Source organism: Diabrotica undecimpunctata, chromosome 9 (genome assembly GCF_040954645.1).
Source record: "Diabrotica undecimpunctata isolate CICGRU chromosome 9, icDiaUnde3, whole genome shotgun sequence".
Classification (NCBI taxonomy): Eukaryota; Metazoa; Arthropoda; class Insecta; order Coleoptera; family Chrysomelidae; genus Diabrotica; species Diabrotica undecimpunctata.
Window position 1 is genome coordinate 87479489 of NC_092811.1, and position 72089 is coordinate 87551577.

Genomic DNA, 72089 nt, shown 5'->3' on the forward strand with positions numbered 1-72089 from the left:
CAGGACCAGGGAACATAAAAATGGAACTGCTGAAATATGGAGGCGCAAGGATAGTATCCTTTATACAAATGTTGTTTAATAAAATCGAAGCAGGAGAGAAGATTCCCGATGAGTGGAATTTATCATACATGTCCTCCATTTTCAAAAAAGGTGACAAAAGGTCACCAAATAACTACAGAGGGATCAGTGTAATGCCTTCAATAGCAAGATAGCAAGAATCTTTTAATCAGTTATGGAAGAAAAACTAGAACAACACATGGACCATTATAGCGAAGAACAAGCCAGATTCCGAAAAGCCAGATCATCTTTAGATAATATATTCATTATGAGACAGGAGATTGAAAAGAACAAAGAAAAAAACATTGAAACACATATGACCTTTATTGACTTAAAGAAAGCATACGATAGCGTGCCCAGGAAACAACTATGGAAAGCAATAAGAAGAATGCGCGTTAGAGAGAAATGGGTGAATATAACACAAAGACTCTATAAAGAAACACAAGTATAGATCAGGCTTTGAAAAGATGGTATAGAAAATGCGGAACAATGGGCATACCAGTACAAGAGAATATATTACATTCACTACTTTTCGCAGATGATCAAGTCATTTTAGCACAAAACAGGGAGGATATGGAATATATGATAAGGAAATTAATGAAATTTGGAGACTCAAGATAAATATGTGCAAGACCGAATACTTATGTATTGGACCCGAGGTTGCAGATTTGAACTTAAGTTTAGAAGAAGAGACTATTAAGAGTTGTAAGACTTTTAAGTATTTGGGGTCAATGATTAGCCGAAATGGTACTTGTTTGAAATATATAAATATGAAAATAGCACGGGGAAAACAAGCCACAAGAGCACTTCATGGAGTGATATGGAACAACACTCTAACCAAAGAAAACAAAAAGAGGATCTTTCAAAGCATAGTGATGAATATTACCCTATATGGAGCGGAAGTATGGCCAATGACAACAACAATACGAAATAAAATAAGAACAGTTGAACTGGACTTTATGAGAAGATGTCTACAAATCACAAGAGCGGATAGAATAAGAACGGAGGAAATATGGAACAGAATGGAATTAAAATGCTCAATTACAAAAAAGTTGGAAAACAGAACCCTGCAGTGGTACGGGCATGTACAAAGAATGCTAGAGCATAATTGGCCGAAAAGAATATTAAACTGGGACCCGCCGGGAAGAAGACGGAGACCTACTATAAGATGGAAAACATACGTCGGAAATGCTATGATAGATAGAGACCTCAGAGAAGGTGACTGAGAGAATAGAGTGCTGTGGAGGACGAAAACGGCGAACTCATAATGGGAAAAGGCGAAGAAGAAGATGTACATTTTATGAGAGCTACGGTTAAAGTAAATAAATATCCACAAACTGCTACATTTTCTTCTTGTTGTCCTTATTTATTTATATCACTAATGTTTCTATAGTATGGTCACCACGATATTTGAAAGAAGTTTGGTACACATTTTAAGGCATATTCATACTAATGTGATAACAATATTTTTGTTTAATTATTAAATAATACAAAATCGCTTGTGGATTCTACTACAACAATATTCAATAACTAAGTACAACAATATACAATAACAATATTCAATAACTTAAAAATATAAAAGGAAAATATCTAATAACTATAATTCATAAACATTCTCTATCATAAACTTGATATTGTGGCCTTTAAATTCTCTGCTATATCTTTGTGAGATGCTATTAAAGCTAGAACTATAACTAACACAATAATCACTATAATTAAAATAGTCACTGTAACTAAAAGTTTCTTTTCACAATTTGTTCTTCTAGCAAAGCAGCAGTATTGTTCACGAACAACCCTAAAAAATAAGATATTGGTTTAGATCATTTTTTAATACCTAAAGAGTGAATTAAAATAAAACTGATGTCAGAATTATTCTTGACACAACATTTAAACTACGGACCTGACCTTCCTTTCTAACAATAACGAAATGGTTTCCGAAACAATTGAGGGCTGGTCTGCCTGTAGGTATTACATAAATAAATATATTAATTTCACTGAATAATAATCAAATGTAAAATGCCCCAGTAATACGTCAAATTCATTTACATAGTTTAATTTGTATCTCTAAAAAAATAGTAATTATTACTCTGAAACCTAAACATTTATTTCTTATACGAAAGTGTAAAAATCTTGAATTTTGATCATTATCTGAGACATTTAGTGTTTGAAGTGTAATAAAGGATAAAAACAATCATTTGTTGTGGACCCATACCTCTGTCTTGGAATACAGGCGAAGACCACAACGGCTGGCACGGCGAAGAAGAACACCTTCAGACGGCGGGAATGGTGAAAGTGGCATTCCAGACTTTAGGGCTAATATAAAATCAAGCAGGGAGATTACACGTCCTATAAATTAGAGATTTTGGCGTCAGGCATTAGTATTCTGGAAAAAATGGAAAAATTCACCGAGTGTGATAACCAATTTGACTTAAACCAAGTTTTTTTATGTAATGGATGCAGAACAATTCTTTGTATTGAATGTGGTAATTTAAAAGCATCTGAAGTTAAATGCATGCAGTTAAAAACAAAACGTATACTGAAGTTTTTCTGCGAACAGTGTGAAGTGGGATTTCAGAAGATACCAGCTCTGTTGAAAGAAGTGAGGTTAAAGAAAGTATAAATCATCGAGTTAGAATCTATGGAGAGGGCATCACGTGACTAAAAACGACCTATCTTTGGCCATATCGTTAAGATTGTTTTGACACTTTTGACAGATCGTATATGTTTGTTTACGTTTGTTGTTTTTCGAATATTTTTAGTTTTATAATACTTTTATAGAAACTGTAATAATATATTGTGATAGTGCATAATAATGGTTTCTTGTTCTCAACATAGTTGCAGTAGCAGAAGCAATGTTAATAAAAAATCTTCAGGAATAACGTTCTACAGGTTACTATACAAATATGTAAACAAAGTAATGGCCCATACTTCAGAGAATAAATTAATAGTATTTGACTGTATTAATTCTTTATGTATAATATATCGTGTTTTTACTGTTTACCGCGGGATAAATAAATCATAGTTTATTAAAAATATATTGCACTTTTTTAGATTATTATTAAATCTTCTGAATAACTAATTATATTTTTATAGTAGTTTTAATATTATTGAGTCCGGCCATGATCCCACCGCCATATTGGTATCATAGTTAGCCACGCCTACCTACGCCGTTTTTAATACACACGTTAATATGCTCATAGCTTCTCCATAGATTCTAACTCGATGGTATAAATAAAATTCTACATAAGGAAAATCTCGCATCTGTTACACCAGATATGGAGGATTTCCGAAATGCTGAAAAGGCAAAATAGGGCTTCCAATATATTATATTTAATGTTAATAAATCAGTTAAAGATAAACAATTGGAATGTATTGCAGAGGACAAACAGGCAGTACTTAATATTTTGACTGACTTTAATATTAACAATATAAAAATATTTTATGTTAATAATATAAAACTGTTTAGATTGGGAAAATTTGCTAACAGAACAACACATTGCAAGAAAATCACATTACAGCTAGACGATATAGTTAAGAAAGGTGATAATTCTAATATAATTAAATTCATTACCTAATAATAAGCCTACAATACTCTGAAAGGACAAATTTATCTAAAAACAACTAGTAAGTAGCCCTAGTATATTACATATTTAATATTGATGTTCTGTATTTACATAAATGCACAAAGCTTATTAAACAAAATGGACCAAATCAAGTTGATCAAGTTGAGTCTGATGTGCTTGTCCTAAAATAACAGTGGTTAGCGAAGCTCGAGTTACAAGTGAAATTGAAGATTCTGAAACTCTTTTGTGTGAATATAAGGTGATACGCTGCAATTGATCTACACGATCTACAGAAGGTGCTGTACTATATGTTTAGCCCCCTTTCAGACGAGGATACTGTATCCGAGATACTGTATGCGAGATACAGAATTTTCGATGGCGACTGTATCGGATTCACGGGCATGCTCGTCAGTATGAAAATAGTAGCAGTGCAGTGCGGTTATATTTTTGGAGTATGGATGTAGAAGAGTGTGTTATGCTGTGGTACAAATTAAATAAAAAGAAACTGAGAAGACGACGTAATTTGTGGGTTCATCCTATTGTAGAATTAAGAGAAACCAAGGGAACGTATAACTATATTCAGAAAACACCGTCTTTCTTTCGTTGCTTATTCACAATTATTCGACAGAAAATCGCGCGTCTATGGAATGTGGTGCAAAAGTATTCGTGTCTGAAAGCGTTCATTTAACATAATGTTTCTTCTGTATCTGGGATACGCATGCAGTCGTCGGCGACAGGAGGGTCCGAGATACTGAATTCGGTATCTCGCATACTGTATCCCTCGCGCGTCCCGTCTGAAAAGCTCCATTTGAGTCTATGTAATATCTGCGTCTCGGATACGCGTATCTCGGATACAGTATCCTCGTCTGAAAGGGGGCTTATGAAAACCTTAAGCTGGTAAATGGCGGGACACTCTGTTGTCCTGAGACTGAGAAATCGGTCTCGAAGGCGGAGGAACCAAGCCAGTGGTCAACGGCATCAGGATGCAGAAGGCAACGGGAAACCACTGCATTAAATATCCAAATGGATTCTCTTGTAAAAAACCATCAATGGCAATGTTCAAAACGAAATATTCCGGAGTAAAAAGTTCCCCAATCGGTTCTCGGGAAGGGGGGGGGGGGAGGGGGGACAGTGGCGAACGAAGTCGTGAAACTAAAAAAAAATAAAGTTATGAGAATAGCTACTTGGAATGCAAGAAACTTGTATGCAGCCGAGAAATTAATTAACATAACTACAGAAATGAAAAGACTACGTGTGAAAATACTTGCTATCAGCGACGTACAGCAGAAAGGTTCCGGCAAATGTTCAACTAGAAACGGCACGTTCTACTATTCGGGAACTGATAATACAAAACACCGTTATGGAGTCGGAATAATAGTAGAAAGTGAAGTCAACAAATCGGTACTAAGTTTTACCCCATATTCAGAACGAATCATAGCAATCCAACTAAAGTCGAACAAAGGAAAATTTAACATTATTCAAGTCTATGCACTGACAGCAGAGAAAGAGGATGAGGAAATAGAAGAATTCTACAAACAACTTGAATACATTCTGGAATCGACCAAAAAAGAAGAGGTCACCGTAATCATGGGCGACTTCAACGCTAAAGTTGGTACGGTGAAAACTGATGGATGCACTGGTGAATTTGGACTTGGACAACGAAATGACTGAGGTGAATGTCTCATACAATTTTGCCAAGAAAAAGAATTTGTAGTAATGAACACAATGTTCAGATTACCAAACCGTAGATTGTACACGTGGACATTACCAAGGGATAATGTAGACAACATCGTCAGGAATCAAATCGATTATATACTAATCAGAAGCCGGTTTAAAAACTCCATCACGTCTACAAAAACCTATCCAGGCACTGATATAGAATCGTATCACAATCCGGTGGTGGCTGTAGTAAATATAAGATTCAAGAAACTACAGAAAAGTGCAGTTAAACAAAAGATAGACGTTAAGCAACTGAAAAACCAAACTATACTTGAAAGGACAAGAGAACAGGTAAACAACAATCTTAGAAACATCGCTGCAAAAAATAGGAACACAGGCAATGTAGAAAATAAATGGATGGAGATAGAAAAGGCCCTTATGACAGCTGGCGAAGGCTCCTTAGCTCCAAGCAAAATTAAGAAAAAGAAATGGATGACAAACGAAATTTTGCATCTCATGGAGGAAAGGCGAAGAAATAAAACCAACAAGACAAAATACAAAGAGGTGAACCGTGAAATTAAGAGAAAAATTAGAGAAGCCAAAGAGAACTGGGTTCTGGACAACTGCAAGGAAATAGAAGAATATGATAGAAAGTACGATAGCTTTACCATGCATAAAAAGATCAAGGAAATAACAGGTAAAAAAGTAAAACAAGCATCCATAGTAAAGGACAAAAAAGGTAAAATAATTACAGATTTAAATGAAAAACTGGCAAGATGGACAGAATACATTGAAAATCTTTTTGCAGACGAAAGACCAGAAATAGCAGTGGCAGAACCTACAGACGACACAACAGGGCCTGAAATCCTAAAAAGCGAGGTAGAATATGCTACAAGGAACACAAAAGGGAGTAAAGCTACAGGACCAGATAAAATTCCTGTAGAACTGTTGAAACTAATAGACGACGACGCACTTGAAATAATGGTGAACCTCTTTAACACAATTTATAGAACAGACATCATACCAAAGAAATGGCTCTCCTCTACTTTTGTCACAATCCCGAAGACGAATAACGCCAGAGAGTGTTCAGACTACAGAACTATAGCATTGATGAGCCACACACTAAAAGTATTTCTTAAAATAATTCACAAAAGAATATTTAATAAATTAGAAGAGGACATAAGCGCCACACAGTTTGGATTCAGAGGTGGACTGGGAACACGGGAAGCTTTGTTTGGCCTGAGTGTGTTAATGCAAAGATGTTTGGATGTAAACCAAGACCTCTACGTAGGTTTCATACATTTTGAGAAGGACTTCGATAAAGTCAGACACCAAAAGCTGTATGAAATCTTAAGAAGCAAAAACATCGACAGTCGTGACATTAACATCATATCCAGGTTGTACTGGGGACAAACAGCAAAAATCAAAGTTGATAATAAGTTAACCGAAGAAATTGTGATTCGTCGAGGTGTGCGTCAGGGTTGTGTGCTTTCTCCACTATTATTCAATATACATAGCGAAACAATATGTAAGGAAGCGCTCCTAGAGCAAAACATTGGTATTAACATTAACGAAGAGTTAATTAACAATATACGATACGCTGATGACACGCTAATAGTAACAGATAACATAGCAAATTTACAGTTTTTGATGGAAAACATAAACACCCATACCAAAAAGTATGGTCTAAAACTGAACATCAAAAAGACTAAATTCATGATTGTAACAAAGAAGCTATACACCAATGTAAATTTAACCATAAATAATCAGACAGTTGAAAGAGTTACGTCCTACAACTATTTAGGGGTTTGCTTCACTGACACTAATGACCAGACAAGAGAAATCAAGAGGCGAATAGAGACAGCGAGACAATCGTTTGTCAAAATGAAAAAGTTCCTATGCAGCCGAGACATAAATATAAACTTAAGAACGAGAATGTTAAGGTGCTATGTTTTCTCCGTTCTGCTGTACGGCATGGAAGCCTAGACACTGAAAAAGATAAACATCAAAAACATTGAGGCATTCGAGATGTGGTGTTACAGGAGAATGTGGAAAATACCATGGACAGAAAGAGTAACAAATCAAAATGTTCTGCTGAAGATGGGGAAGGAATGCGAAGTCATAAAAACCATACAAACGAAAAAACTGGAATATCTGGGCCACATAATGAGAGGAGAAAAGTACTATCTGCTTAGACTCATAATCCAAGGAAAAATCTCGGGAAAGAGAAATGTGGGACGTAGGAGGATTTCCTGGTTGCGAAATTTAAGGGAGTGGTATGGGTGCAGTTCAATACAGTTGTTCAGAGCTGCAGCCTACAAAGTAAAGATTGCTGTGATGGTAGCCAACCTCCCATAGGAGACGGTACTTCAAGAAGAAGAAGATATTGGTTCTTACAAGATTGTCTTGGGTGGCATGTATCATTTATCTTCTAGTTCTGATGCAGTATTTTTAGAGAATATAGAGCATATTCTTGACGAACTATTTAAAAGTAATGTCAATTGTATTTTACTTGGCGACTTTAATTTGGATTTTTTAAGTACTAGCTTCAGAAAATTAAGGTATTATTTACGATGTGGCATTAAGCAATTAGTAACTGAACCTACTAGAATTACGAATGTTAGTGAAACCTTAATTGATTATTTTCTCGTTAATAATGATCTAGTTAGTTGTTTTGTTCACTCAACTCCCAAGTTAAGTCAAGTTAAGTGATGATTCAATAATATCGGTCAGTTTTTAAGGAAGAAAAAATATATCAAATCCAAACGAATTTACTTTTTCGTGATTGGAATTTAGATTCTACTGATCTCAATACTATTTACAATAAAATTTTATCAAACAGTCAGTCTGTCAAAAATAAAATAGCACCTATTCAAACATGTCAGATCAAAAGTAACGTACCATGGTTTGATAATAGAGTTTAAAACTGGTAACATAAGCGATAGAAATGCCAAATGGAAGGTTTTTAAAAAGGCAAGAAATGTGATAGTTATAATATGTTTAAAGCAAAAACAATAATATTATTTTAATAAAATCGATAGCTACAAAAATAAGTCTAGACTTATGTGAAAACGCTTAAAATACTAATTATTAGAAATTCCCTCATCTCATTGAATTTAAGGTATAGAATCAGTTATGTACTCTGAATGACAGACCTGAAATGGTGTGTCAGTTTGGTGAGTACCTATTTCGTCTCTAGTATTCGACAAATTGTTAAAACTATCAACTCCGAAGGATTATGGAGCTATGATAATCGGATTTTGTATCTCAGTATTTATGAATTTAAGTTACTATCACTAGGTGACTTGGTAGTCATGGTAAAGTCGTTAGTAAGAGTAATATTAATGAAATACTAAACTACAAAATTATAAATCAGAAATTATTAGAGTTAGTAGGATATGATCAAGTCATGGATCACGTTGATAAAAATTAATTCTTAATGAGGAATCAACCAGGTTTTCGTAAAAAGTATTTCTGTGAGACTACACTGCAACTTTCACTTTGTAAACTCAGATCTGAATTGGACAATGATACTGATGTAGTGGTGGTATTCCTTGATTTAAAAAGACATTTTTAAACTATTGATCGTAATAAACTTCTCACTAAATAAGACGGCTATAGTGTTAGAGGGAATGTTCTTGAATGGTTTAAAGATTACTTATTGGGTAAAAAGTGAGGATTGATGATATTACTTCTTCTGAAATAGGTTTTAATATTGGGGTACCTCAAGCTAGTGTGCTAGGACACCTTTTGTTCATATTGTATTTAAACGAGATAAACTTGTTTGTTAAATGTGATGTCTATGATAATTTGTATGCAGATGACACCTTACTTGCATCTTTTGATTCAAACTTAGAAAACGCTGTATCTAGAATGAATTCGGCATTACAGTCTGTTAATATGTAAGAGCAAAAATACAAGCTAAAATGTTTTAAAGACGAAGGCTATGATAATAACAACTAAATATAAATAATCAAATATTAATATAAATACTATTAATCTTTAAATTGACAATAACAAAATAAAAATGATTACAACAATCAAGTAGCTTGGCTTTCAATTGGATAATTTATTGTCCTCAAAGACCATTTTAATTATACAGTACGTTAAATTTTAATTTGATATACGTACTTTAAATAGTAACACTGTGCGCCGTCGACTTTCCACGCACCTCCGTTGCCCCGTCGCCAATAATTTGTTATTATACAGTAGTTGTTAAAGAAATACCAGAGTAGATTTTAATTTATTTTTGTAAACAACAATTTTTGTTTTATGGTGGTAATTCTGGACAAAAGTGTGTATATTTATTTTCTGTGTTTTTTGAAGGGAGACCAATTCCGTGCGTACAGTCAGTTTATAATTATTATTATTATTGGCTTTTGTTACATAAAAAATTGCCGAAAATATCACGCTCAAGAAGTGTCACCAGAAAAAGTTGAGGAAAGAGAATATCGGGATACCGATATACCTATACAAATTTGTGCAACAATCAAGGTAGAATGAAAAAGAACGGTTACAAAAATTTTTAATATTCGAAAACGCAGCAGCTTTATCCAGACGACTACTTTCGAAGAATGGAGTTTTGTGAAACTCTAATAACGAAGGCTAATGATGAACCCAATTTTATTAAAAACATTTTATTTACTGATGAATCTTATCTTTCGTTAGTAGGGAGACACTGTTTACCGAACTCTACGTCCTCAAAAAGTTAACATCTTCTTCTTCTTCTTTAGGTACCGTCTCCTCTAAGGAGGTTGGTAATCATCATAGCTATTTTCACTTTTGAGATTGCAGCTCTGAACAAGTCGACGGAACTGCAATTATACCACTTTCTCAGATCGTTGAGCCAGGAGATGCGTCTTCTTCCAATACTTCATTTTCCCTGCATTATGGTTTGTAGCAACACATATTTATCCCCTCTCATAACGTGGCCGAGATACTGTAACTTTCTTATCTTAATCGTATTCATGACTTCCATTTCCTTTATCATCTTTCTGAGGACCTCAACATTTGTTATTCGGTTTTTCCCAACTTATTTTAAATATTCTTCGGTAGGTCCACATCTCGAATGCTTCAAGTAGATCGTTCACCGCTTTCTCTTAGGTCCAGGCCTCCACCCCATATAGCAGCACCGAAAACACATATGAACGTAATATTCTTATTTTGTCATCTCTTTTCTCTTCTTATTAAATGTTGCTCTAGCTTGTCCAATTCTCATTTTTATTTCTTTTGTATACTCGTTATTTTCATTAATAATTGTACCAAGATATCTGTATTTTTTTACCTTTCCTATTGGAACCCCTATTATGTTTAAAATGTCTTGTTGTTGTGTTTTGTAAATTGTCATACATTTTGTTTTATTAGCATTAAACGTTAGTTAGTCCGCTTTCTAGCGTTTAGCACTAGCATTTACTACATTATCTAAAAGTGTCTGTAGATCTTGCATATTCTCTGCAATTAGTATAGTATCATCGGCATATCTGATGTTGTTGATGGGTCTGCTGTTGACTTTTATTGCAATTGTTTCATTTTCGAGTGATTTTTTAATTATTTCTTCTGAATATAGATTAAACAATAAGGAGGAGAGTATGCAAATATGCCTTACGCCTCTTTTTATCTCTACTTCCTCCAAAAGTTCTTTGCCTACTCTGACTTTTGCTGTTTGGTTAAAGTAGAGATGAGTTATTATTCTTCAGTCTTTTTTGTCAATGTGTTTATCTTTAAGTAACTGTATAAGACGGTTGTGTCGGACCTTATCGAACGCCTTATTGTAATCAATAAAACAAACATAGAGTGGATGGTTTATATCCATACATCTTTGCATGAGGACGTTAAATTTAAATAATGCCTCTCGTGTACCCATGGTATTTCTAAATTCAAATTGGGTTTCAGTGATGTCTTGTTTCACTTTTCTGAAAATTCTTAAATGGATAATTTTTAAGAATATTTTTAGTGTGTGACTCATTAGACTAATTATACGGTAGTCATTACATTCCCTTGCATTAGGTTTTTTTGGTAATGTAATAAATGTTGGTTTGAGCCAATCTCTCGGAATAATCTGAATAATACCCGTATTATATATTATAGTATTATATAAGTCTACTAATACATTGATCTGATCTTCTAATATTAATTTAATTATTTCAGTTGGAATTGTATCAGTCCCTGCAATTTTATTAGATTTTATCAGATTTATTGCATGTATTATTTCATCCTTAGTTATATTTGGACCTATATCATGTTCCTCGCAATCGTTCATGCTATCTTGTTGTGTCCTATCGTCCTCAAACAATACTTGGACGTATTCTCTCCATCTGTTTAGTTTGCTTTTGATATCAGATATTATTTTACCATTCGTATTAACCAGGGTCAGAACCGCCTATGTGTCTTAAAAGAAAAGTCTTTAATCAGTGCGTGTTGCCAGTACTTACATATGGTGCAGAGACATTAACACTAACCAAGAAAGTAAGAAATACAATTTGTGTTACCCAAAGAGCCATGGAACGATCGATGTTAGGCATTTCTCGTAGGGATCGGATCACGAACAAGGAAATAAGACGGAGAACAGGAGTGACAGATGCCATAGAAAGAATTATGACCCTTAAGTGGAACTGGGCGGAGCACATAGCTAGAATGTCGGATAACAGATGGACACAGCGAATAATACAGTGGAGACCGAGACAAGAAGCACATCGAAGTAGAGGTCGTCCACCAACAAGATGGTCTGATGACATAAAACGAATCGACAAAAATTGGATGCAAACAGCACAAAACAGAAATACATGGAAAAGACTGAGGGAGACCTATATCCAGCAGTGGATAGATCCGGATTAAATGATGATGATTAACCAGGGTGTTACTATTGTTGGACCGTCTTATACCTGTAAATTTTTTAATTTTTTTGTTCAATTCAAAACTGTCATGATTACTCTGGAGTTCTTCTATCTCTAAACATTTGTCGTTGTACCACTTCTCTTTAGATGCCCGTATTTTTATCCTGATCTCCTTGTATGTGGCTTTGTATTCGTTTACATTTTTGTTTTTGTATGATCTTCTTTTCTCCATTAGTTGCCAGATCTCATCTGTCATCCATGGAGTCTTAGCTTTATCGATTTTCTGACTACTCAGCATATCTTTAATTGGCATCATTAATGTATTCTTAAATGTTTCCCATTTTTCGTTGGAATCTTCATTATCATTGGTTATTGTTTTGCTTAACTCCTCGTTAATTATCAACGTTATTTCTCATTTTATATTCGGGTGTTTTAGCAGAGTACTTATTTCTTGTGTCTTTTGTTGATTTTTTATTTTCTTTAAGTGGATTTCGAATTTTACGATTACTGGATTGTGGTCTGATGACACATCTGTTCCTGGATATCTCTTTGCCGACTTGATGGAGTTACGGTATCTCTTAATGATAAGGATATAATCTATCTGGTTTCTGATAATTTTTTCTTTGCTATCCATAGGTGATTTCCAAGTATATAATCTACGTGGTGGTAACTAAAAGAATGTATTTGTCGCTACCTTTCAAACTTCTGACAGAATTCCGTCAGTCTTTCCCGTCTTTCGTTCCTTATTCCTAGTCCGAATTCACCAATAATGTCTTGAAATTTACCTTTTCCTAATTTGGCATTAAAATCCCCAATTGTTATTGTTATATCTCTATTATTGGTGCTGTCTAGTGCTTTTTTGATGTCATTGTAGAACGAAATGCTATATAAATTTATATAGCAAATTTAGCAAAAAATTTGTATAGCAAATTATTTTTTCATTCAAAATTACCTCGGAAGTTGGTCGCATTTATTTGCCATAGGCCTACCAAACATCTAAGTCCTTAATATTTTTTATTATCGATAAGTGCCTACCACAAGGTAGCGGGGGATCCCCTCTGGACAGGATCATACTTTCATTTTTTGATTCGCATTACTTATTCGATTGTTAGATGTGTTTAAAAGCCGGTCTTTATCATTGTCTACTAAAGTTTTAAAGTTGCAATAATATTTACATTCACTACATTCACATATTTACAAAACTTTATCATTTCTAAATAGAATACAAAAAGAACAGAGGCAAAAATATTTTAGAAAATTATTTTCAAAATTGAGGTGTGTCTAAAAACTGGTTTTATACCGTTATCAACTGAAATTAAAAATATTTACATAAATTACGTATTCATAGAAAGTTTACCATTTATAAATACAAAAAGTACTTACATTTAGAAAAAATTACATGGAGAAGTCAGTTTCACTATCTCTGTCGTTATCTAGATCTATAATATTTGTTTCTTTAAGCAACCTATCTGTATTTTTTCAGCTGTCATTAGTTATTTTCTTCATTTCCAGTTCAATTAAACCAACCACAGATGAATTTAGGTTAACCGAAACATTACTTCTCCTTACCGATGCTTTTAACTCATGCCATATGTGTTCAATCGGATTGAACATGCAATAGTAAGGAGAAAGTCTTAATACGGTATGACCCATTTGTTCTGCCAAACTGTCGCAATAAAATTGTTTTCTGATGGAAAATAATTTTAAAGTTTTAAGTAATTCTTTTTTAGAATAATTATCTTCATAATATATATCATTTTCCAGCATGTATTCCTGGATTCTAAGTTTGGTGTCATTAGCACATGGAAATTTATTCAGCCTACGACTGTGGTAGCTGGCATTGTTCATCACAATTACATTGTTTGGTGGTATATTTGGCAATAACTTCGTTTAAAACCAGTTTTCAAATAATTCTGGCGTGGTGTCATCATGATAGTCGACACGGGAGTCCTTAATGTTTTTGCATGACAAGGCTAAAGCATTAGGTAGAAAACCATTTTTTGTTCCTGCATGGATTATTGTAATACGTTTTTCTTTATTTGATAGAGCTTTTATTGTACAGCGACCAGAAGAATCTGCCCAACCATATTTTGGAACGTCATGGGTGTCAAACCACGTTTCATCCAGATAAACAATTTCTCTTCCACTTTCTCTGGATATATGAATTTGAATTAAAAATTCCATCCTCTGTATTTGTAGACGAGCATATTCCATAATCACTTGGCGTTTATCGATGGTTTTTATGTTAAAGCCGTTTTTTAGAAGGCATTGCCTTACTGTCTGACTGCAGCACTTGAGTCCTGTGTCATCTTTCTGCAACTTTTTGTATGATGGTTTTTAACGTGGAGACCATCTGTTCTTCATACATGTTATACAATTTTCTTCTAATGATCTCCACATAACTCCGGTCTAGTTTCCTAAACATACCAGCGTCTTTTTCTTTTCCTTCTACTTACTATCGGTTGTTTTGTTATGAACCACACTGTGTTCATTGGTCTTCGTGTTAAGGCTGCCGCTTCCTTCACTGCATTAAATTTGGAAAGTTCTCGTCCAAGGACAAAACAATGCGCCTTACGGGTTTGTTAACACTGACGTCTATTCTTTCGGCATTATTATTATCAATAACTTCACGAGAAGCCCAGGCTCTTCCCACGGACGAAACATGTTTAAATAATATTATTTTATACACAAATTGTCTTTCTTTATAAAAAAAGTTAAACAAATATCTAACGAAATTGTCATAATATTATCTTAGTCTACATGTTCCCCAAGTCAGAAAATATAATTACGATTTTAAATATATCGTGATTGGTGCTTTAGGTAATATCCAAATTATGGTAAGATGAGGATTGACACCCATGACATTCCAAAATGTGGTTGGGCAAATTCTTCTTGCCGCTGTACAACAAAAACTTCATCAAATAAATAAAAACGTATTACAATATTCCTTGCAGGAAAAAATGGTTTTATACCTAATGCTTTAGCCTTGTCATGCAAAAACATTAAGTACTCCCGTGTCGACTATCATGATGACACCACGTCAGAATTATTTGAGAACTGGTTTTCAACGAAGTTATTGCCAAATATAGCACCAAACAGTGTAACTGTGATTGACAATGCCAGCTACCACAGTCGTAGGCCGAATAAAGTTCCTTGTTCTAATGACACCAAACTTAGAATCCAGGAATATACGCTGGAAAATGATACATATTATGAACATAATTATTCTAAAAGCAATTACTTAAAACTTTAAAATCATTATTCATCAGAAAACAATATTATTGGAACAGTTTGGAAGAAGAAATGGGTCACACAGTAGTAAGAGTAGTATTGCGCGGTCAATCCTATTGAACACATATGGCATAAGCTAAAAGCATCGGTAAGGAGAAGTAATGTTTCGCTTACCCTAAATTCATGTGTTTTTCGTCTAATTGAATTGGAAATGGAGAAAATAACCAATGATAGCTGAAAAAATACAGGTAAGTTGCTCAAAGAAACTGACTTGTCCATGTTATTTTTTTTAAATGTAAGTACTTTGTGAATTGTATTTATAAACGGTAAACTTTCTATGTATATGTAATTTATGTAAATATTTTTAAATTCAGTTGATAACGGTATAAAACCAGCTTTTTGACACACCTCAATTTTGAAAATAATTTTCTAAAATATTTTTGCCTCTATTCTTTCTGTACTCTATTAAGAAATGAGAAAGTTTTGTAAACATGTGAATGTAGTGTATACAAATATTTTTGTAACTATTATAACTTTAGTAGACAATGATAAAAACTGTCTTTTAAACACATCTAACTGTCTAATAAGTAATGCAAATCGAAAATAAAAGGTACGATCCTGTCCAGAGGTGATCCCCCGCTGCCTTGTGGTAAACATTTATCGATAATAAATATTAATGACCCGCTTAGATCTCTGATAGGACTATAACACTTAAAAATTAGAGAATTTTAGATTGTAATTCATCCTACAGTACAGTGTTAATTGCGGATTCCGACGTAGTTCTACAACGACTCATTGACAAGACCAACTCGACCTGTGAGCAATTTGGTATGAAAATAAACATTAAAAAAACCAAAGTGATCCGAAGAGTGAAGTCAATCCGAAAAAACCAAAACGTACCTCAACCTTGCACAATAAATGGGCACATTTTAGAACAGGTCAATAGATTTAAGTACCTGGGATGTTGGATCGATAGCAGCCTAAATCCTGATCTAGAAATAAGATCGAGAATAGAACAGGCCAGAAAATCTTTCGAAAAAATAAGAAAAACTGCTTTGTGATTCTCGAATAAAACTCGAAATTCGACTACGTTTATCAAAATGCTACGTCTGGTCGACTCTTCTATATGCAGTTGAAACGTGGACCCTAAAAACATCAACCGTAAATAAATTGGAGGCCTTTGAAATGTGGATCTACCGGAGAATGCTCAAAATTTCATGGACATCGCATACCTCAAACGAAGAAGTGCTGCATAGAAAAGGCAAGGAAAGAGAACTTTTTAACACAATAAAAGTTAGAAAAACATCATACCTAGGCCACATACTGAGAAATAATAAGTACCAATATGCCCAACTTATAGTGAAAGGAAAAATCGAGGGAAAGAGAGGCCTAGGAAGGAAAAGACTATCGTGGCTCAGAAACATCCGACAATGGACAGGGCTAAATTTTGAACAGCTAATAAGAACAGCTGAAGATAGAGAAGATTTTAAAATTGTAGTAGCCAACCTCCATTGAGGAGAGGGCACTTTAAGAAGAAGAAGAATTCATCCTAATGTAAAAAATTACTTACTCTAAGCTCTGTACACTGGGTTGTCTTGAAGACCCTGCTCTGCTGGATATACTCCTTTTATCCAAATTTCCATCGTAAGCTACGTTATCGAAAGCATAAATCGACTTTTCACTTTTCTTAGAACTTTTGCTGCTCCGTTTTTCATTTTCTACTTTAAATTGTTCAATACTTTTCTCGTCGGTTTCAGTCTCTGATACTTCAGCTATTGTTGAAGACATCGGGGGAATCACTATTGCTTTCTTAATTTTTCTTTTCCCTTCTGAATCGTATCTGTATGATTGTGTTTGCCTAAAATTCGATGGTGACAATTCTGATCGATTGTGCTGAAGACTGTGACGATGTGCTTTTTCCAGATGGTTAACATTAATTTGTTGTAAGGATGGATTGGTAGCTTCCCTCGACATTTTTAGTCGTCATTTAATCTGTAACAAAAGGTCACAAATTGAACCTAATATATATACATATTAAACCTAAAGCTAAAATTATTACTATTACAAGAATTGTGTATTGATTAGTGATCAGTGTAGTAGTGTCTGGGGGCTCGGGAGGCTCGGAGACCTCGGAAGCCCTGACAAAGACATCAGAGAGGATGTCGAAAGGTCGGCGTAGTGAAAAACGACGCGGTTCAATCCGGAAGCCTGTTGTATTTAATATTAATTCTTGTAATAATATTATTTTTAGCTTTAGGTTTAAATTATCAATAAAAGTTTATCGTTTTTAGCGTTTTGCTATTATGGATGGATTCAACAATATTCCTTTATGTAGTTTTTGCGAAAAATTAAAGGATAAAATACCACCTTCCCCTCAAGTTTCTGATAGCTCCGATGCGGAGGATGAAGAAAATATATTTGAAAAATTGTTAAGTTAGAAGATTTATTGGTAATAATTTACAAACTTTATATTATTTTTATTTGAAATAATACTATTTGAATAATTTTAGATGATGATTCAGATACAATACCAAGTGACGCTGAGCACTCAGGTTCTTCTAAGATATTATTGCCAGCGAAGCATGTTCATCAAATAAGGACACAAACTACAGGTAAAATATACATAAAACTTTAGGAGCTACTAACCCTTATTCCAATTTTTATTTTGGAAAATATAATAAACGACCCTGACCCTGCTGATCAACCTCCTAGAAAAAGGAAAAAGTCAGGAATAACGTTCAACTGAATGAAAAGCGACTTACCCCAAAATGAAAGAGACACTTAGTTTGCTCCTAAAATAAATGAGGAACTACTTCCTTCATTGGAGTATTTTACCAAACTGTTCTCACTAGATATTTTAGACTACATAATTGAGCAGAAAAATTTGTATAGTAATCAAATAAAAGGCACAAGCATTGGTACTGCTTCTGATAACATGACAGATTTCTTGTCAATTTTGTTGATGGTGGGTATAAAAGATCTTCCTTCCTATAAACGGCACTCCTAATTAACTAGGGAAGGAGGAGATAAAACTAGGTGTCGTTGCAGCTATTGTTATAGCTTTATCAAAATCAATACACATTCCTAGGAAGTCAACAGTTTTTTTCGACAATTATTTTGCAGGCTTACCACTTTTTATATATTAAAAAAAAAGTGTCTATAGCTTGGGAACATTACAAAGTAACATATTTGGTTGATGTCAATTAGAAACAGATAAAGTCTTGAAAAAAGCAGGAAGAGGAAAGTACCATTACAAGGCGGATAAAGACAAACGCACTATCGTAGTAAAATGGGTTTGATAATAAAGTTGTATTGTTAGGAAGACATTGCACGGAATAGAACCAGTAGATGCAGTAAAATTTCAAAACCAAAAATAGATGTTGCATGCCCTGCCATTGTAAAACAGTACAATAAATATATGGGAGGCGTAGATATGGCTAATGCAATAATGGGTTTTTACAAATCTCTACACAAAGCTAAAAAAATTGTAAACTGCTTTGTTTTCTTGTCACCATATAGTTGTGATTATAAAAAGTTTAGTAATTTTTGAAGTTTATTTTGCAAACCTTGTTACCATATGGTTATATTCCGTAATTTGTTCCAGGATAATGTTTTAGATATATAAATATCAATATTTGATTATACTTAACATTTAGAGACTTCTTGTATAAATAACTTATTTTTAAAGCCATTTTAAACTGGTGCACGATAAAGGTTATAATATACAATGTTACCGTATGGTTACATGTACCGATAAAGGGTTAAATACTTTCTTCTTCTTCTTCTTCCTACTTTATAAGTAAAAGGCAAATGCCTGTGTTACTTCGGTTTTGAGCCTCAATTGACGTTGTCTTACCATCTTTTTCTCGGTAGTCCCAATGATCTTCTTCCATTTGGCGATTTGTCTCTTGCTATTCGTACTATTCTATTTTCTGTCATTCTTTCGATGTGTTGATTCCATTCCACTTTTCTTCTTTTGGTCCACGCGTTTATTTCCTCTATACCACATCTCGCCCGTATTTCCTCACTTCTTACTCTGTCTCTTAGAGTTTGGTTTGATATTTTTCGTAAGACTTTCATTTCTGTTGTTTCCAGTAGTCTTTGTGTTTTCGCCGTATCTGCTCTTGTTTCCGCTGTGTACGTCATTATCGGTCTTATTGTTGATCTATATATCCTGGTTTTCGTTTCCGTTGTGAGGTATTTATTTCTCCAGATTGTGTTGTTGAGACATCCTGCTGCTCTGTTTGCCATATTCACTTGTTTTTGTACTTCTTCTTCCACTTTTCCGTAGCTTGACAGTTTTATTCCCAAGTATTCAGTTTCCATCACTTATTCTATTATTTTGTTATTTACGACTAGTTTTCATCGTCTCATTATCAGATTAAATATTAATGGGCTCAGCGAATCTCCTTGTCTAATGCCAGTTTCATATTTGATAGGTTGCGATAGTTTTTCTTTACATCTTACCATAGCTATGTTATCTTTATATATATTCTCAATGGTTTTTACTAAATCCAGTGATATTCCCTTTTCATATAATAAATGTATCGCGTCCCGAATTCTCACTCTATCAAACGCTTTTTTCAAATCTATCAGACACATATATGCTGGTTTGTTTTATTCCAGCGACTTTTCTTTAATTTGTTTTATTACAAAAACTGCATCCGTGCATGATCTTCCTGTCCGAAATCCTTGCTATTGCTCTTGCAGAGATATTCGTTCGTTTATTGTTGTCGCTATTATTCTTATTGTCAATTTGAGTGTTGTATTTAATAGATTTATTGCTCGATAATTATTGGGGTCTTTCTTATCTCCTTTTTTGAAGAACATCACCACGATCGCTCTCCTCCATTCATCTGGTATTCTGTTCGTGGTGATTGTTTTATTAATAAGAAGTTGCAGTTGTTGTACAAGGTAATCACCTCCGTATCTTATTTGGAAGTTCATTTGGTATTTGATCTTCTCCTGGTGCCTTTCTGTTTTTTAATTTGTTTATTCCTTCTTTCACATTATTTTGGGAGATTTCGGTCTTTTCCGCAGTTATTATATTTGGCGTTTCTGGTAAAGGTTCTTCGTTTTGTTTTTTAAACATTTCAACCTATTTCAGCTAGTTTTTTCATTTCGCTTCTTTGTTGTCTTATGAAGCGCCATACTTGTTTCTGTGGTCCATAGAAATCCATCTCTAGTCCTTTTGTGAATCTTTCCCAGTAATCTGATTTTGTTTTTCTTACCATTTGATGAGTTTCAGTTCTTATTCTTTTATATTCTTCATATGATTCATTCATTTTTTCGGACTTATATTTTAGGAAAGCTTTCTTTTTTTGGTGACATTTTTGTTTAACTTCTAGTGTAAACCATGGTGTTTTCGTTGACCACTTTTGGTTTATAGGTTATGGTTAAATACTTTAATTTGATAAAGTAAGCCTTTCTCTTTAATTTGGTACTTTCAGAATTTATGTAGACCTAATGTACACGTAATAACGTTGTAGACGAACCTTTCTGGGATAAACAGTTTCAACTTTGCAATAACTGTTAAATAAAACTTCTTGAAATTTTTATAGCTGAATACAAATGGTATTGTCCCTAGTATCACGCGGAATTAAAATTTTTTGTTTATTTTTATAAAAGTTATTAATAATTTAAAAAAGAACGACTTTTGAAGCTAATTTTGCAATAATTAAGAAACAAACAAAAATAATTTTAAAAACTCTCATTTTAAAGGATTTTCCATGCTTTTTAAGTTAAATTTTGTCACTTGTCCATATAATTTTCGGGTTTTCATATTTAGTATTTAAAATGAAATAGCGATCTTACATTGTTGATATAGCAGTTGTTAGATACCTGTATCAAAGAGTGTTACGAAAAAGACTTTTTATTTGCCAATTTCTCTGGTCTATAAGGAATTTTTGAGTAAGGCTACCTCTCCACTTGCGATTTGTAGTCTCGTGATTGTTTAGTCGCAAAGATTGAACACATTGTTTCAAATACAGGTCAATCCATTTGCGACTAAATAATCACAGCGATTATTAAAACGCAACCAGTCCTATTTTTATCACGACGCGATTGTCGCTCTATATAGAAAATGAATCAGGCGGCGGTTACATTGGATACGAATTCGTATGAAAACTTGTTCGTACGCATTCGTACGAAATCGTAAGAAATCATCAGAAGTAAACAAATCAGTATATTGAAATGTTTGTGGTTATATTGCTTACGAACATTTGTTAAGAATTCCTACAAGTTCGTAAGTGTTTTCAATACCACCAAAATATTTTGTTTGTTAAGGCAGCGGTTACATTGGATAAGAATTCGTACGAAAATGTATTCGTACGACTTCGTAGTAATCAGTTGTTACGAATTAAAGAGGCGTGTGTGTTTATACTAGACGAGTTCGTTTTATTAACTAGTACAGTGTGAGTATGGAGTATATCTCAGAGTTGTATGTTTTTGAAACATCATCATTAGTGAAATATTAAAAAAAAACATACTGTGAGTCACATTTAGAAGTAATTGAATTTTCTAGAGTGCATATCCCCAAAGTACAAACTTATATTAACATTAAGGTAAGTAAAAACTAAATAACTTCAAAATAGAGAATTCTAAAAACAAAAATTAAAGTTGCTGCTGACAAAGTCGATTTAATTGTAAAATGTATTTGCCTGTTACATAATTTAATTATTGATTTAGAGGGCAGCCCAGAGATCATTAAAGATATTATGAATCTCCAAAGAACATGCGATTCTTTCAAACAAGTTTCGAAGAACTACGAACCATGATGACGCAACTATTTCAAGCTTCGGAAAAAGTAGGTCTGAAGATGAACTTGGAAAAAACAAAAATAGTGACAAATACACCGAACATTAGAGAAATAACGTTGAACGACATACATTTAAAAATAGTAAGCGAATATATCTACTTGGGACAGATAATGAAAGTTAACAAAGACAATCAAACTGCCAAAATTACCAGAAGAATAAGGTTAGCGTGGGCAGGATTTGGAAAACTGAGTTGGATCTTGAAAAGCACTAAAATAGAACAATATTTGAAAACCAGAATTTACGATCAGTGTATCCTCTCCATACTCACATATTGTTCACAGACGTAGACACTCACCAAGTCTAATATGGATAAAATAGTAAAGGCATAAAGAGCGATGGAAAGATCAATGCTCGGGGTGAGACTTATAGAAAAAAAAAACAAACAAATGGATTGGAAGCAAAACCAAAGTAAAAGACGCAGGAGAACATGCTGCCAAATTAAAATGGAGCTTCGCAGGACACAATGCCCGACTGAAGGATAAAATATGGAACCACGAAATACAACAATGAAGACCATGGTTATAAAGGAGAAGCAGAGAAAGACGACAAATGAGATGGGCTGATGATATTAAGAAGATCGAAGGACACAACTGGAATCAAGTGGCGCAAAATAGAAAACACTGTATTGATTTGGGGGAGGCCTATATCCAAAGTTGGATTACTTATGGCTGAAGAAGAATACCAAAGGCGCATTTGACAAGGCGCCTTGCTCTAGAAAGGCAGTAGTTAAAGTTTTCTAGTTCCTGCTACAAATTTTGTTCAGAGAAAGGCCTCATTAGATAGTGCTTTAATGAACATGCTGAATGTCCTACGAACACGTGTGGAACAATATTATTTGTATCCGGCAATGTCTTTGCTTCAGGTACACTGAATGTCTTTTGTTCAAGATGATAGACAGTAATGACGTAGTAAAAAGACCACTCTCACTCTGCTTTCCACAATTTCTAACTTCAACTCATATAAACTTATATTGAGCATCTACCAAACCTTGAAGCACAATCGAAAAAAAATTTTTATAATTGAAATAGAATAAACCAGATTTCGCAGGATATTTAATTCTAATATGCTTTTCGTCAATGGCTCGTACATAATTAAGAAATTTCTATTTTCCTAATAATCCTCCACAAAAAAGCAAAAATTTTGTTAATGAAAGCCCTATTTAAGAACTTATGCATATTATAAAAAAAATTGCAACATTTTAAGCAGCCTTAAGGATATAATCAGGATGATGACACTTACTTTCTACTAAGTCTTAGATTATATATTCAATCCTTGCCAGTGTATAAAAAGCTGACCCTTAGATCCAAAGTCTTAAACTTGGTTATGTAGGAACATGAAGCCGTTTCTTTACCTACAAGTCATCCAACAAGTTTACCAACAATAAATTTCTGGTCAATTTATTTCGATTCCAACTCTATCATCTATAGTGCCACCTCAACAGGAAGTTCCAAGAAAAGGAAATGAGTCCAACTTCAATACGATGTAATATTCATGCACGGATTGTACTGCAGCAGGATATTTAACCAACTTTGAGCCAAAGAAATTTGCATAACTTGTGAATAAGAACAATTTTAAAACAATTAGTTTTTGTTTACCTTAATGTTAATATTAGTATATGCTTTGAGGATATGCACTCTCGAAAATTCAAGTTCTTCAAAATGTGGCTCTCAATATATTTTTTTAAATATTTTACTAATGGTGATGTTTCGAAAACATACAACTCTTAGATATACTCCATACACTGTAGCCGTTAATAAAATGAACTCGTCTAGTGTAACCACACACGCCTCCTAAATTCGTAACAACTGATTACTGCGAATACATTTTCGTACTAATTCTTATCCAATGTAACCGCTGCCTTATATGGACAAGCATAGACATGCATTCACTTGCGATTGTTTAGTCGCGATTCTAAAACCAACTAAGCCTGGCGGCCTGGTGTGTCATAAACAATATTTCATTTTCAATTTTTTTAAAATGTCAGACGAGGAAGAAGCAAATGCGAGATATGCCATTTAAAAGGCTCTCATATCATTCATCTTCAACTCGTACTCCATCTTTTCTTCTAACAAAATTGTGTAATACGTAACAAGATTTTACAATGTCATCTGCTAATTTTGTTTCCACAGACATCTAGTGCCCGGTGAAAAATGCGCCATTTATTTGAAAGAACTTTAAAAGCACATTCAACCATTCTTCGATCACGACATATTCTGTAGTTGAAAATACGTTGTTTCATACAATCGTTGTTCCTTCTAGAGTATGGTCTCATTATCTGCTTGGATTGGGCAAATGCTTCATCACCTACGATGACAAAAGGCATGGGCTTTCCATCGTCATCAAAGGGAAGAGTTTGTGCATCCGGGATGTTTAATTTACCTTTACTTAACATCTTACCAAATGGTAAATTTTTCAATATATTGTGTTACCACCATATGACCCTACATCAATCGATGTAAAGCAGTAATCAGCATCTACTATACCAAGTAAAACAAGTGAAAAATAGTTTTTATAGTTGAATACAAGGAATCCAGACATATGTAGTGGTTGTAAACATTTCTATAACTGTGCACATGCATGTTTTACGTCCAATTTTACTGGCACCTAAAAGATATTCAAAGTGCAATGCGTTGAAACTGTTTCCAGTTGCAAGGTATCCTGTTGTAAATAAAGTTGAAAATTAATTTAGGAAGTTTATCTATTTAAAACAAACATTAACTTCTGTATAGCACAGATTTAGAAGCTAATATTATTTTTATTTATATTTCAGGAGCAGAAGTACAGAGGAAATAGAAGAATTTGAAAGACTGTTTTCAGAGGGAGATGGCAGCTCAACGGAAAACAACATCGGGGCAAGGGCCTAAAAAAAAAGAAAATGTATCCATTTTGACCACTTATTATTTTTGGTTCCCTTTGTAAAGGGTAGAAAGACTAGTAGCAACATTTTCCAAAATCAAAATGATAAAGAGCAACATCCGGCTCCCGGTATATTCAATAACACAGCGAATACGACCACTAGCAATGTTGAAGAAAAGGCCAAGCCTATAGGACATCCTCGTAATAAGAAGTGTGTTACGTCATATGAAACATCACTTTTGGAGATCTTAAAAGCAAAACAAAATGAAGAAATTAATGAAGATAAACATTTTGCCTTGATGTTGGTTCCTATGAGGGACGATTAAATGAAGAACAAACGCATTAGGCTAAAATTGAAATTTTAACTGTTATGCAGAATGCTGCAAATTATAAAACTCAACCACTGCCACCAGCTTTTTCTCAATCATCCCAACATCATCATGCTGGAGCTTCTCAAGTGCATTATACCGGAAATCAATATCGGCAATCCCAGGATACTGGATCATTACAACACTATTACTATAGTTTTGCAGGAAATGTTCTGTCACCGTCTTTTGCAAGTGGGAGTGATCTTATGTGATATAGTACCAACCAGTAATTAAAAATATTACTTTGTCTTTTAATAGTTTTTTACCTACCTCAAAATTACTGACAAACGTTCTTCTTGTGGTATGCATTTTCTCCACTTTGTGTCACTATATGTTATTGATGGACCAATTATTCCCAATAATTCATCAAAGCTTTTTTTTTGACATGCGGTAGTATTAAAAATTTTTTTCAAGATGCTCACATAAATCTTCAAATAACACGTAAGACTGTCCTTTAATAAATCTTTTATTTAGTAGTGGATGAATCCAATAACGATGCTTTCGCCGTTTACTTCTCTCCCGAAGCAAAAGAGCGATCACACAAGTGGTTTCGATGTCATCCATTGCAAAACTGATGTAAATTCACCGACTTATAAATCGCAGTGGAGGCACCCTCTAGATTTTCTGCGACAGCGATTTTTTTGTCGCCCCGACTACAAATCGTAAGTGGAGTGCTAGCCCAAAGAAATATTTTATAAAATATGATATTTCACGCAGTAAAAGCTTTTTTAAAATGTCTTTTACCAAAGATCTTTTATACTTTAATAGCGTCTTTAATCTATGTATATTAAAAATCGATAGATTGGTGATTAAATTTAAAGAGATGCACTTAGTTTAGACACACTTTCATTACAATACAGTAAAAATGATCTATTATTTCCCTTTTCTTTTTATTGTTTATTCAAGAAAATCGAACAATTCGTAAGAAAACTTTTAATTGAAAATCAATTTTCCGGGGGCAAGGAATCTTTGAATTTCATCAACATGTACTTAGCCTACTTTTCGACAAATATATTATGATTTATTCATTTCAAATCAATAAAAAGAGTTATTAAGTTTATTGTTTATAAATGCGATAACGAACATTAACGATGTTTTAAATTAAAGGGTTGGGAAAAAAGACAAACGAGCAGTAATTTCTTACTTAACATTACGAGATATATGAACTTATAAGAAATATGGAAATACAAACAATATTAATCAATAAGAGGAGGTGTGCTATTTAAATTCTGAAACAACTAACTCAAAATACAAGGGCAACAATTTTAACTTTTATAAAAGCTTATAGAATAATATAACTAACACTGGAAACACCACAGCGGTCATTTTGACCGCTTTCTATTTTTGACCCTCTGTATTACTGATTTATATTTATTTTACAAAATTGATAACACGAAATTTTCCTAGATCTATTTAAGGATTACAATTTCTCATTTACAGGTACTTCGTGTAATTACTTTTTGGATATGTTGATGTCTATCTAGAAAAATGCGGTCCTTGTGACCGCTTATTCTATTTTTCTGGGAAGTGTTTACTTATTTTCTGTATGAAATACACGAATATTGTTAGTTAGTTTAAGGCTACTCTTTGCAAGTGCGTGTTCAATCTATATTTTGACTTTTCATCGTGATTTTTCTCTTTTTTGCTGTTATCATCTCTCGTATATATTTGACGGGGCAGAATCTGTTAAAATATTTGCAGAATTGTTCAGATAATGAATCTGAAGTAGAGTTTTTTCATGAAGGTATATCCGATAATGAAGATGACGAGTATGTACCTCATAATGTTAAACAAAGATATCCATTGGGTAGCGATTCTGAGCATAAAGTTAAGATTGAGGAGCTGCCCAGTAGTTCTGCTTCAATTTCAAATGCAACTTCCCTTCAGGAAGGATTAGCAACCAAGTAAGAGGAATTCGCGAAAGGAATTTAGGAATCCCTCCATCGACACAATAGTATGGGAGATACTTGACAGTAGCGCTAGGACACCAGGTTAGCAGCTATATTATATTAGTAGCTTCTATTTATGTTAGGGTATTAGGAACCCAACACTATCTGGATGAGTCACAGGTGTCTGTATGCAGATTTTCCTTCTTCTCTTTAAAAAGGTAAAAAAGCTTCTATTTATGTATTTAATTATATACATAATAGTTTTATGACTATATACCTGCATAGTAATGTATCTTTTTTATTTTAGGAATACGTACCAATCAAAATGTTCTAAAGGAAGCTGTTGGACTAACGCCTCATGCTAAGAGAAGCATTACTGGAGAGTTTGCAGCTACTGCATGGCGGCTGTTGTGTGATGAACGCATGCTTCGTAACATAAAATCATGTACAGCTGCTGAAGGTAGAAGGCAACTCAAAGATGAAAATTGGCACATTTTCAAAAATGCAGTGCAAATCGAACAATTTAAATTCTTACAGTATGCTAGGGGAGCTTATATAGCACAAAATGTTAGCATAAGGATGCTGTGGTCAGGTATACGGGTTTTGGTAATAAGGAGGGTCTGAGCGATTATCAGCAGATTTCATTTATAGAGAATTGTATATTATAATATATATATATATATATATATATATATATATACATATACATATATATATATATACATATATATATATATATATATATATATATATATATATATATATATATATATATATATATATATATATGTATACACAGTACATGGCGAATAAACCTAATAAGTTTGGAATTAAATTCTGGCTTGCATATACAAATATAAAGCTACTTAACTCATTTAGTGCAAGAAGCTTCATGGTAGATTGGATCCCAGGGCCCAATATTAACTAACGCAGTTTTTATGCCAAGTAAAGTATAAAAATATATGTTTTAATTAGGTAAAACAAATAAAATTAGACTTACAATAAATTTAATTTTACTACCAAACGACCGGTTTCGCTTTCTACACTTTGCAAAGCATCTTCAAGTCAAAACATCTTCAGGTAATAATTTAAATAATATAAAACATCACTTCCATTTAACAAACAATCACATATACCTTACTCCTATTTCATTTGTTTACATCTCTCCCCTCAAGAAACATCCTCGTTAATTGTCAGGCAGTTACAACATTAACCGAATATCACCCATCATCAGCAATTACAGGATAGTTTGAACTATATATCACGAATCATTATTTAAAAATTCTTGTACTGGAATGTAAGTAGTATTTTGTTTGTTTCTAATTTATTATAATTCAATAGATTATCTCTTACCAATTTGTAGGTTTTTACTTTGTCTGCTAAATCAATTTTATGCACATTAATAAACACAGACAGGTAATATTGGCATAATTACTATACCCTTTTTTGATCTTTGTCTCTATAAGACAGCACCCTAAGTGGGCTTTTTATAATTTCAGTGTTTAATTTACTTTGTACCGTTTGACCTGAAGATGCTTTGCAAAAGTGTAGAAAGCGAAACCGGTCGTTTAGTAGTAAAATTAAATTGATTGTGAGTAAGTCTAATTTTATTTCTTTTACCTATTTGAAATGGACTCACACAAGCAACACATTCATGATATGTTTTAATGTTTTAAATTCGTACTAATTTTTAATTTCAAAATTATCTTGTATTTGCTACTGAAATAAAAAACGACCGAAAAACGTTTTCGAGACCAACTACTATATACGACTTACTCGTAGTATAAATTTGGTGCTTATTTCAGATAAACAAGTGATAACGACTCCTCGTAGTGTTTGTGGCTTATCTTGCTTGCTCTAAAACAAAAGTAACCTAACAAAAACAAACAGTCTCAGCAGTAGACCAATTGGTATAAACATCTTTCCAATTGTCAGATCACAAGCATCACATTCAGAACGAGATTTAACTTCAAAATACAAACTGTGAAAAGTATGCAGAGATGCTAGACTTTGAGTTGCTACGTCTTGAATCAAAATCAGAAAACTACGAAGAATTGGTAGGAATATTAAAAAATGTATCTAAGAAAGTTATCCCCAAGAGACGTGGAAAACAATATGTTTTCGGGATGTCCAGCGAAACCCTTTATGCAACTAACCCTTTTAGCCAAGAAAAGGTTAACCGCAGAGCAGTCTTACTGCCATTCAGAAAACAAAAGACAATCAAAACACTTTAAAAAATGGACATGCCACATTAGAAAAATAACATATAGGAATCATAAAAGACGTAGTCACTATTTTCATTGAAGAGTATTTTAAATACTATTTAAATTTCAAAAAACAATAAGAATAATTGCAAAAGTTAGCTACTTGGAATCTTGCAAACCGTTGTTTATTAAATATAAGATAATGCTCTTGCCAACATTATGGCTATACAGCGTTAATGTAGAAATACATAAAAACGCGGATACTTTAATTAAACACTCTGACTTACATAACTAAAGCTCGGATTTATAGGCAACAAAAATTTAAGGAAAAAGGCGCCTATATAGGCAAAGATTTTTATTAAAAAAGGCAGGAATATTAACATTTAGGCAAAATATAGGCAATAAAGGAATATAACTTATTATTTATTGTACAAAGTAAATTAACGTAATACATATTAACTTAAGGCAGGTATATTTACACATCATAATCATAACATTAGTATAAATAAACTAGTAACTAAATAACTGTAAATTATTAATTAAACATTGTAACCACTTAAAATTTTATCATTAATAGAAACAACTAAATGCTTTTCAAAATTTTCGGTCTTAAAACTATGTCTTCGATCACTAAAAATTTATTTGTACATTGAAAACGAACGTTCGACATCGACAGATGTAATTGGAGCATATTTCAGAGCGGATAATAAAGCTGGCATAATTTGAAATTCCTCGGAAAATGTCCCATTCAAAACTTTAGCAACATTAGATAAAAACGAAAAACCTTCATTCTTGTCGAAAACATATTTCATTTTTTTAATTAATTGACCGTTACTTCCAGGTGCCGATTTAATTTTCGTCTTTAAATTATGTATTAATTTTACTGACTCACATAAATTTATCTCTTGTTTGTCTAATAAGGTAATTGTGGTAACTATTAATTTATAATTGTCATTGCTATAAGCGAGTTCCTGTTTCAATTTGGGATTTTTTAATATTTTTTTTGCTTCTCGAATAGCTTCGGAAATATCATTATCAAATTCTGACATAACTAATTCTATTTCATTGTAGTGTTCAAAGTAAAAAAAAAATGCTTCGAGCCAGGTTCCCCACCTTGTAACTACTGGTTTAGGTGGCAAAGGGACACCGGGAAGTCTTTCTTTATATATTTGCACCATCAACGGAGCCTTTACAAAAACTTTTTTCATAAAATTTATAAAATTATTTACCAACGGAAACAGATTTCTTATTTCTTGTGCAACTTTTAAGTGCAATGAATTAAATTAGGATAAAAATCTTTAAATTAACAGCAGCTTTTAACATATATGCCGCAGCATCTGAAAGCATTAAAACTATTTTATTCACTGGTATAGCGTTGGGTAAAAAGAGGTTTGTTAAACTATCTTGTATAAATCGACTTATTGTTAAATTGTTTGTTTTTTCCAATTCTTTAACGGCAACTAAATAAGGTTTTCTCGCAAAGTTTTCGTTCAAAATTTCAATCATTAAGTTAGCTATATACCTGCCGCATACATCTGTCGTTTCATCCACGATAATATACAAAAAATTGCCCTCTAACTCCCGCTTAATTTTTGAAATACATTCCACATAACATTTTTCCACAGTAAGTTTTCTCAATGTACTCTCGTCCGGTAAGGATTTATTAAGATATTTTTCGAAAACGCATTTAAAACTAGGGTTATTAAACATAACTATAGCACAAGAGGTGCAAATAACATCAGAACAGTTAAGTATTGTTTGAGTAAATCACAAAAAAACTCAATTGACTATAATATATACAATGTCCTACCTAAGGATTTAAAACCACTTTCGATCAATAAATTTAAAGTAAGTCTGAAATGATACCTTTTGAGATTTGCTTTTTACTCTGTTAGTGAATACTTTAATCACTTCAAGGCAGTAACATGAACATGGATGTACTCACTATATTGGTATATGTCTTATTTTTTATATTTTATGTTTTATTTTATGTTATGCGCAATAATGTATTTTCATCTTCTATTGTATTTTGTGTATGTTATATATTATCTTTTTTACTTACACATATAATTGACTTGCTACAAACAAATGTAAAATTTGTAAACGTAGTTAAATAAATCTTGAATCTTAAATATTTAAAATGTTATAACTACTTGCACGGTTACGGAAGTTAGAAGGTTTAAGAAAAGAATAGATACAGACGGAGTAAAAACTTATATCGCAAAATAAACAATATAAGTGACATTTGAAGGTAATGTCGTAAAGGTTTCGCCAACCCATATAAAAATAAACAGTGTTATATGCTCAGTGGAAAATTACATACACAAATTAACTCAATGCTATAATTGTTTGAGATACGGTCACGTGGCAAGACAATTCAGGGCTACAAACCTTAGATGTCGGAATTGTAGCGAAATAAAAGAGGAGAATCACACATGTAGGGATCCAGAAGATAAAAGAAAATATAGCAGAAAATAATTTAACCTTCGTTGATGCAAAAGCCAACATAATTTATTTGCAAATGTCACTTAGTAAACACATTTAAAGCCTTAATTAACATCCCAGAAAACTTCCCCGCCCTGTCAAATAAAACAGTCCTAATACAAGTAGAATAAAATGACAACAATTATATTAATAATAATATTGATAATCTTCCCGAGACTGAGGGTTTTCTACTTACCATTCAGGATCAGGTTATTTTAACTAAAAATTACCTGTTATAAATTGTTTAAGATCCTCAAGTCCAAAATGACAGATACCGATATGGATGCCAAGCCCAAGAAACCATCCAAAATCTAACCGGGACTTCTAGTTGTTTGTCGGTACTGATTATAAAAAACGCCATGACTCATTAGGCAAAATTATCCACCAAGAACTAGCTGACAAACTGGGACCTCTCCAAACCGACCATCTTCCTTATTATCAATACGACCCTGACAGAATGCTTGAAAATGACAACTACAAGCTATATTGCGACCGCACTGTGCTCACAGACTAACCAGTGGCACATAATACTGCCCTCCTAAGCTGAAAGGGTTTATCTCAACTTTTTTTGAAAATGAGATTTTGGTGGCATGATATTTTTAGACAACTTCCTCATCTATATACCAAGCAAAAAAGCCATATCTCAAGTCAAAGTACTTTAAAATCACTTATTAAAAAAGAACTATCTAAAAAAAGTCATGAAATCGTAAGCAAATCTACCATATCTCATTTTGTCGTAACCCTGAGATACGGCCATTTCGCTACCTGATGCACAAACTGAATGGTCAGCTGTGATAAGAAAAATAGACATATCTAAACATATTTATACATCCAAGCCGCTAAGTAAATCAGTTGTATAGTTCGTCCCAAACCCTTCTTTCAGTGCGTCATAGTTGATCGAATTCTCTCTAACACATTAAGCTAGAAGTGACAGAAAAAAACGTGAGTCTGTGATTATTATACATAGAACTTAGAAAATTATTTATCGTAAAGCTAATTCTACTTACGGATGTATAATTGGTTGGAGTTTAGAATACGCTAAATAGATATCCAATCAATGATGCGCATAAATATAATTTGACGTAGAAGGTCTCGATCTTGACAGTACTTTCACAACGTCAACTGATAAAATAATTGTCATTCCAGGTTAGTATTATCAGACATTTTACAGTGAAAATTTAATTTTGTATTTATTGTCATAAAAATATTTTAAATATGCCGAGATATATCGAGAAAGAACAAAGACTAATATTAAAATTATTAAATTATTTTCAATTTGAAACAGAGGGATTACGATCCTGCAACTGTCAAATTTAACTAAAATGACATGCAATAATTCTCGACATTCTTAAAATCCTATATTATGTCAAAATTAGTGACGCACTGAAAGAAGGGTTTGGGACAGACTGTACCATGTATACTTACGGAGTGAATTAATGTGCACATGTTTAATAGTTGATTTAAAATTTGTTTATAAACCTATAATAATTAAGTGCATAGTTGAAGAATTAGTTTCTTGGCTCCTGATTTTTTATTATTACTGTAATAGACACTCTTATGTACACTCTTCAGGTAAATATTATTCACTTATTAAATAACTTATTTGATGCTTTAGTCCAAAAACATGGTGTTTTTGGGTTAAACTGAGAGACCATCTGAGGCAAATCTGAGAGACAATCTTTTATACTCCATCACATTTCTGAGATACCCATTAAACAAAGAACTGTACAAAATAATAATGGCTTTAAACGAAACCACTCATTTAAGTACTCACTAAAAGACAATGACGGTATGTCAATGACAATGTTCTAAAAAGTGCTAAGAACTCAGTGGTCCCAGCTATAGACAAAAGGTGTCTGAAGAAACCTAGAAATAAAATAGATGATGGTCCATTAAAACTTATATTAATTCTTTAAAACCTACCATTTCACATTATAGAAGAGAACATGACCCTAATAGGTTGTATCTAGCAAGTGATTTATCATTTGTTTCCATGTATAATGATTTTATACGTTAATATGAAAAGTATCGAGTTATTGCAAGGAAAATGAATGTTTCTATAGTTAAGTTGGGACATGAAGAGTGCAAGTTGTGTGAAGAATTTTCATTCCATGACAGCTTACACACAAAAGAAAACATAGATGAATCGTGTTAAATGTGTAAAAAGTGGAAAAAACATAAATATAGAGCTGACAAATCCCGTTTACAGTATGTCAATGACAAAAATAAAGACGTACACTTAGATTATAAAATATAGTATGTTGCGCCGTTATGGAAAAAGTTATAACGTTGCCACATTTGGACATATTCAAAGCTGCAGTATTTACGCATAGAATTGTTGTGTACAATGAGAGTTTTGTTCAAATTGGCAAAAAACAAAAGCAGTCTAAATCATTTGCTGCCTTGTGGCATGAGGGCATGTTTGGAAGAAGCAAGGATGAGCTCCTTAGCAATTTTAATCAATTTTTGCTGTCAAAAAGAGATACTAAACGTGTTACTATCTAGCTTGAAGGTCTTTGTTTTCCTTTCTTTGCACATACTTAACTCGGGAAGAAATTGTTACTTCTGAAATTTTTCTTAGATATTTTGTACCAGGACATAAATTCACAGCAGCAGAATCTCTCTTTTTATCATAGAGTAGAACAATCAATGCAAGAAATCGGAAACAAACTCTACGATTTCCAAGATTTTTGTCTCTGTTGTGAAAAACGTGTCATCCAAAACTCAAGCATATCAAATGGGGATGAGGAACTTTTATCAGTGGCAAGATTATTCCTCAACAACAATTAGCAAGATTATTCCTACAAGTTAAGTGACACAAAGTCTAGACCATATCTACACGATATGGTAAAAGTGATATTTACGAGAGGTCGTAAGACAATGAAATATAAAAATGATTTTGATAACCAGAAATTTATTGAACTCAATTTTTTAAGTGCAGAAATACAATACAAACAATTTACCAAGACCAAAAATGCAAACAAAATTTTGTGGAATTTCTGGGGAAAAAATAAATATAATTAAAATCTAGGGTTGATGGAAAAGAATAGATTAAAGTTTTGGGAAAACATTCCAGAGAATTGAAATGAAATAATAATTGATTGTAATGTATAGTTTAAGCTTTTTGTTTAAATAAAAGTTTAATAGTTGTGTTGCATTTGATAAATATTTCATATTACTTATTGTTAGTTACTTTTCTATAAAAAGTTATAGTTTCAAAGTTATAGTTTTAGAGTTAAATTTCAATAAAAAGAGAAATAAATTCATTATTTCATCATGCATCTAAATAAATGTGCTTGATGTATTTTAAACCTTGAGAATTATTATTACCTTGTTGTTTTAGTCAATTAAAAGGTGGGAAACAATATTTTTAATAAACTAGGAGAATTATTTTATAAAACTACAATTTTAAAAAGTTTTAGATTAATTTCTAATTAGTAGATGTATTTTTTAAGAAAACATTTAAGAAAGATAGTCTTACATTTTTAAGATAAGTCTTTTACATTTAAGGCTGATCCTTAGCCAAATAGATGTATCTCATAAAAATACATAACTACAAATAATTTTCAAACTATTACAATATAATTATAAAATATACACTTTTAAAAATGTAAATGAAAGGGGGGAAGTGAGTAAGGTTTGTGGATTTACTAAAATGCTCATTCCCTAAAGTTCTCTTTCTTTGAGATACGCTCTTTTAGGTTAGGAGGGCAGAATAGACCGGATCTCATACTAGTTAATAAACTTACTAGGCAAAAATACTAGATGATGTGGCGATACCTAACACCAATAATTTGCATGTGAAATACAGCAAAAAAATCGCCAAGTACACATATCTAGAAATACAAATAAGGAGACAATGGAGATTGGAAAGTACCCAGACAGTGCCTATTATTCTATTTACTACTGGTGTTATTCCCAAAAACCTACTAGAGAACATAAAACAACTGGATCTAAATGAACATATCTATGAGGCTATGAAGAAAATTGTACACCTTGCGACCTAAGTCAAGATATGTACGAAAATTTTTGGGATACTCCAGAATATCAAGTCACCTAGGCTCGATAACACTGAAGGCGTCCCACCAGAGCTCAATCTTTTTGATACCGTAGGTATCAGGGATAAGTAAATTTTCCCCTTATAGGGGGAGTGAGCCGTATGGCTAAATCTGGATGATAATCGACACAATAATCAAACCATAAATTATACAAGTCTTAGATATAAAACAAGATATCCTCAAGGATTACACGCAGCCCCATCTCCTCCATCATCAACAGAAACTACCGCGAAACGCCGTAAAACAAACTGGCAGGGAAAATTAATGCAACCACCTATGTTCCCTAAGACTTTTGGACCAAATCAACCCATTTGTAACTCAGAAAACCTCAAAACATGGAAGTAGATCCAAATAACAATGACCAAATAATTACTTTGCTCAACTTATTAAAGGATTTTAAAGGAAATAAATACATTTGAAGTTTAAATAAAAAATGATATAAATTCAGCCCATCTAAAATAAGAATATTAGCAATCGATATACGCTAGGAATGCTATGAAAGATCCGATGTTGATCGCATATTTCTAAAATGTAGTAAACATATTACTTACATAAGCGACCTAATGGAAAACCTCACAAAAATTGGTACTAAATTCCCAACAAATATAATATGCCTTCTAAGCGGTAATAGGGAAGAAGTATTCGAGTCTTTACTCAAATTTATTAAAAAAATAAACATTTTGATTTAAAAAATAAAAAGAAATAATAATGTCAATTTTATATACATCTTGTTATAGTTTATTTCATGAAAAATGGTTGAGTGATTAATGATTGCAATAAAACCCGACCGCAAGTACCCCAGCTTAGTCAACATTAGTTGAGCAGGTAAGTATTCAGGTAAAATTGAAGCTACTGTGGAGTGTCGTTATCTTGTTTGTATAATAAATTCCTGGTAATATAAAAACGATTAAAAAATCGTATAAAATTATAAAAACGATTAGAATACATTTTATTTCATAAGGTTGTAAACATTTTAACAGTGAGTTTCACTATCAATGGTTGATCTTTTAATGACCACAATAAATTTGTTGATCGTTAATTAGTTGAAAGTGTTACAAGTGTTACCAGTGTTATACCTATTTATACGTATAAAACAGCATTATGTGGCGTCCGTGGAAAAACATTGAAGGTGCTTCTTCCAGTGTTCCAGCAAAGAAAAAGCATTTATCTGCTGACGCTAGAGAAATCGTAAAAACAATATATAATTCTTTACTTACAAGAGGACTTACTGCTAATACTGCTGCCAGTAAAATATATGATTTAACGAAAATACCTCTAACCACAGTGAAAAGAATTACATCAAATCCCATTAAGTCAAGAAGGAAGCGTAAGGCTGCCGGTTCTACGGCGGCTTATGTATTGACGTAGAGTGATAAGGACTAAGTTAAAACAACGGCTTACTAATGATGATACACAAATAAACTGTAGCCGCATTAGTCTTTGGAGGATTTTGTCTAAAATGGGCTTCAGATATCGTACAATTGACAAAAGGCAAGTGCTTATGGAGTTCCATCGTTTACAAAAGTGGCGTGCTGAATTTATAACTTTCATAAGAAAGTACCGTACAGAAGATCGACCAATAATTTATCTGGACCAGACGTGGTTTGACACTCATGAAACACCATCCAAAGGATGGTCCGATTCTTCTAACAGGTGTCAAACAAAAGCTCCATCAAACAAAGGGAAAAGAATAACAATTTTACATGCAGGATCAGAAAATGGTTGGGTCCCAAATGCCTTATGGCTTTCTGCAAAGAACATTAAAGACTCCTGCGTGGACTATCATGAGGATACAACAGCAGAGCTTTTTGAGCAATGGTTTAAGAATTGTCTTATACCTACCTAACCTTCCTCAAAATAGTGTGATAGTAATGGACAATGCAAGTTACCACAGTCGTCAATTACATAAGTCTCCAAGTGCTATTAACTGTTAGAAGTGTTAAAATCATTTTCTATTAAAAAAGTATATGTTTGTGACGCATTGGCCGAGGACATGGGACATACAGTGTTACGGCTTCCGCTCTACTATTGTTTATTTAATCCCATAGAGCATATGTGGCACCAACTAAAGTCAAATGTTAGGTCACAAAATGTTTCTCCGACTTTAAGTGGTAGTGTAGTCGAATTAATAAGGAAATGTGTTGATGATATCTCCCCAGAAAGTTGGAAAAATTCAGTACGCCGTGTAATGCACGTAGAAAATTCATGTTACTTTGAATCACATAATTAAACCAATTGTTATTAATCTTGAAGAGGATAGCGACAGCGAAACAGAATTAGGTATTTAGGAATTCATAAACATATTTTGGTTATTTTGGGTATTTTTTTTGTAAATATTAACTTGTATATATTTTTCTATATTTTTTTTCAATTCATCTATTTTTGTACATTATGTATTTGTTTGTATGTATATACTGTAAATAGAACTATTATTTCTGTACATTTTTAACGATATCCGATTAGGAAGAGCAAAAACTTTTAAGCACGCCAGTTTTTTGCTGACAGTCCTAAGCCTGTAAAAAGTGTGAAGGAAAGTGCCTTTCTGAATTTAGATCCATATACTACAATTGTTCAGGTAGAATAAAGAAACTACTTTCTTCATATTAAAAATTGTTCAATTATCAAGTATATTCACTTGAACAACCTGAAAATATATGAAATAATTTAATAAATTTTTATAATCGTGTATTACACAGCTACCAATGAAATATATTAAATAACAAACTTTCTGAAGTGCGATCCTGTGTACTAAGGTAGTTTATTAAGAGACTCTTGTATACACAATAGGATCAACTCAGGTAACCATTAAGCACTCAACCATTTTTCGTGAAACAAACTTTACCTAATTTATCCATTCTCAGCTTAGGTAGAGGAGGGGCTCTGAACCGAGTAGGAACCCACAGTACTGCACGTAAGACAGACTGAGTGGGGAAACACTATGGTTTATGAAATATTAGGATGTTATAACGAGCTATATAACAGAAAAAAATCGTAAAAACATAAAAAATGAAAGAAAAGATATAATAAAAACATAACGAAGGATAACAATAAAAAAAGTATGATGAACCTCTAATACAAAATAATTCCATAAAGCTATATTTGTTTGTCTACCCCGATTGAATCAGTCAATCGTTCATTATAATTATTAGTAGGTACAGAAAACATCAATCCTGAGTAGACAATTGTGTAGAACATTGTTTATTTGCTAACTAAACTCTACAAATATCTAGCAGTACTATTCAGTATAGTCACTAATAACAGTGGTCTTGGCTATATGGATCCACTCCTAATGGCAAATCATATAAAAAATTCCCATTTTTTGTTTAATTAAAAAAAAAACAAATTCCATTTTGGTAAAAATTAAAAGAGATGGCCAAAAAAGGATTTTTGACGTTTTATGAAATTTTGACGTTATATGTCAATATTTGGGCTATTGGTTAATCTTCATTTTTTGTGATGCCGAACATTACCTTAAACTTTGGGGTCAAGTTACCGCTGGGGCAATTTTGACCTTTTTATCCGGCTATGTTCTTTGACTTTTTTAATTAAAAATCATCGTCATCGTGTATGGAAAAAATAAATATGACATTTTAATTGCCTATTTATCTAATTTGTAAAATTCCCTCTATAAACAAAGAGCTACATAATTTTTTTAAACCAGACCTTATTTTTTTCCTGGTTTGATTAGCTGAGAGTAGTCTAACTTTTGACCAAAACATAAAACACATTTAACTTACCGTTTAAAAGTTATCATTAGACTTCGGCAAATATGCATATTGCATATTTTGCATATTGTACATATTTTATGCAAATATTTCATATTTTGGCATATTTTTATAAAAGTTTGCATAAAGTGCATAAAAGTTCAGATTTTTATACCGTATTTGAACATTTTTAAACATACCAATAAATTTCAATTCTTGTATAAAATTTTGTAGTCATTTTAATCAAGAAATGATCTAAGTACGTAATCTCTACAGGTACAAAACATTTACAATTTCAAAGAAGATCAATTTAAGTAGCCCTCAACATTCTTAGAAAGTCTCGGTCACTGAGGCATTCAGTTATTGGATAATCGCTAAGGGTTCGTTCATTTGCATTTTATGATCTAATCCCCAAATCTATCTACAATTTATTGTATCTTAACAGCAGGTAAACGGCTAATAGTTTTGTTCCTAATTTAGGGATTTTCCAAAATCTCCCAGTTTATTGAATTAGGTACCTAAACATTTCTAATTTGATGCTCAGATTTGTAAATCATTTTTGTTTTGATATTCAAAGCGTAAACACTCGTTGTGCGTAACAAAAAGGAAGATTGTGATTTTATAATGCCTAAAACAACCAGTGCTTCAACTCGGATTAAACCTTATAAAGAGCTGTCTATGGATATGGGAAAAATCTACTGTTCAGTCTGTGGCAAAATTGCAAGTATCTAATATTTTCTATTAAATATCTAATATTTCATACATACAGGGTGTTTCCAAATGACACTTACAACGTTTGACTGTAGATACTTCTCGAAAAATTGAACAAAACGATATAGTTAATGAGGGGTCAAACTTATTTACTTTTCGAGATACAGGGTGTTAAAATTAAAAAAATTAAATTCTTTTAGTTAATAACAACAATAACTTTAAAACCAATAAACGTATTTACTTGAAATTTAGTACTCGTAGGTTGTTTTTAAATGAAAAATAGCTTCCTTTAGTGAGAAAAAATTGTCCATGGTACAATACAATGGTGTGTATTTAGAAAAATTTTTCACCTTTACTTTTTTTTATGAAGTCAGCTATTCTAAAACACAATTATTTTTATTGTAATTGAATTAACAAAAAAAAAAACTTTTGTTGAATTTTAAAATAAGTTATATGATGTACTAATGGTTAGTAACAAAAACTAATTTGTGGATTAATACTGCATTTAAAACACTTAGCGAGTATTTTTTTTTTCCAAACCAGTTATTTGATTAACCAAAAACACCTTGTATATTTTTATATTTTAAAGGTTGGGTTAAAATAAAGGTTTTTATTTTTATTTATAGATAGCATGTGAGAAGAAATTTCAGATAGACCAACATGTGAGAATTGCTTCACACATTGCAAAAAAAGGAAAAATAGGAGAAAAACATCAAACTTCAATGGCTAAATGTTTCGAATCTACTTCAAAAAAATTAGATGAGCAAGAAACTTTTAAGGAAGACTTGTGTCGCGCATTAGTGTCTGCAAACATACCGCTTTCAAAATTAGCAAATGTAAATTTTAGTTCGTTTCTAAAAAAATATTGCAAACTTAATGTTCCAAGTGATCGGTCTCTAAGAAGAAATAATGTGAACGGGCTATACTCGTCGGTATTAATTAATATTAAGGAAGAAATTGCAGATAATTATTTTTACATATCTGTAGACGAAACCACTGATTCCTCAGGAAAGTATATTGCTCATGTATTGATTGGTGTTCTTATAGAAGATACCTTACCAAAATCTCATCTTATTTCATGCCAGCAACTTGAGAAAACAAATGCTTTAAAAATTTCGCGTTTTATACAAGAAACATTAGCAACTTTTTTTCTTCCGACAACTATTCCTTCTAATAAATTACTGCTTATTTTATCGGATGCTGCTCCTTATATGGTGAAAGCAGGACAAAATTTAAAAATATTTTTCCCAGATTTAATACATGTTACTTGTGTAGCGCATGGATTAAACAGAGTTGCAGAGGAAATACGAAAAAAGTTTCCTCTTGTAAATACCATGATATCCAGTGTCAAAAAAGTATTTCTTAAATCTCCTATAAGAATTCAACTTTATAAAGAAATGCTACCTAACATTCCTCTTCCACCACAACCTATTTTAACGCGATGGGGAACATGGTTAGAAGCAGCTAATTTTTATGCAGATCATTTTGTTAAAATAAAGAACATAATTGATACGTTAACAGATGAAAGTTGCCAATCTCTTTTGGATTCTAAACAAACTTTTCAGAGTAACTTGCTTCAACAAGAACTTTCGTTTATAAAATCAAATTTTAGTTTTGTTCAAAAAACAATTACTCAGTTAGAATCACCAAAACTGTCATTGTTCGAAAGTACAGCATTAATAAAAGAATTTGCGTCATGTTGTCGGAACGTTAGAGGTAATATTGGAAAAGATATTTTAAAAAAATTTGAAGCTACTATGGAAAAAAATAAAGGTTACCATATTCTTTCTGAAGTAGTCAGTGTTCTAGCTGGAAATATTTCGGAAACAATTAATTTAGAACCAAATGTTTTGGTTAGGTTGAAAAATGCTCCCGTTACATCAGTTGATGTTGAACGAAGTTTTTCCATATATAAATATATATGTACTCAGACAGAAGCCACAAGTTTTTGTTAGAAAATTTTGAACACCACTTGGTCATTTATTGTTACCATAATTCTAAATAAGTTTATTCATACTTAAAAATGATGTAGTTACTTAAAATAAATGTAAATCTTAATGAATAGTAGGAAATATTTAGTTATGTACACTTTTTTTTTTTAAATAAAATTGTTACTATTTTACGATTTTTTTATTTATTTGTATGCATATTTGGTAAAATATTTGCATATTTTCGGGTAAACACGTGCATATTTATGCGCATATTTTCTACATTTTTATTTGCATATTTACCGAAGTCTAGTTATCATGAACAGAAATTTTAGTCAAAATTTACAACTCGTTCTGTATATTATCAAACAATGGGAGCAGACACTTGTTAATGGTCATTTATTATTACCATACGTAAGGGCTCGTATTCATGAAGCAAAATTTATACATAGTTCGCCTGATAGGTTATTTCTATGAAAGTAGTATTTGTGGGACTATGGTTCAAATCGCTAGCTGTTCCGAATAAACAAAAATTTAGCTTAAAACATAGTATCTTAAAATTCTAAATGGATCGTTGGACGTTGAATTAGAACACGCATGTGGATAGGATCGGCCGTTGGATTAGCTACGGTAAGAGATGGAAATTTACGGCTTGATATAACTCAATCATTGATCATTGATTAAGTAAGACGATAAAAAGACTTTTTAAATCATATCCTGATGAAACAGAGGAGGTATCTACGCTTAAACTTTGTTAAGGCTCATTTAAAAGAAGAGAGGGTCTTTCAAGTAAAAGGAAATAAATCTGTATTCATTAACCCACGTTCAAGTCTGAAAACGCGACTGTCGTGTTCAGTGAATATCCTCAGAGGCCACCAAAGCGTGTCGCGCGGTCTTTGACTATATGACAATATATGAACGTTTTCTCAGCGGATTTTTCACGAATTACAACAAATATCTGCTGGCCGCTTGGAAACACAGGCATATACTGGAGTTTGTGTTTGGTTTTCGAATTTTGATGTTAAACTTTATTCTGAGTATATGACAATGTATGAATGTTATCTGGGCGGATTTTTCACAAATTATTATAACAAATATCTTCTGTCCTATTGATACATTGGATGATAATATGAAAATGATGGATTCGAAACTAAAAGTTGGTCACTCCTTATATATGGATAATTTTTAAAATAGTGTTCCATTGTGTAAAAAACTACTTTCGGTTAAAACTTCTCTTACAGGAACATTGAGAGCAGGAAGAGCGGAAAATTCACACGAAGTTGTTTCTCAAAAATTAAAACAAAATGAACTGGTGAGTGCTTACAATAATAAAGGGATATGTCTGTGTAAATGAAAAGATCAGCGAGATATTTTAATGATCTCTTTCGAATTAGTTCATAAAATGGTTTCAACAATAACTACGAAAGGAATTGATAAAGAAAAGCCCCGTTTAGTCGCTGAATATAACAAAAACAAAGGTGGGATTGACTTAGGTGACCAGATGTTAAATTATTATAGTTGCGAACACAAAACTATGAGTTGGTACAAAAAAATGGGCATACATATTTTTCAAATTATGCTAATCAACGCATGCTATTTCTATAATAATTCTAATACAAAAATGTCATTGTACGACTTTTTATTGTCGGTGATTGATAGTCTTTTGGGACCAAACCCAAAAATCCCTCAAGTCAAGAAAAATTTGACGTTTCATTTGCCATCCCATTCTCCTAAATCAGCTAATGGTATTAAAACACGATGACGGTGTAAATATTGCTGGCAAACCAAAAAAATAAAGAAAAGACTCATTGTCTTATTGTGCGGAGTGCCCTGAACATCCGGGATTGTGCTTAGAAAATTGTTTTAGACGTTTTCATGAAAAAATTGATAGGTAATTAATTTGTTTTCTTGATGTTGTTGCCATTTAATAATTACTTATGTTAGTTATCTAGGTTCATAATTATATCTTTTCTCAATCAGATTATTACTTTTTTGAAGTTTAACCCACACATTTTCTGCTATGTGGCCACCAACACGACACACGCGCTGAGTTTTTTTTTTGTGACCAAATTATTTTTTTTTGTACCCATATTTATTATAAATGACTTTTTAAAGTGTACCTTAAAAATTAATTAGTTTACACAAATACATCTCAGTGGCCCACTTAAAAAAAGAGATGGAGCTGAACGTGTTAAGGACAGCGGTGATGAAGATGCTGTGGAAATAAGTAACTTGCCAGGAAATCAACTACGAATAGAGGCAGAAATAGTCATAAATGATCCAAAAACCCATACCAAATCTGTTATAAATGAAGATAAAAAAGACATCCCTTTGCCGCACTCTAAAAAGAATACGTCAAAGTCTAAAAATCAAGTAGTTCCTACAGTAAATGTGAAACAAAAGAAGAACAAACGCCGCAAAAACTGTCGATGAACCAAAGAGTACATACACAGTAAGATTTCAAGTTAGAATATAATAGAAGGTCCAAAAAACATCATTTCCCCGGTAGATACTTTTTTCCTATTCTTTGATGATACAATTACTCAGATGCTTGTTGAATTTTCAAATATGTTTGCCAATTTACATAACCGTGAAGGCGATATTACAACAAACGAAATTAAATTTTTTATTGGAATTTTATTATATAGTGAATATATGAGTGTTCCTAGGCGAGATATGTACTGGGAAAAATTCCCTGCTTCTATTCACGACCTTGTAGCTAAACCAATGTCTAGAAACCATTTTAGATTTATCATATAGAATATTCATTGCTGTGACAATGCAAAATTGGATACACAAGACAAATTTTCAAAGGTTCGACCACTGATTAATATAATGAATCAAAAATTTCTCGATTTAGCACCACAAGAAGAACACCACAGCTTGGATGAGTAATTCCGTATTATGGAAAACATGGATCCAAGCAATTTATCCGTTGTAAACCTATCAGATAGGGATATAAATTTTGGATGGGGACTACTAGGCTAGGTTATGTGGAGTGGTTTGATCCATATCAGCGATTTCATTCACTATTACAGATAAATAAAACTTCTTGGTTTGGGACCTAAGTGTTGTCTTACAATTTGTTGATGCCCTAGAATTCAAGGCTTACAAATTACCCTATGATATATATTTTGACAACTATTTTACCACGCTGCTGCTTTTGGAAGAACTTACATCTAGGGGATGTAAAGAAATAGGTACAATAATAGGAAATCGCCTATAGTATTTTTCATATAAAAATACGTGCACGTCATTCACGATTTACGACGTCAGAACCCCACAGCGTTGCCAAAACATCAGAATAGTTAGTAAGTGAGGAATTTTTAAAATGTCAACTATTTGTCAAACTATTATATTAACAGTAAATACACTTAGTTTTAAGATTACTGCAACACACTAAAATACATAAAAAAAACATTCTAATACAAAATTATATATTCTAAATTTTAAACTTACCACTTTTAGAGCATTAATAATAAAAATGTTCTGCCATTATTTCTTGTTCATAATAATCTATCTTATATGAAAGCTTATCAGCTTTCTACAGACTATTTAGTTGTTTTGGCATAGCACAATCATAATAATCACATAATTAGTTTTTAACGCTATTAATCGAAATTTAATATGTATTTATAAATACAATTTATTAATATATAATATACATTATGATCAAATTGTGTAAGAAATCAAAACATAAACAAAATTCTTACTCTAAAAAAGCGGCAACATTTTAAACAATTTTACCACACGCTGAACTGTCAAAAAATTTGAAGTATTCCCATATCAGTTGCGTACAATTGTCTAATATATTTAATTAAAATTATTATTTTGTGGAATATTATACTTAAAGAGTTATTTTAAAAAATTTATATTATTAATAATAACAAATGTTTTTGGTTATTTAATCAATATAATTCTAAAATTCCCAATATAATGATGATTACATTTTTCTGATTATTATACCATGTTGACGCCTATGAAAGATCGAGCAGTTCCGTATGGGTTTCGTATTATTAGCTGTGTTAGACTTAGCTTCGATCGACCTTTGTAGCCATACCTAAAACATCAAGTGCAAAACACTGCATATATAACAAATGCGAAGCAAATATATCGGAGTCACAGTTAGGATTCCGAAGCGCATTGGGCACAAGAGAGGCGATCTTCAGTCTGCAAGTTTTAATTCAAAGATGCAGAGACATGCACAAGGACGTCCACTTGTGCTTCATCGACTTCTCCAAGGCGTTTGACAAGGTGAAACATGATAAACTTATGGAAATGCTCAGGAAGATGCATATTGATGGCAAGGATCTGCGCATAATAACCAGTCTCTATTGAAACCAAAGTGCTGAGATAAAGATGGGCGACTTACACAGTGGGAAGATAGATATTGAAAAGGGTGTACTACAGGGATGCGTCCTCTCGCCGCTCCTGTTCAATATATACTCTGAACAAATCTTCAGAGAAGCGCTGGGAGAAGTTTCGGAGGGTATCAAAGTAAATGGAGAGGTAATCAATAATATTAGATATGCTGACGACACAGTTATTATCGCAAATGACTGCAACGAGCTTCAAAGACTCATGAAAAGCATACACACAGCAAGTCAAGAATATGGTTTAGAACTCAATACAACCAAAACTAAATGCATGCTCATCAGCAGAACACAACAACCTCAGATGCAATTGACATTAAACAACCGAAAAATAGAACAAGTGGAGACATACATATACCTTGGAACCACAGTTAACACAAAATGGGACCAGTCAACAGAAATAAGATCACGAATTGAAAAAGCGCGAAACGCGTTCAACAATATGAAAAAGTGGTTCACAAGCAAAATCTCAATGGAACTAAAATTAAGACTGGTCAAGTGTTATGTCTTCCCGGTCTTGTTCTATGGAGCAGAGGCATGGACCACAACGGAAGCCACCCTGAAGAAACTAGAATCCTTTGAGCTGTGGATATATCGCCGTATTCTTTGGATATCCTGGACAGACCACATCACTAACGTGGAAGTAATGCAGAGGATAGGCAAAAGCAAAGAAATAATCTTCACCGTAAAGAAACGGAAGCTTGAGTACTTCGGACATGTCATGAGGTATACTAGGTACCGGCTGCTACAGTTAATAGTCCAAGGAAGAATCGACAGTAGGAGGGGACCGGGAAGAAGACGACACTCATGGATGCATAACCTGCGACAATGGTTCGGACTAACATCGACCGAACTGTTCAGAGGTGCCGTAAACAAAGTCAAAATAGCCTTGTTAATAGCCAACGTCCGAAACGGATAGGGCAAAGGAAGAAGAAGAAGCTGTGTTAGGAACATTTGAACTCTAACGTTGACGTTCTGAAAATTTTAAATATAAGTGACGTCACTTTATATAAATTGTGACGTGCACGCATTTTTATATGAAAAATACTATAGGTAAAGATTGTGATATTGAGGGTTCAGACACACTGAAAAAGCAAGAAAGGGGTTCGTTTGACTACTGCACGGCAGAGGAAAGTGAAATAGTAGTTTGCAAATGGAATGACAATAATGTTGTTTCCATAATATCTAATCACAATCAGATATATCCAACAAAGCAAGTACAACGGTATTCTCAAAGGAGGTGCTTGTTGATCAACCTAATATTATAAAACAGTTTAATGAAAACATGGGTGGCGTCGATCGGACAGATGAAAATATCAGCTACTACAGAGTAGTCATCCCTGGCAAGAAATAGTATTTTCCCATAATAAGCCACATAGTGGATCTAGCAGAACAAAATGCCTGGCAACTCCATAGAATTAGTGTGGTAAAATTGATCATTTACAACATGGTAGCACAATTACAGTAGGGATTCTTGAATCTTTTAAAAAGACAACAAAAAGAGGACCCAGCAAACCTTCAGCCAATTTGAATAGTCACTCAAGATACGATAGGATGGACCAACTTATTGTCTATAAGGACACTCAAACTCGTGCTGCTTGCCACAAAAAATGTAATTTTTGCTGCAATAAATTTAATGTAGCACTATATCCAAAACAACGTTTTTATAAATATTATACAAACTAGATATTTAAGATTTTTTTATTTGAATTTGTTGAAATAATTAGAATAAAAAACTTTGTTTTGAAATTTTGGTAGTTTTAATTATTTCTTATTCACAGTCATTGAGTATGCCACCGGGCTTTTAAAAGGACACCCATTTTTGAAAAATATGTCGTATTTTTTGCAAAATTTCTTCCATACTTTATTTCAGTCAACCTTAATAAGCCTAAAAATTAATTATCTCATCAATATAAGAGAATAAAAGTTTCGGCCTTAAATGGGTTAATAACATTGAATTGTTAAACATACTAAATAAGAGCCTTACGCAAGCTTTTCAACAGTCCAAGAAAATTAATAAATTTAAGACAGACATAGATTTTGATAATCATCAGAAATCCACTTCTAGCGTATTATATTTTTCAATCACTTATTCATAAAGTTCAAGTTGTACACATCTGAAAATTATCAAATTGATGAAGATATGTTGATAGAGAAACATCTGTTATCAGTTAACTATAAATTGTAATAAAAACATTTACAAGCCCGGTATTTTCCAAAAAGATAATTTCGAGTGTTTTGTTTGATTATTTTAAAATTACTGTTAAAAAATTTAAAGAATAAATTTTTTAAAAATATTCACCTATAATACTAGTATGTTGGCATCAAATTTAAATTAGACACTCAAAAAGTTTTTTACTTGGGGTATTTATTCTCTCTGTATGTAAATTAAATTGCCACAACACTCACAACACATCATAACAAACACCTACATTACCAAGCAGTACGTTGCACCATCTGATTGAACTGTCACCTGTTTCCCACCTTATGAGTAATTAAGTAGTATCTTGGCGCGATATAATTGATAAGATAAGAGCATACAACCATATTCCGTAACAATTCAATAGCAACTGAGTGTCGTTTCAACAATAGCGGAAAACATTTTGGTGCCTGTTGATTGTATTATATTATTGATCAATTTTCGACATTAATATTTAAAAATAATTCGAATATGTCGGTGTACACTTATTGTATTGTTGTGTTTATTGTAGGCGTAGGTTGGGACCGATAATTTTTTAATTTATTTAAGTTTAACTACTATTACGAAACATTTATATAAAAACATTTTTACGATGTATAAGAAAAACAATGTCAGATTTATAAATATTCTATATTACCGATAGAAAAATGTAACGACTTTAAAAACAATTGATAGAACCCAGAGATGTAGAGTAAAAAACCTGCTTTGCTCCATACAGAAATTATTATTATCATCATCTTCTTAGCGTTAATCCTGCACTATTGCAAGGTCCGCTGCTTTAATGAGTCCTCTCCACCTGGTTCGATCTCCATGGTATATATATAAGATTCTTAAACCCCTAAGTGGAGCATAGAGCTTCAGTGAAAACGCGCCATCAGGTTCTATTTTGCGCTAAGGCCTTCACCTCATTCCAACACTTTCCTTGGCCTCTTATCTCGTCCATGATGGATCTTCTTCAAGTTTGTATTGTGTGACCGATCCAACCCCATTTTCTGGACTTAATTTCATTTTGTACCCTCTTTTGTTCGGTCAGGTATAGCAGATCTTCGTTTCTGATGGTGTTAGGCCAGAATATATGAACAATTATTCGTAGACATTTGTTAACAAAGACCTGCAGTTTGTCTGTGAGGGTGTTTGTCACTTTCCAGGTTTCACATCAGTAGAGTAGAACAGACATGACATTTGATCGGAATATTCGGATCTTTGTCCTTGTAGTATACTCGCCAGATCTCCAAACAGGGTTGAGCGTGCTGAAAGCTTGTTGGGCTTTTCGTATCCTCATACGGATATCGTCTTCTGTACCTCCGTTTTCTGTTATGACACTTCCAAGATACGTAAAGTTTTCCACATTTTCAATCTGCATATTGTCGATAGTAAATAGTGTGTTGTTCCTTGCATTTATTCTCATGGACTTGGTTTTACTAATATTGATTTTCAAACCTATTTTATTGGCTTCAGTGGAAAGTGTTTCCAATTGGTAAGCCAGATCTTGGAACCTTTGACCTAATAGGCAGATATCGTCCGCGTATTCTAGATCGCTTAGGCGTGTGGTTAACGTCCATTGTATCCCTCTTGTGTTGGAGTCTGATTTGGAGAGAACATAGTCTATAGCTATGTTAAAATGAAACGGAGAAAGCACGCATCCCTGTCTAACTCCAGTTAGTACGTCGAATTCGTCACTGTTGATCCCATTGTGTGTCACGCTGCATTTCGCATCAGTATATAGTGACTTTATATATAATAAAAATTATTTTTTGTGGGATGTTTCTTAGCTCTAAAATTTTCCATACAGCAGCGTGAGACAAGCTATCAAAGGCACGTTCGAAATCAACAAAAACCATGTATAGGGGTGTGTTCCATTCAACCGATTGTTCCATTATTACCCTCACAGTATTAATGTGGTCTATGCAGGAGGATTCTGGTCTAAAGCCTGCTTGATTAGCTCGAAACTCAACCTTGAAATTCAACCATGGTATTTGATGTCAATTTTGGCGTTGAATTGGCGGTCTTAGTGGAAAAGTTCGTACTTAGCAAGGTTCGTGTGTCTTGCGCCACTTTTTAAATAAACGCAACTTAATTTTCTTTTCTTGCAAGCGCGTTGTACCTCTTCATTCCACCCCCACACTTACTTATCTATGTAGGCGTTTTCTTAAATTTGATCTTCCACCTGCGCCATAGCTTAGCCATCCGCTGGCCAAAGTTCATATTTACATGAACAAGAGCGATCTTCAGTTGGTTTTTGTTTTCGTCTAATCGCCACAACTTCATATGGTCTGGTTCAGTAGTATCTATTCGTTGATGTTGCTCAATAACAAGCTGCAAGTCCATGAAGAAAAGACGATCTTGTACGATGACGTTATCAGGTGGTATAACTTTGACATTCACGGCTAGTTTTAAGTCCTATGATCATGTGCTGCCACCCCCTGGAGAATTCATATCTCATTGTTGTTACGGGTACCACCTTGATGATATTTATAACCGTCACGTGAGGATCTAAGTGACCATTCAGTCGAGCCCCATCAATCGAATATGTCCATTCAGCTGGTCACAAAACTTATGCTTAATCCTCGGAGCACTCAGATTAAGGGGCGTAGCAGCTGATTGCTGTGAGGGTAGTATTGGCAATAATCTTAATGGGCATTATACGATCGGCGACGAAGTTTATTCCGCCGATGCTGTTATATTGTTATAAGTTACATATATAATTGCGGCCTTGTTATAAGAGTAATTCTACAGTTCATTCATAATACATAATTATTTTCAACTGTCAACAATATTGTACGTGAAAACCAACCAGGGTCGTACTGAGGTGTATCATATGATTGTTAAAAATATTTACTTCTTGAAATTAAAAATGTAAGAATTTATTGAAGTTTAACTGTGAGTAAAGAAGAGAAGAAGAAGAAGATATAAGAAGAGCAGAAGAGAAAAGAAGTTATGAAAAAGAACCTCAAATATTGAAATCAAAAGTTAAGGCGGCAATTAAAAAGCTAAAATTCAAAAAACCAGAAGAAGAAGATGGAATAACAGCTGAAACACTCAAAGAAATGGGAGAATTAGGGACGGAAGTAATGCTTAGAACTTGCAATGAGATCTGGAATACCGGAAAGTGGCCAAATGACTGGGGTAAACTCACGTTTATTCCCATATACAAAAAAGGTTCACTGACAGATTGCAGTAATTACCGTACAGTAGCATTGATATCTATGAAAGACTAAAATCAATTCTCTTACCACAAATTCCCTAAGAACAATTCGGATTCATCCCAGGTAGAGGAACAAGAGAACATATTCTTAATATTCGTCAAATTATCGAAAAATCTCGAGAGTTTAACATAGAAACAAATTTTTGCTTTGTTGACTATTCCAAGGCCTTCGATACCGTAAAATGGGATAAAATGTGGCATATACTTGGAGAGATGAGTACGCCAGAACATCTAATCTATTTATTACAAAATTTATATGTAAATAATAGTGCTAACGTAGGAGTTAATCATGTGGTTTCGAAAAACTTCAAATTAAAATCTGGAGTTCGACAGGGATGCATAATATCCCCTAATTCTATTCTATATATATATATATATATATATATATATATATATATATATATATATATATATATATATATATATATATATATATATATATATATATATATATATATATATGTATATATATAGTGAACATATAATTCGTCAAGTTTTTGAGGAATGACAAGGTGAATCTACGAAGAGGTCGAAATACTTATAAGCGGCTTGACGCTGTCCTGTATTGAAACAAAAATCTAATATCGTCATTATGTTTTATTTCTTTACACTTTTTGGAGTACCAGAAACTGAGTTTACTACGAATTTTGACCGTGATGAACGGCATGTGGAATACATATTTTAGATTCCCTTGCTGAGTAATTCATCAAGCTGTTTGCTTTGCAAGTTGTAGAAAGCACAGTGGTAAAAATTTGAATTTTCAGAGCATTTTGAGAGCAAATAAAGATGATGATATTTTAGAATGGTGGTCTAAGTAGGTACTAATTATAACAAAACGTAGAATTAGATTATGCGAACAATCGGCGAGAACTTTACTATGTTTGAATTCATGGGCGACATGCTTAATATCTAAAAACTTATGTGGTGAATAAATGATGCCATATGATATGATATGACTGTTAGTAAATGCATTTTTCTATTTGTAATTGGCCGCGCAATAAAGTGCTTGAATAATAATATGATTCATATATCACTCGATTTAATACATATATTAGGATTATATAGTGTTATATAAATATTATAGTAGTATTATATAAGTATTAAATAGTGTAATGTAATCTCTGTGTATCAGGAAGACAATTACATTTATTATTTAAATAAAACGTGATAATTTTGTGTTTTAACTTGTGAACTTTACCAAAATAATTTTTAAAATAAAACAAACTTTCCGAAGGTGCAATGGAAACGTCAAATAAACTTTATTTTAAAGTAAAATTGTGGCTTATTCCCAACAAAAATAGAAAATTGGTATAAATTTATTATAAAATTTAAATTATCTAAACAAAATAAAAAATTTCAGAACGTTTTTGGTCTAATCAGAACATCATCAGTGAAGACATTTTAATGGTAATTGAAACTAGCGACTTAGTATCTATAATCTAAATAAGCCTAGACCATAGATTGCATATTAAAATTCATCAATTTTAAAATTTATGTGACACGAGGTCGATGTTAAAAGATTTCACTTTAAGGGAACATACTGATCCCTACTCGAAACAAGGACGTTCGTGCCCGAAGAAAGATACCAATTAACTGACTAGATCACGAAGTAATAAAATAAAAATAAAAATAAAAAATATACAAAAAATAAAAAAGTTTTTCGCCTTAATATAATTAACATTTCACACTTAAATATTTCAACTTCAGATATCATAGCCTTCTTTTTTGACGTCCCGCTTCTGCACCGCCTACTGGTTGAACTGCTTTCTCTCGTGCCTTCAATTTTTCTGTCATGGACTTCTTGACTTCTTTTTCTGTAGGTACTTTTTTTCGGCATCGTACCTTCTTTCTTGATTGGCTGTCTTCGGTAACCACTCAGCTAGACCCTGATCATATCGTTGATTAGTTTGTGTTTTGAGCTATTCTTGCTTTGGACCCGAGTCTTGGTGAGGATGTCTCTGATCTTAAGGAGACTTCTTGTGGCTTGGTGGAAGAAGTATTTTGTCCTGTTCTCAGACACCTGCCGTAATGGTGTATATTGGAGCCTTTCTTTTACGTTTCTGTAGCTTCTAGCTTCTTCCAGTTGGTTTCCGATGTGGAGCTCCATACTGGAACAGCGTACAATATTACCGATCTAACGTAGGCCTGGTATAACTAGATCTTCTTGGCCTTCGTTAGTGGACCGGATCTAAAAATATACGGAAGTATTAGTTTCTTTGCAATGTTGTTCTTATTCTTCGTGAAGTTAAATTTCCTGTTGAGATGAACTCCTAGGTACTTGACTGAATCTTCTTATTGGACCCTGTTTCTTCCCATTCTGATTTTTACCACTGGTGGATTTGTCTCTTGTGTAAATATAATGAACTCTGTCTTTTAGGTGTTGATCTGGATTTTTCATTTTTCGGTGAATTCTGTGATTGTGTGAAGGTGATTTTCTATGTTTTGGACTATTTTTCTGTCATCCTTTCCTGTTGCATATATTGCCATGTTATCTGCGTAGAGGCAGAGAACTACGAATACTGAGAAGCGACACAATCGTACTTAAACGTGTACAATTTTTGTAGACGCATGCGCGAGCTAGGTTGTGTAACTTTCGTCAACGTGTGATTATTCTTTACCTCTGGCTGTTTTACGATAGTCCGTAGGAGTGTGTGGTAAATACTCGATTTCACAAATTTATTGACTCAATTTCAAATAGATTTTTTTGAGGAAGCGCTGGTATTGTTAAAAGATATCAGAATATTTAGAAAAGACGTTAAAGAGATAACAAATAGATTTAAATTTATTAAATGTTGTAGAATAACTATTAACAGTTTGTTAAAATTATGAGAAAATCTTTCAAAACAAAACTTCAAATATTTGAAAACTCGACGTCTCAATACCGACTGTATTGAAAATTTTTTTGGCAGTGTTAGACAGCAGAGTGGAAATAATGTAAACCCGACTGCCACTGATTTAAAAGAGCATTTCGCAAGCTGTTCTGTCAAAATTATTTCCATTCAGAAACAATGAATTGTAAGGATGATTTAAGTGAATTATTGCTAAATATAACATGCACAGACATAACTAAATTCATGCATCAAGAAGATAAAGATAAATGTCAAAAAGCACTAGTGCTTCCTGACAATGATTATACAAAAGAAAATTTGCCTGTTCTGAACGCGTTCAGTTATGTTTGTGGATATTTATTGAAGAAATGCTTTGAAATTTACAACTGCAATAGTTGTAAAACATTTGCAATATAATGTTAAGAACTAGATACCAACAACTTATTTATTCATTTTAAGGCGTTCCACGAGGGAGAAAATATTTTTGGTCATTTGTAGTACTCGCCACCAAAGAATTTTATTAAATTTGTTTATATGCTAGAATGTCAGTTTAATTCTAAGCTTCTTCTTCTTCTTTGTGTGCCGTGTTTGTATTCAAGCGTTGGCTATCGTCATATTGACAAGCTGATGAAATGATTCTCGGTCGGCAGCTAGATGAAACAGTTCCTCGACCGTTCGACCTGTCCATTGTCTAATTCTAAGCTTAATTAGTTTAATTCATCATCATTGGTGCTACAGCCCTATAAAAGAACCTCGACCTTCCCAAGTCTATTACGCCAGTCAGTTCTATCCATTGCCAACTGTTGCCAGTTTGCTGCGCCTATTTGTTTACCATCCTCATCTACACCATCCCGCCATCTGAGTTTTGGTCTACCCCTACTTCTACTTCCCACAGGTTGTGACATAAGGATTTTTCTAGGAGGGTTGTTCTGCTGTGATCTTGCCGGATGTCCTGCCCATCTTAGTCTTCCTATTTTTATAAACGATACTACGTCTTTACCACCAAATATATTTTTATATCTGTGATATATCTCGTAGTTGTACCTCCTTCTCCAAACACCATTTTCACAGATGCCACCAAATATTCTTCTCAGGGTCCTTCGTTCAAATATAAGCAGGAGATTTTCATCTGCCTTGGAAATGGTTCATGTCTCCGACCCATATGTCAACACTGGTTGTATAAGGGTTTTGTATATGGTTATTTTTGTTTTTTGGCTTAAGTTTCTGCTTCTCATATGTCTACTCAGTCCAAAATAGCATTTGTTTGCTAGGATTATTCTTCGCTTGATTTCTTCCGTCATGACGTTCTCCTTGGTGATCAGGGAGCCTAAGTATGTGAATTTGTCCACCACTTCAAAGGTAGAATTATCAACCGTGAATTGGTGGCCGATGTTTCTGGCTCTATTGTTCTGTGTTGATGCCATTATCTTAGTTTTATTTTCATTTACTTGCAGGCCCATATTTTTTTGAGGCGTTTGACAAGGTGGTACAAGGTGGACAATTAGTTTAATTAGCCTAAGTTTAATTTGAAGCTATTTCACGAGACCAGGGTGTATCAAATAAAATATTTTCTTCAATGCAGGATATAAAATTTGTTCATCTTTGTGAAGAGTTCCCCAATTTGCACTTAAAAAAATTATTAAATTTTTTTATACTATTAAATAAATTAACAATGAACTAAAGAGTAAAAATAATAAAGAAAAAATAGAAAGAACGAGATAAATAGTACATTTATAATTAATATTTTTAAGTGCATATTCAGCATAAGATGACTTTATTTATTATTATTTTAGTACTTTATTTTATATTCATTGAAAGTAAGTGTTTATACTAATGCCCAAACATACATGCTTAATTTTATTTAAGAATTTATATTGTGTGATATGCCCACTGACTATTAGTGCTTTGTTTATTAGTGTAGATATTTAGTTTACTGTTTTCTCAGTTCTCCTGGTTGTGATAATGTCATTCGCGGCTTGGCCATGAAATTTCAAAGGACTGTCGCTTCTCTGTGTTCGTAGTTCTCTGGTAGAGGGCTGTACTTGTTCTTGGATCTGTTGGTAGGTCTGAAACAAAATATTGTATAAAATGGGTAAGAGTGTATTGCCCTGAGGCGTCCCTTCTTGGATTTCTTGAATTCCTGACATCTTTTGGTCAGCTGAAACTTGAAAGGTTCTATTAGTTAGATATGTGTCGCATATGTTAACTTAGTAACGAGATAATCTAGCTCTGTCCATCTTATAGATTAGGGCTTTCTTCCAGACCGTGTCATATGCTTTCTCGATATCTAGGATGACCATTCCCGTCTTCTGCTTTCTGTTGAATCTGATCTTGCTAGTTGGAGTTCGCAATTTCTTCCTCATTTGAATCCAAACTGGTCCTCCTGAATGATTCTTCTTCTATCTGCAGATTTCATCAGCTTTTGTAGATGATCTTTTCCAGTATTTTTCCTGTTGTTTCCAGTAGTGATATTGGTCTGCAGCTTACTGGTCTTCTTCCGTCCTTTCTTGGTTTTAGTAGAGGGATGCTCTTGACATGCTTCCAGTTCTGAAAATGCGCCTTTTGGGCAGTAGAGTAAAAACTATTATCTTCTTTGGTAGTTCCTTGAAAGCTATGTTGTGGATTCCTTCTGTTCCTGGTGCTCTGCTTCTTTTTATTCTTCTAATAATTTTAGCAACTTCTGTTGGGTTGATGTAGTCTTCTTCTCCTACTAAAAATGTGTTTCTTCTTTTTATCCTTTCGTATTCTGTGTTCTTCTGACCTTCTCGATGGTTCTTGCATCCGACATGTTTTGGTTTTGCCTGTGTATTGTTGCCATTATTCTTGCAGTTGCATCCACTTTTTCTTGGGTTTTTGAAGTGAGTTCCCTTGTCGTCTATTATTTGCGGCATCTTTTGTTTTGTTCTTCGTTTTGCTTCATTATTTTCCACATGTTTCTATGGTTTTCTTCAGCTTTCTTAATGTTGTGCCACTTGTTTTCTGTGAGACTCCTAAGTTTTTTTCTTGTTTTTTTGGTTTTTGTCCTTGATGATTTCCTTCAGTTCGTTCGGTATGATTAGTCCTCTTTTATTTGTCATTCCTTTAGGGATGTTGTCTTCCATAGCTTGCTGAATTTTTCTTGTTATTTCTTCTAGTGTTCTTTCCACTTCTTCTATTGATTGGAATTCTCTCTTTATTTTCATTTGGTTTAGATGTTTTCTGTAGTTTGGCCAGTTTGCTTTATTCTATTTCCATCTTTCTACTGGTTCCACATGGAAGTAAAATTTTAATTAATTTACAAATTAATTTAAATTTTTTTGTTTTGGGAAACAGTTTACGTTTCTAAACTAAGACTACGTTTTTTTATAACTATCTGCTTACCGAGATATGATAAAAGGTATTATTTAATGTTTATTTTGCAGTCTTTGTTTATTTAAAATAACCTAACGAAGTGATTAATAAAAGTGTGACTCACAAACCTCACGTAACAAACCTTATCTTTTTAACTCAATACTGGAACTATTGAAGGTCTGAGAATAATATTAAAATTTAATCTAACATTTCAAAGAATTTTTCCTTCTAATAAAGTTAGTAATTGTAGTTTCAACTTTTCTTGAGTTAAAAATCGTTGATTATTTTATGATACTATTATGTATAACTGAATCTTTAAAGATACCCTAAACTTTTATATATATTATTCATGATAATGGAAATATTGGCCAAGTCTTGGACGTCATTTTAATTTTAAAATATGAAAATAAAATGCAAAATAAATAGTAAAGAAAAAGTAAGTAATAACCGGCAAAGTCAATCTAAATCTCTAGGTTGGTATCTTTGAATAGAGCATGAACCCAAGCTACAATACATTAAATGCTGTATAAAAACCGATCTTAAAGATAAGGTGAAAATATGAGCGAAAGAGAAATTACTAGATTCTTATTTTACCGAATGAAAAAAGAAACTTCACAAACTCTTTACAACTGCCGGACATTTAGGGGAGAGTGGTCCACAGTAAGTGATGTTCCACAGTGAGACAATGCATTTTCTGAGGAATGTCAACAGCGCTTTGCATACTGTCCCTACCATAAGCTTGTCTCAACACGTAGAGTCTACCAGCAAATCTTAACTTCAGTTCATAGATAAGAGGGTTAGGTTAGGTTAGGTTGCTTTAGTCTACTTGTTCGTTTTTGCGTGTCAGCTGGTAGTGTGATTTTTGCTCCCGAAAGTAATTACATTCTTCCTCACATCGACCGATATTTTCGGTTCTGTATTGAGTTAGTACTTTAAAATTGATGGTAAGTAAAGCTTAAGTATTTTTGCATGTAATTACGTAGCGATATTATTTTTATTTTATTGAATTTAGAAAAAATATCAGACTTTGGTGAAATTGTACCTGTCGGGTACAGCAAGACAATCCTTAGTGCGGGGACTGAGATGCGTCTCACTGTACCCCATCGAGGACGTTAGTTGGATAATACAAACTCATACTATTTGTTTCTTTTTTTTTGTAGATCACGGCAAGTAATAAAAAAAGAAAGACTAACATTGCTTCTTTTTCTGACAGTCAAATGAGAGAAGCCGTGGAATTAGTCACAACAGAAGGGTTTGCATTGCGAAAAGCAACAGAAAGGGATGTCATTCCAGACTTTAGCAAGGTAAATTGTAAAGGAAATGAGGATCGATTAAATTTCGCGTAATGGATTTAATTTTTTTAATAAACAATAATCTTTCTATTTCCGATACGTGATAAAACAAAGTAATAACCCTGACAAGTATTGAGCATCAGACAACCAGAAAGATGTAGTCTTTCGCGTGCTTTATCTTTCAATAAGTATAATGTGCCAATTTTCTTTGATAAACTGTGATCGCAAAAAAATTGATCGCTTACAAAGAAGTTAAACAAGTGAGTCAAGTAACTAGTAGCGTCTTTGGTAACCACCTGCTGCTGAAGTACTTCAGGAAACACAATTTCACCAGGTATTATACTTCCTAGGGCTCATTTTAAATCGTATATGCTTCGTTATGCGTTAACTGGTAGTTCGAGACTTGCAACACGTTTAAGCTGAATGAGCAATAAGTTGTTTGTGAAAGTTATGCGTCATTTTATAAACCGTGCAAATTCCTTAATCGAAAATCCAACATACCTGTTGTTCGATAATCAAGAAAGTCATCTTTTAATTGAATGTGTGGATTTCGCCAAATCCAATGGAGTGACTATTTTAACCTTTCCGCCCCATTGCAGTAATAAACTACAACCATTAGATGTTGGCGTTTATTTTTCATTTAAGGCACAATATAACAGAGCTGCCGACTCTTGGCTCATGCACCAGCCTGAAGTTCCAATGACCATATACGATATACCAGAATGTATTACGATTGCATTTCAGCATTTAATGACTCCGATTAATATAACATCAGGATTCCGTAAATCAGGTATTTTCCCTTAGGATTGGGATGTTTTTGCTGAAGAAAATTTTATTCCTAGTTTCGTCACAGATCGGCCTGAACAGTCAACATCTTCATATGGTACTATCGAATCTCTTGTTTTAGATTCCTTCACAAATGACAAACATGGGGAAAGGATACTAGCTCGAATCTTAATACTATGATAACAATACTTACTATTGACCATGATTCTAAAGTAACCATCATGACAACAAAATCGTTTTCAAGCCCTCAAGAGTTTCTAGGCGACTCCAAAGCCGCTGCAAGAAAACGAGTGCAGAACAGAAAACGTAGAATCCCTGAATAGCTCATCTGAATATTATGGCGACCTTGATGCTCCATTAACAGGGTTCGAAGAATTGGATAGAAATGCAGTCATTCATGACTATGTTCTTGTAAAGTTCTCAAGCAAAATGCCAGTAAAATATTTTGTTGGCAAAATTTTAACTAATCTTTGAGATCAATTATCTGAGAAGAAAAAATAAATCGAACAAGTTCTTTTATCCAAACGTTCCTGAAGTTACTAGTATTTTATCGTAAAATATAGTGATGATTTTACCTGTACCAGTATGAAAAAATAAAGAAGCAAAATAATTGTGTTCAGTTCGAAGTGAATTTTGGCGCACTACATGTTTAATGGACCATGTCTCGTTGTGGACCACTGTGGGACACAGTGAGACACTTTGTAACGTCAAAAATAATTTTTTTACACTTATATTAACAAGTTCAAATCTATTTCTGTTGTGTATTTTTGTAAAAAAGGCAAATTTGAAGGATAAATTGTTAGTATTCAACATCTATAACTAAAAACCGTCTCACTGTGGCCCACTCTCCCATACTAAACGTTTTTAAGTTTCTTTATCTTGTGCAGTTACAATTCAATTTCTAGTTATTATTCTCTTTAGATCATGTTTTTTTTTTAGATTAATTGTTCTTGGTTGTCTTCATGCCTGATCTTGATCTCGTTATACACTCTTACTTGTTCAGATTTGACATATCTACTTGTGTCACGTTCTCTGTGACATCTAAGGATATGGAGGATAAAATTTGAAATCAGTTTTGTTTATAAGTTCATTTAATTGGAAGTTTCTGGTCTACGTTATGTGCAACACTTTTGAGTTACGGTAGTTTTTGGTGAACTTGGTCTCCAGGGATAAAATTTATCATTAAAACCTCTAAACGGCATTTTCAAATTTAAAACCAAAATTACCTGGTTGATTCTGTCCATGAATATTGGTTTACGCCATTCAAAGATTTGTGATGAGAGGTAGGTAATTGTGTTTGTGGTTCTGCGTACGTCTAAAAAAGTTGTTTAAATGAACCATATAAAATAAGAATCTTTTGGACAGCCAAAAACTTTATCTGGTATGGCAATTAATATTAATTATTGGTCTTCCGCCACGATATAGCTTTAACTTGATCTCTTCCAGGCAACCATCCTTATGTCGACAAAAGTCGACAAAGGAATTTTATAATTTTAACGCTTGGAACAAATTGTCAAATACACACGAGGAAATATCGATTGAATTATTTGTTGATCAATTTCACACCAATTCATTAATTCATTATTGAGACTATTAGGGTTATTTAAATTGTTTCTCTCCTTTATTTAGTTATTTGAATTAACTAATAATAATAATAATAATGTTTATTAATTTCATGTAAATTTTATAAAAAAAAACAATAATTTAAATATGTTATTTACACATCGGGGGAGACGGTCCTACAAGTGACAATAGTAGTAAAAAAAGTAATTAGTGCCGACAAGAAATTAAATATCAAAATAAAAGCCACATAATTTTATTACAAAAATCCAGATCCGGCCTTAAAATAAATTAGATTAAAGTTTAGATTAGAATTAAATTAAATTAAAATAATAAATAATAATTGTTATTGTAGTAAAAAAGTTTAATTAATATAGGAAAATGAATAGAAGTGACAAAGAAACAGGAAGCGAAATAGATACAGATGAAGAAACGAAACGCAAGAGAAGAGACCAGGATGAATGTTTTAGAAGAAGTAAAATGACAAAGTGTACAACTTCTACAAGTGACACGGAGAGAAAGAAAAAGAAAGAGGATGTCAGGATTAAAATGATGCAATAAATAATGAAAAAAAATGAAGAAATGATGAATTAAATAAAGCAACTAAGAAAAGAACAAATGGAAAATATCAAACAACTACAAGAGATAAAGGAGGAAAACAGAAAATTTAAAAACGATTACAAGACAGAATAAAACAACTGGAGAAAACAGGTAAAGAGAAAAGTTTGATTATATCAGGTTTAAAACTAGATACAAATGATGATGAGAAACTAAAAGAAAGCAGAAACAGAAACTTTTACGGATAAAATTGAGATACTAGATAGGAAAAGTAAATTAAAATATCATAAAGATCGCATCTATATAAATAATGATCTGACAGCAAAAGAAAAAGTAATACAGAAAGAAATAGTTAAAATAGAAAAGGAAGAAAAAAGTACAGGAAAACAGACAAAAATAGGCTATAAGAAGTATTCGTGAATGGGGAAAAATGGATATGGGATGAAGAAAAACAACAACTTGAAGAAAATACCAAGGAAAAATTGCCAAAAAACTAGTAGAAAAAAAAACAACCAGAAAGATATAAGATATGATACCGAAACGACAAGGCAAAGGAATACTACTATAGAAAGTGGAAAATAAACACAAAAGAAGGGCAACAATCCAAGGATATAATAAAAATTGGAACTTAAAATGTGAGAGGTACTTATGAGCAGGGAGCTTTAAGAAACTTAGACCAAATTATGGAAAAATATACAATAGATATCCTTGCCTTGCAAGAAACCACACAACTGAGAAATGAAAATAATAAAAATAGGAAAGAGCACACTATTCAAGAGTGGGGGAACCAAGAGATATTTTGGAGTGGGATTCATGGTCTCGGAGAAAGTAAACAAAGCAGTTGTAAATTTTCAACCAATATCAGACAGAATATGTTACTTGAGAGTCAGAGGAAAGTATAGAAAGTATCATTAATGTACATGCGCCCACTGAAGATAAAGACTTAGAAACCAAAACAGAGTTCTACGAAAAAGCTAAGCACCCTAATAGGGAATATACAGAAATATGATATATAGATAATCATTGGTGACATAAATGCGAAAGTCGGAAAAGAGGAAATATATAGAAGAATAACAAGGGGACGAAGTTTACATATGGAATCAAATGAAAACGGGAAAAAGTTAATAGACTTTGCTACAGAAAACAAAATGAAGATAACAAGGTTTGATCATAAAAACATTCATAAGTTAACATGGACTTCTTCCGATGGAAAAATAAAAAATACTATAGTTCATGTCCTAATTGAAAGCAAACATGATAAGGCAATAATCGATTGCAGGAGCAGATACCAACAGTGACCATACACTAATAATAGCAAAACTTAAACAAGAACTACCGATAATATCAGAACCTGTTAAAGATAGAATAAATTATCAATTAGAGCGCCTTCAAGAGAAGCAGGTTGTAAACATTCAGGAGGAAGAAATAAATAAAAAAATACAGAATCCAGTTAAACAGGATATAGATGAAGAATGGCAGACCATACAGACCGCCATGTCGGAAGCAGCGGAACAGTGTATAAGAGGAGAACATATAAAAAGGCGACAAGGCTGGTTAGGTGAAGAATGTAGGAGTGTTTTGGCAAGAAGAAACAGGGCCAAACTACAAAGAGATTAAGAAAATACCCAAAATGCGATTGAAAACTATGTGGCAAGAAGAAGGGAAGTAAAAAGAATTTGAAGAAAGAAGCTATTATATAAACAGCTAGAAAAGCAATTAAAAACAGGAGAATTTTTACCAAGAAGTTAAGAAATCCAGAGAAACTACAAAGGATAATTCAAATTATTGCAGAAACAAAGAAGGCTTATTTCTAGGTGAAACAACAGAAAAATTAAACAGATGGGCGGAATATTTCGAAGATCTATTAAATTCAGACCAAAAAGAGGAACTTGAAGGAAATGAGAATTGGCAAGAAGGTGAAGAAGGGACGCGCGAGGAACCAACTCTGAATGAAGTCAAAGAAATAATAAGAGACCTAAAAAATAACAAAAGTGCAGGCGAAAGTGATATCGCAGCTGAGATTTTTAAGGAAGGTGGCGAAAGATTGAAGGAAATGATATTTCACTTGACACTAATAATTTGGCAAAAGGAAGAAATGCCGAAACAATGGAATAGGGATCTTATTTGTCGTATCTATAAAAAAGGAAACAAAACGGAATGCGAAAACTATTACAAGTAGTAATAGAAATATTACAAGTAGTCTATAAAATACTTGCAAAAATTATTAGGAAAAGATTAATAAAATATGATAACAAAGTGATTGGAGAATACCAGGGTGGTTTTAGATCAGGAAGAACAACTACTGATCAAATAAATATGTTAAAATTAATACAAAATAATAGCTAAAAACAAAACTTAGGATTACATATGCTGTTTATCGATTTTAAATAAGCATATTACTGTCTAAATCGAACAATTCTAAATGAGGCCATGAGAGCATTAGAACTACCAGAAAAGCTTATAAGTCTGGGGAGAATGACGCTTAGCAACACGATGAATAGGGTAACAATGAAAGGAAGCTTTTTAAGCAGTTCACAGTGAATATAGATTTAAAACAAGGGGATCCGCTATCAAAGAATTTATTTAACCTAATATTAACAAAAATCGTAAGAAGATCAAATATAAGCACAAACAGGACTTTTTTTAATAGCAGAGAACAGTAAATAGCGTACGCAGATGATGTGGTGATATTATCGAGAACAAAAAAAAAAACACATAGAAGCAGTTTTTCAGAAATTTGAAGAAGAAGCGAAAAGATACTGATTAATAAATAAACCAAACAAAAACGCAATATTATATGGAAATGAGAGGAGACAGAGGAGACAACAAATAATAACAAATATATCAAAATGAAAGGAGTAGAGACGATAGTTTTGAAAAAGTGTCAGAATTTAAATACTTAGGAGTAACCATAACGAACAAGGGAAAAGAAGAAAAAGACAAAAGATTATTGAAGGGAAGCAGAACGATAGGGTCACTAAATACATTATTAAAAGCAAAAGATGTGTCAAGAACAGCTAAACTGTCAGTCTACGAGACAGTAATCAGACCCACAGTGATGTATGCCAGTGAAACGTGTATTATAAACCAGCAGGAAATAAAGAACGTAGAGATCTGGGAAAGAAAGGTGTTCAGAAAAATCTTCGGAGGAATAAAGACGGCAGAGAATATTTGGAGAAGACGAACGAATAAAGAAATAATGAGGATGTATGGAAAACCAGCAATTGCGGCAAAAATGCGAGCTAGATGGCTTGGTCACATTATACGAATGCCAGAGAATCGAAATATTAAAACAATACTGAAGGAGGGAAAATGGGAAAAAAAGGGGACGTCCAAAGAAGAAGTGATCGTTAAAACCAAAAAAAGTGGTCGAGCACGGGCGTAATGTGTGCATTGAGTATTTGATACATTAACAATGCAATACTAAAGCTACATATAAATAATTGATTAATTCTAATTATACAATAAATTTATATTTAAGTTTGTATACCGTATTTTTATATTTTAATGATGAATATGCTACTAATTTTGATTTTATGACTTTCGAGTAAGCAAAACTGTTACTATGACCATACTAAATTACTATGACTAAATTGGTTGTATTGGTGTTATTGGTTGTTTAATCCATTAAATTACAGCCGCGATCCAAATTGAGAATGTATTTTTTAAATATTGATTTTATCATTACCAGTGAGCTGAGAGTAGTTAGGTATATTTTATATGTATCAGGTAAGGCATTGAATATTCTTGGAGCTTGATAAATAAGGTTTCTTTGACCTAATCCTTGTTTGCTATTTCCAGTTTTAACATGTTTATTTGTTTTATTGCGGGTTTTATAGGGGTGGCATACTTTATGGAGTATATGTTTTCTGTTATTTATGTAAACTAACATGGAATACATATTTATATAGTTGTTTGTATCCATTACTTTGGCTCCAATATATAGAAAATGACTTAAGTAAGTACGTTGTTTATATAATATTATTTTTAGTATTCTCTTTTGTAAAATGTATTATGCTTTTAATACACCACCTTAAACAAGTATTATGTATCTAATTCTGGACTCAACAAGAGAGTGATATAATATTTTTAAATATTTTACGTAAATTATTGATTTTATATATTTGAATTTTGGAACTAAAGCTCCCAAGCATTTTGCTAGTTCATTCATATGCTTATCCCATCTTAGATGTGAGTCTATAGTTATGGCCAGATATTTGGACGTGTACGAACTCATCACTATATAGCCCCCCATAAAATTATTAGACCCTCGGAGATATAGTAAACTGATCACCGGCATCCTTTGGAGATTGGTAAACTCATCACCACAGATAGGTAAACTCATCACCGGGATTTTTGCCTGGTTTCTAATGCGAAAGATTGCCTCTTACCTGTTATACTTCTCGTTTATGTGATAATTTAATAAATTCAGAAATTATTTTAAGCAAGTTGCTTTAAAATTTAACTGAGATATTAATATGTCTCACGGTGTGGCCTATTAGACGTATCTGCCAATCTAAATGGTTTTGAGATCTAGAAATTTAGTTGCGTAGGATTTCGATAGTGAACTTTAAAATGAAAATATTTGTCAACATGTGCTATTTTTGTTTATATCGGAGGTAGTCCCCAACTTCGTTATTTGATTTTCATTGCATTTTTATAATTCTTATTGAATTCTCGAGATAATTTGTTAAGCATACATTGGGTCTAAATCATACCGTTTTGGCGTTATTTGACTATCTTAAAAATAATAGACGATATTGGACAGTTAGTAAATATAAAATATCTAAAAAATAGGAAAAGCTGAAAACTTGAGTGTGCTATTAGTGCATAAAAGTCGAAGTAAAATTCAATTTTTGACACGTGCAAAGCTTTACATTTTATTGCATCATTGGCGGAAATTTTTAAATTTAAAGTAATTAGCAATGCATTTATTGTGACAGAATGCATCAAAATGCTTAGGTACAGTTTGCTGTACTTTATCTTTTAATGACTTATACAAAGATCCCACAACTGCAGTGCTTTTAAAAGCAATGTTCTTACATTTTTTGGATAGTTTTCGCCATTGTTTGTAGGAGTCAGATGAGTTGTTCAGTTCCTTTTATAAACATCATGACAACTAACCTCAATTAGTGTAAGATACAAAATAATTTTTATTTTGTAATTTGTACTAATTTTGTTTATTGTAGAACCCTGATGATGCAAATAAAGATTTGCGAAAGCTTGGTAGACTAAAAAGAGTACTTCTTTGTCCTATCTTCGGCTGCACACCCAGATAGTCGTTTTGTAGTCTAACTGATCAGCGTTGACTACAAGCGTTTATCGCTTTTTCAGTATATATATATATATATATATATATATATATATATATATATATATATATATATATAAGGAGTCCAATTAAGTCGGTGACATATGGAAAAAATTTTTATTTTTAGTTTTATTTTAAAAATTTATTCTCTAGTTCTGAATGATCTAGAACTTCAATCATCAGAATCAGATATTAGTATTCTTCAGTCATTTAGGCGGTTCGTTAAACAACATGAATTTTATTAAGACTTGAGAATATCCACAATTCATTTTTTTTTGACAAACCGCGTATACAACTAAAAAAATTTAATATCTGATCATTGTATTCTAGGTTTTAGATCATTCAAAACTTTTTATTTAACATAATTATTTTATATGACAAAATTCATAAAACTAAAAATAAAAAGGTTTCACATATGGTGCCGACTTAATTGGAAACCCTATATATATATATATATATATATATATATATATATATATATATATATATATATATATATATATATATATATATATATATACATCTAGCGGTTAATGTAAGCTCCGTTCTAAAACGGTATTATACTAACTCCAGGCGAGTTATAATTATTTTATATGACAAAATTCATAAAACTAAAAATAAAAAGGTTTCACATATGGTGCCGACTTAATTGGAAACCCTATATATATATATATATATATATATATATATATATATATATATATAGAACAATGTGATTTTAACAATTTAATTAGAAATCTCAAAATGTAATATCAGAAAAGGTAATTTACAGCAACAAAGTAATATTATGCCTTACCTAGAAGAAACATCTTATACAGTTAACTTAAAGAACTTAATTACGCTGATTTTTTTCTGTTTGATCAGGATGATTCGCGAAAACCAGTGCGAAACAACTAAACAAAAACGGTATAAAATTTCTACTCACCAGTTGTATGACATTTAGCCACAAAAGGCAATTTGATTTTTTTAAAGTCTTTAGCAATTAAAATTTGAAATTATTCATAACCATCATTTTTTGTCCACGTTCGCTCAGAACGTAATCAATTAGCAGTTCACCATCCATGTTGAAGAAACAAGGGCACAAATGAAGAGAAATTTTTCTTTTCGTATGATTTTAGGTAGCTATTAATAGAATTTTGTGGAATCATAAAATAAAAACCAATAAATTGCAGTTGCATTTAAGATATATGGATTTGGATTATTCTGTGAAATTACCAAAAACTAGCCGTTTGCAAGGATTTTATGGTCTATACCTGATCCGGGGTGCAGGTACGCCAGTGATCAGTTTACCGATCTCTTAGGGTCTATTTTGAAAACCCTACTTTTATGGCGGTGATGAGTTTGTACTATGTACGAGGGTATTTATGGTAATTGGTGATGAGTTTACGTGTACCCAGATATTTTATATTAGAGGTTGTTTTTATCGTTATGTTATGTACTTTACATGCAGTTAATGTTTATATGATTAAATGAAGGTATTGATACTTTGTTACTACAAAATGGAATAACAAACGTTTTTCAAAGTTAATTGTCAATCCTGTATAATTGAACCACATTGAACTAATTGAACTATCTTAAACATATCAACTTCAATTTTATTTTTTAAATATTTCCATGTGTCTGCACATACACTGCACTATACAAAATAGCAGTGTCATCGGCGAAACTTCCTTCAGTGTTTATGTTATATAAGTAATTTACATGTACGTTAAATAACAGTGGACCTAAATATGTTCCTTGGGGTACACCACATTGTAGGACAAGCTGATCACTACCTTCACAATTTATTGTCTTTTGTATAAATAACTTTAAATTAACTTATGTGAAATTTCGCGTACTCCGTACGCTTCCAATGCTTCTAGCAGTTGCGGATGGCTGACCATATCAAATGCCTTCGCTAAGTCTAGAAATCCACAGGTAGTAGGTTTATTTCTCAATCTAATACCGTCTTTCTGTTCTATCATATATGTTATTAACAAGTTCTGTAATTGAATCACTTGTAGAAATACCTTCGCGAAAACCAAATTGTGAAGATGATATAATGTTATGTTTGTTGAAAAAAGTAGTTAGTAGGGTTTTATGTGACTTTTCAAATATTTTTGCTAGAGAAGTTATTAGTGAAATATGTCTATAGATAGATAAACTATGCTTATCACCATTTTTAAAGATAGAAGTTATAACAGTTTGTTTATACTTATTAGGACATTCCCCTGTTTCAAATATTAGATTTAATACTTCAACTAATGGTTTTTTGATTTGTCCATTTATATTTATTATTGTTTGGGAGGTGATTTTGTCAATTCCCGGGACATTGTATTCTTCAAGTTGTTTATAATGCTATTTATTTCACTTTCTGAGAGCGTTGTCAAATATATCGAATGGCTTGAAGATTTACATGTAGGAGTATATGATTGTGGTGCTATTATTTTTTGGTATATTATTTCTTCAATTTCTGTGAACTAACGAACAAAATATTTGAGATAGTTGTATTATCTTTAATAATAGTTTCATTTTCTGTTATTATTTGTGGAATATTTTTTTCTTCTTTTGTATTGTAGCGAAGTTGTTGTTTAGAGCACGAAAATATCTTATCAACTAACTTTAACTCCTAAAAGGTCTGCTATATATGCAATTTATTATGTACTAGAATATTTTGGAGTAGTCCACCTCTAATTCGTTTGTTTGACCGGTCGAACTCTCCCGCGGTCGATAGTTCCGGTCGCTTCTAGAAGGACGGATCATCATTGTCTCGAGATGCAACCGTTATATGGTAACAGTATTTTCCAAATGTTTTATATTCCATAAATTTTTAGATACATTTATGTTTTTCAAAATCTGATTTTTAAATAATCTCGTTTTGCGCTTTTTAATAATTTATTGAGCTGATTTCTGTAATTATGATAGTTTTTTTATTTATATTATGTGGATCTTTGACGTATGTGCGATAGAGTAAGTTTTTGGTATTTATAGATTTCACCACTTCAGCTGCTATTCTAGATTGACGCTTTAATTCCTTAAAACTTTTATTTGAAAGATTTTTCTCTAGAAATTATAAAAAACTTTTTATATGCAAAAAACTATTTTTTTTTAAACCTTTTAAGATTCTTTAAAAAATACACAAAGGTAAATCAGCTGTATGGATTTTTCAACAGCTACCCCTCATATACCTTTTAGAATGTTGAAATATCTGTATAAGATATTTTCAGCTTTTTATCTTCCTTTACTAAGTTGTACTATTTATTATAATAGTATGTATCAGTGAAGTACGAAATTATATTTTTATATTAACCATGTTTTAATGGCTACGACTTCAGTAATTCATTTTAGATAATCACATTATTTACATTTATAATTATTTTTATAATTTGAGAGGCCCAGAAACAACATGAAACGCATCATTTTTTTTTAATCAGAAATTCTACTCAAAACTGTGAAGAAAGGAATGATTAACACGTTTAAACCTAAATAGGTAATTCGAGATAACAATGACATAGGAAATTGCAGTTGACTGCATATCTCTAGCGTGTGTGTTTATTTTTGCACTTTGTTTAAACAGCAAACGCTGTTTGATCAATATTAGCTTACTGATAATTACGGACTTAACAAACTAGGTAGAATATCTAAAATTACGTTAGCTTGGTGAAATGATGCAAATCTAATCCAAGAATTATTTTGGCTTTGTTGTCTGTATTATTTATAGTATGCTTCTAACGAATACTTAAGTAATTAAAATAAAAAAAAAGGGTTCAGTAGGCGGTACTGTAGACTAGCGCGAAGTTTTATATTAACTAACAAAATTACTGTTTTTACTATTCTCTATACAATTTTTAAAGGCATATCTCTTTTAACCTTTGTTCATGCTTTATCGGATTCGTTAGTAAGATCTTTTTAACGTTTTCTGTACAAAAAATAAACTCTTCCGTTGTGACTGTATGAAATATGAAAATGTTTTACTAATAACTCTTCTTATCGTACTTTTATACAATAGTCGAACTGATAATTGCAAAAGTCCAACATTGTATTTTTATGAAATTATATTTATATACAATTATTGAAATATAAATAAATATTATATATATACACGGTGAGTCACCACTAACGAGAGGGAAGATTACAGCGAAACGGTAAAAGATTTTAAAAAAAAATTAAATTTATAGTTTAAAGGTTGATAAGGGCTACATTTTAAAATTATTTTGAAATATACAGGGCGTCCCAATAAAGTGCAGCGAATCAAAGTTATATTTTTTCTTATGGGACATCCAATATTTTATTGCATTTTCTAA

At 32.6% G+C, this 72089-nt stretch overlaps 1 protein-coding gene across 4 annotated transcripts; it reads right to left on the bottom strand.

Moving 5' to 3' along the window:
• Positions 1-1515: 1515 nt before the first annotated feature.
• On the bottom strand, positions 1516-49320 carry LOC140450233 (uncharacterized). Of its 4 annotated transcripts, XR_011951990.1 has the most exons (4): positions 49039-49293; positions 16914-17335; positions 2270-2440; positions 1516-1852 (listed from the first exon to the last, which is right to left on the bottom strand). XR_011951990.1 is itself a non-coding variant. In XM_072543746.1 (3 exons), exons 2-3 carry the CDS (start codon positions 17315-17317, stop codon positions 1678-1680), a joined length of 579 nt encoding a protein of 192 aa, XP_072399847.1. In that variant the 5' UTR covers positions 17318-17335; positions 49174-49320; the 3' UTR covers positions 1516-1677. The 4 variants fall into 4 exon arrangements, 3 of the variants coding, with proteins under 3 accessions (XP_072399847.1, XP_072399848.1, XP_072399845.1); XM_072543746.1 differs by lacking the exon at positions 2270-2440 and having other exon boundaries at positions 49174-49320; XM_072543747.1 differs by lacking the exon at positions 2270-2440 and having other exon boundaries at positions 49169-49298.
• Positions 49321-72089: the final 22769 nt, after the last annotated feature.

What these genes read in the sequence shown, in the direction of transcription:
- LOC140450233 (XM_072543746.1), bottom strand. Translation starts at nt 17,317, where the DNA reads ATGTCGAGGGAAGCTACCAATCCATCCTTACAACAAATTAATGTTAAC. An exon ending in CCCAGTGTACAGAGCTTAGA is followed by an intron (nt 1,853 to 16,913) that starts GTAAGTAATTTT and finishes CTTATTTTTTAG; the next exon opens with GGTTGTTCGTGAACAATACT.